Source organism: Notolabrus celidotus, chromosome 18 (genome assembly GCF_009762535.1).
Source record: "Notolabrus celidotus isolate fNotCel1 chromosome 18, fNotCel1.pri, whole genome shotgun sequence".
NCBI lineage: Eukaryota > Metazoa > Chordata > Actinopteri > Labriformes > Labridae > Notolabrus > Notolabrus celidotus.
Genome location: NC_048289.1, coordinates 14,497,222 through 14,559,383, shown reverse-complemented (window position 1 = coordinate 14,559,383; position 62,162 = coordinate 14,497,222). Strand labels below are relative to the sequence as shown.

At 39.8% G+C, this 62,162-nt stretch overlaps 6 protein-coding genes across 11 annotated transcripts in view; 1 reads left to right on the top strand and 5 right to left on the bottom strand.

The window, feature by feature from the left end:
- Positions 1–5,294: 5,294 nt before the first annotated feature.
- On the bottom strand, positions 5,295–26,829 carry LOC117829908 (ubiquitin carboxyl-terminal hydrolase 31-like). The gene is made up of 17 exons (XM_034707699.1): positions 26,692–26,829; positions 23,543–25,155; positions 19,353–19,490; positions 19,015–19,103; positions 16,925–17,017; positions 16,544–16,679; positions 16,050–16,200; positions 15,642–15,822; positions 13,975–14,086; positions 13,778–13,872; positions 13,083–13,160; positions 12,791–12,920; positions 11,564–11,683; positions 8,866–9,091; positions 8,611–8,769; positions 8,375–8,527; positions 5,295–8,292 (listed from the first exon to the last, which is right to left on the bottom strand). Exons 2-17 carry the CDS (start codon positions 24,122–24,124, stop codon positions 6,782–6,784), a joined length of 3,954 nt encoding a protein of 1,317 aa, XP_034563590.1. The 5' UTR covers positions 24,125–25,155; positions 26,692–26,829; the 3' UTR covers positions 5,295–6,781.
- A 150-nt stretch (positions 26,830–26,979) lies between these two features.
- cog7 (component of oligomeric golgi complex 7) lies at positions 26,980–36,361 on the bottom strand. Of its 2 annotated transcripts, none has more exons than XM_034707702.1 (19): positions 36,244–36,361; positions 35,963–36,036; positions 35,467–35,867; positions 34,420–34,568; positions 34,215–34,331; positions 33,924–34,092; positions 33,726–33,808; positions 33,457–33,579; positions 33,094–33,292; positions 32,875–33,002; positions 32,604–32,758; positions 32,369–32,485; positions 30,011–30,076; positions 29,684–29,870; positions 29,429–29,569; positions 29,173–29,256; positions 28,922–29,036; positions 27,893–28,036; positions 26,980–27,789 (listed from the first exon to the last, which is right to left on the bottom strand). In XM_034707702.1, the coding sequence occupies exons 3-19, from the start codon at positions 35,630–35,632 to the stop codon at positions 27,623–27,625; spliced, it is 2,310 nt and encodes a 769-aa protein (XP_034563593.1). In that variant the 5' UTR covers positions 35,633–35,867; positions 35,963–36,036; positions 36,244–36,361; the 3' UTR covers positions 26,980–27,622. The 2 variants fall into 2 exon arrangements, with proteins under 2 accessions (XP_034563593.1, XP_034563591.1); XM_034707700.1 differs by having other exon boundaries at positions 36,272–36,322.
- Positions 36,362–36,372: 11 nt separating this feature from the next.
- On the top strand, positions 36,373–38,415 carry LOC117829910 (myeloid-associated differentiation marker-like protein 2). The gene is made up of 2 exons (XM_034707703.1): positions 36,373–36,455; positions 37,266–38,415. Exons 1-2 carry the CDS (start codon positions 36,428–36,430, stop codon positions 38,162–38,164), a joined length of 927 nt encoding a protein of 308 aa, XP_034563594.1. The 5' UTR covers positions 36,373–36,427; the 3' UTR covers positions 38,165–38,415.
- A 2,709-nt stretch (positions 38,416–41,124) lies between these two features.
- mss51 (MSS51 mitochondrial translational activator) lies at positions 41,125–44,765 on the bottom strand. The gene is made up of 6 exons (XM_034708306.1): positions 44,634–44,765; positions 43,086–43,235; positions 42,852–42,976; positions 42,148–42,711; positions 41,956–42,049; positions 41,125–41,795 (listed from the first exon to the last, which is right to left on the bottom strand). Exons 1-6 carry the CDS (start codon positions 44,648–44,650, stop codon positions 41,597–41,599), a joined length of 1,149 nt encoding a protein of 382 aa, XP_034564197.1. The 5' UTR covers positions 44,651–44,765; the 3' UTR covers positions 41,125–41,596.
- A 2,427-nt stretch (positions 44,766–47,192) lies between these two features.
- Positions 47,193–59,603, bottom strand: LOC117830200 (putative protein MSS51 homolog, mitochondrial). Of its 5 annotated transcripts, none has more exons than XM_034708219.1 (7): positions 59,491–59,603; positions 56,818–56,995; positions 56,540–56,689; positions 53,559–53,683; positions 52,695–53,258; positions 48,249–48,342; positions 47,193–47,607 (listed from the first exon to the last, which is right to left on the bottom strand). In XM_034708219.1, exons 2-7 carry the CDS (start codon positions 56,973–56,975, stop codon positions 47,409–47,411), a joined length of 1,290 nt encoding a protein of 429 aa, XP_034564110.1. In that variant the 5' UTR covers positions 56,976–56,995; positions 59,491–59,603; the 3' UTR covers positions 47,193–47,408. The 5 variants fall into 5 exon arrangements, with proteins under 5 accessions (XP_034564110.1, XP_034564105.1, XP_034564109.1 ...); XM_034708214.1 differs by lacking the exon at positions 59,491–59,603 and adding an exon at positions 58,218–58,271; XM_034708218.1 differs by lacking the exon at positions 59,491–59,603 and adding an exon at positions 57,150–57,750.
- A 448-nt stretch (positions 59,604–60,051) lies between these two features.
- Positions 60,052–62,162, bottom strand: part of capn15 (calpain 15) — a 64,782-nt gene continuing 62,671 nt past the window's right edge. Inside the window, exon 13 of the mRNA XM_034708409.1 lies at positions 60,052–62,162. This exon is cut by the window's right edge and continues 2,713 nt beyond it. The gene's annotated coding sequence lies outside the window, so the exon portion shown is untranslated.

Genomic DNA, 62,162 nt, shown 5'->3' with positions numbered 1-62,162 from the left:
TTTCAAGGCACCAGTCTTCGCTGCTCTGGGGTTATGTAATTCAACCGTGGAAGTCCCACATGACACGTCATGTATATTGCATTGGCTAAAAAGCAGCTCGCTCTCCACGACTGCACTCAAGGCTCACAAGATTCTTCATCTCCAATTAAAAGGGAACTAAAGTACTGCATCACTAGACTCCAGAGAAGAGAAATAATTGACATGCTCGCTCCTGAAACAAGTGAATAATTGAATTTGTTTTTCATTTGGAGAGAAAAAAAGGCTCACACTGTGAATACATTTAGTTATGGGTAGGTTGTTGCTTGGCAAGATGCTAAAATTCTCTTTAGATGATGAACTGAATAGGAATGAGTTGAAAACACAACAAGGAACTTATAATGAGGGCTTTGAGTATCATCTCCATCTTTTACAGTGACTAAAAGGAAAGAAATGAAAAAAATATTTAAAAAATGATAAAAGAAAGCAAAAAGACTTTTATGACAGGACTTTTTTTATCTATTTAATTTTAGTATTGCATGCAAGGCGTTAGTTTATATGATATGTGAATGGACAGAGAAGCACACTCACCCAAAAAGTTTCTAGATAAAGCGTTTTATTGATCATGAACTTTTGAGGAACTCATAAAAGAACAACTCAATGAATTTAGCATTCTATTATGACCAGCTGCTCTCAGAAAAATAAGCTCAAACTGCCTTTAAATCAATAATTCAAGATTTGTTTCTCATCGTACACAGTTTTAATAGATACAATTATTAATAGTATCTTAGTGACCCAGATATAGCTGTCTTGAATTTCTTGTTGTGAAACAGTTTGAGCTTGCACTAATTTAAGCTAGCAGCTGTTTTGGCCCACAAGTAGCATTAGCTTTAAGGAATAGTGTCAAGTGTTGAAATGTAGCAACAGGAAAGCAAAGAAGACAATAAGAATAACAATTATAAGCTTTCCATGATTTATGAGTCTGTGATAATTTGACTTAATTTGACTAATATGTTAATATCTTATAGCCTACAGAAACAGTTATATACTTTATAGAGTTGACCAGTAAAGGCCTCATCATATTGTGTTACCTAAAGGAGTACTGGAAATAGGTCCACTGAGGAGACTGTTACCGTCAGCTGATAACGCAGGAACAAACTTGTGGTTATCAGCTCTGCTTCAAGGACAGCTGCAGGCAGAGAAGCAACATACACACACATTTCTAGGTTACAATGCTCAATAGTAAGACTGTCTGAAGACGTGTATCGATTGAGGTACGCGTGTTGGAGACTAGAACCAATATAGAGACGGCTGCGTACGACACCCAACTTTCAGGCCAATAGGAGTTGGCTGCGTACTTCCTGTACGCCTTTCAAGATGTATCTCTATAAAAGATTATCATATCATGGACTCGGGGCTCATTTTGCTGATTTCCTGCGGGAGCTCTGTCATTTTGAGACCAGCGCTGTACATATTTACATGTGATCACAATAAATGTTTTCTGAGAACTGAACGAACTCTCCCGTTTTCATTCTCGAGCTGCCAACAAAAGAACAGGGGCTAACAAGTCTTAGGCATGCTGTATATTAAGATGGACAGTATATGAGCACTTTTGCTTCAAAACCAAAATATGTTGAGCCCCCTCCACAGCATAGGTCATAAACCCTGCCTGTGTAATGTTAACAGAGGGAAAAGAGGACTGACTTTTAAAGTTTTTTTCTCGAACATGGTCAATATACTTAGTTCTTATTATGCTGATTTATGTTGAAATGATCATATTCTGACACGTTAAGTTTTAATAAGTTATCAAATTCTAAAAAAGAGCGGATGTAACATCATGATTGACAGCTCTGTTGACTAATGTGGGCTCCTGCAGCGCTCTGTACCAGATTAGCAGAGGAATAGTGGGAGAAAACTAAACAAACAGAAACACAAAATGTATTTAATTTTCCAAAGCCCTAAGTGTCTGCTTCGAATCATAATAATGCATGTTTTGGTTATTGTTGGGGGTGTGATGCTACCAGCCAGATCGCTTCTGTGCATCCTTTGGTTACACCAGCGCAATATGGAGGCAGTCTTTTGGTTTCAAAGATCACAATTGGCGGGAATAGGGTTGCCAGCTTTCTCACTACTAGATAAGGGACAGGTGCACGGGGCCATGGTGGTGTGAGCATGATGTGTGAATTCAGCGTCTATTCGTATTCTGATTCAACTGGAAATGCAGAAAATGTGTATATTCCCTTTAATCCTTACTGTATCATGATGTAACCTCATATGAATAAACCTCAAAGAAACCACAGTTTGGCTCTTTACATCAAAAAACAGGCAAAATAAAAATTTAATGCAAAAGAGGAGTATATGACTCAACAAATGTACTTTTTCCATGGATACTTTTTGCTGCTCTTGACTGACTCAAACAGTCTTTTGTCCTTTTGCACAGCCAGAGAGAAGTCCTTCCATGACATCATATGTCAGAGCCCCAGTTTGGCCACCCAAGTCAAAAAAGTCTGGACACACCCCTGGTCTGAGGGAGCTACTGTTTTTTTGTTATCGCTTTTACTTAGGTTTATAGATAAAAAATGAATCATGAGATTTTTCAATGAAAGCTGATTAATGACATCATCTGAGTGTATCGTTTCTTGTTTAAGAAAGACTGAGAATTGAAATGCTTGAAGGGCTTTTTTGCTGTTGCTAGCACTTCAGAACTGCTCTCTGATCTATAAATACTTACATATCTGAATTCAGGCCTTTCAACTAATACCAACAGCTTTTTAAAGTTTTCCACACGTCTAGTCTCAGACCTTTTATTATTTATTTACTGGCATGTCAGGTTTTTATTTTTAATGTCCTAGATTCCTTTGCGTTGTCTGTTATAGGTGTTCATGCATGGTACAGTACAACATTCACAGCATGAATATCAGAAGGTGGAGGGCATAAAAAAGCATTCAGATTTATACATTAAAAGCAGTGCTTCAACAGCATTGCAGCATTAGTACCAGCTTGTCGGGATTTTATAACAGAGGTATTAATTGAGCTATATGGCCTCTTTTTTTGGCTGCAGGCTGTAGAGAGTTAATTGGATTTGAGTATGCAAGATATACTGCAATATCAAGGGTGAACATGGTGTTATATGTCTTGTGATGTTATTTATTTTAACATTGACGATGTCACACAACGGATGTTTTACAAATGTTGTATTACGTTGGTATTCATGACATTTTCAGCCCTCTAGTAATCAAAGCATGAATCATTCTAAACAACAAGCAGAAAAAGTGAAAAGCTTATGATGAAGATTCTGCTCCTCATCTCCTTCCATCCAGGGACAGAGTGTCTCGAAATGGAGACTTAGCAGCAGCGCTAAGGATTGAATTTGGCCACAGGAGATACTAAGATTGGATTGATCAATACGATTAGATTGCCTTTCTTCAATGCACCAAGAAGCACATTAATGTGTTATAGCAAAAATGTAATCCAATTCAGCGTGCAAGACGGGTTATGTTCAGGATTTAAGAAGGGTAATGTCACGGTTTTGTGTGTTAAATCCAGATAAAAGTTGCTGAATTCTCCAGCGAGGTCTCACTAATGATGTTCTCTTGGAACTGATACAATTGGCAAATGATTATTGATTTGAGCACTAGAGGAGGCTGGCTGCTTTACAGCATGATCTTGTGCCGGGTTGCAGTCTGTGGGTTTTTTAATTACATTCATACATGCATAACAGTTTAATAACCTCAAGTTTTTCTAAAAAGTGCCAAACGCACAAAATGCTCTTTTCTGATAAACTCAGATGGGTTTTTTTTCTCTCCATAAAAGCATGCCACAGCTCCCTCACACCACAGGAGATTTGTAAAATTTCATCACTTCTCCGACCGCACAAGAGGTGAGAAGTGAGAGGGTGAAAAAGTAATTCCCCAAACTGATGACTGTTATACAAAATAACAAGAATGGAGAGACAAAGAGGGAGCATTAACTCTTAACACACCCTGCCTTGGGCCAAACTAATAACACCACAATTGAATCAGCTCTAAATAAATGATGGTGCTGTAGTTTAATAACATATCATCTCCCTCGCTGGCAGAATTGGATTTGACTGTACTATATATCTTAATAATCCCACAAGTTCAAATGGAAGGGCATTTCTTGGGGACAAAATCACACTTCAAGTGTTGCTTTATTGTCCTTACTCAGTGTTCATGTGAACAGGGATTTTGAGGCAACCACTGAGCTCCACCAAGTGGAGAAAATGAGAAATGTTAAGAGAAATATAAAAAGCAGCTGTAGAAAAAAATGCTGTAAATGTAAAACAAAATGTCCACAAAGCGTTAGTTAATGGCATAAATTTATTTTGTTATTGTTGTTGGACTCTAATTGTTAAAACAATGCCAACACATACTGCTACCCCCCAGGAAAAGATGATCACAGTACACTTTCAAAATGACAGAAAGTAATGGAAAAATCTAAATACTTTCATGCATTTGTGAAAATAAATCATCCCACACAGTTTCAAGAAGAGTACACATCCCTTTCATTCGATCACATAATGTTAAAGTGACATACATACGTCAGTTGAAATACTGCATGTTGGACATTATAGCACAGTATGGACACACTGTTGCCACCAGGCACTGATGATAAAGATTTTTATTCTGCACCAGGAAGTGACAGAAAGTAAAATGAAGAAGCTTGAGGTCCGGCTGTTTGAGTTTCTGATGAACACACCTCCTCAACTGCGACACTGACATTCATAGATCTACACTTCTGATGCATATTATTACAGCTGTCATGATAAATCTGAAACTGGGGGGGCTCATACAAATGAGATAATGATGCATTCAAGTGCAACTTTTCACAGTGACATCTGCCTTTGTGTAGATATCAGTACTGCTAAGGTGTTTGGGGACAGATTTGAACATACAAGAACTGATTTAAAAACATTATTGTTACTTTTCATCCTCAGAAAAATACAGAAATCAGTGTTGTTATACATGCTGAGTCATGCTTCTTGCTTTGAAAAGGCCTAACTTGTCATAATGTGAATATATTTGGAAGCAGACATCAAGCCTGTCTTAAGTTCTCTGAGAATACTTCTGTTTTTGGACGGTTTCATTTTAATTTCTTAGCTATCAAAGAAGATCAGGTAAAACTTTTCACGTTTCTATGAATTCAAACTGTTACAAATAAAAATGAAAAGTCATGCCACAAATTGTCGATAGCAGACATGTTTTGTTGGTAACCCATAAAAAAAATGCCTTTTAAAGTTGTTAAAGGTTGGAGAATGTGAGGAAAAGTGAGTCAAATGAATACAGAAAACATCAATGTCAAAGTGAGTTGATTTACTTTGTTGAGGGTGAATGAGCAATACTTATCATTCATACAAAATGTATATATTACTTTGAAGAAATGTGCAAACAAAGCTTTAATAAAGGATGCCTTTACATGCTCTCTGATGCTGGCATTTTGGAAAAATATACAGTTGTAGAAATATATACACATCCAAGAGTAGCACGTCTACATATCAGTGTGGGCATTAGCAAGAGTCTGCTTGCATAGTTCAGTGCATGCATAAGCAAATTTTTTTTTTCATGCAACATCTGTCGTATAGGTCGTGGACGGTGATCTCGGTCTGAGTCGGTGCGTTCAGTGTCGGTCTACTCTGCAATGCAAGCTGGCGATGTGCACAAGCTGTGATGACGGGCTGACTCAAACATACCATAGTGCTCTATGTACATGTATGGTTTGAAACGAAGGCATCCCAGCTGTCTTTGAATGTGTCATCTGTGTGCAGAGTGTTGTTTTTTTTGTTTGTTTTTCTTTACATTATATTAACCCTGTGTTCATCTGAGAGGAATGTTTGGAGATGTCTGGCAGTCTGAAGAAGAAGAAGAGGCTGATCTCCCCCCCTCGTGAGGAAGATCAGAGATGGTGACTGGGTGGGATTGTTTTTGTCTGAGGGGTAACAGGTTATTACAGGTAAATAATAACACAAACATTTAAAGGACCATTACAAACGAAGGTCTCCAGACGTTTAACACCAACGACACATGCGTCATTCCTGCACTTCTCCTCAGCCTCTCTTGATGACAATCTTTTTCTCTGCACAAAAATACTTAAAGGCTGTTGCACAATTACTACATCAAGGAGCATATGTAAACAGCAGTTCAGGTTAAATAAGCTTAATTGTGGTTTACTTGAAACAACATTTTCAGTGCTTAATAAATATTAAAATCCAGTTATAAATTTACCAACATCTGCAGTTATACAATTTAGATTAAATACTTCTTTGATTATCTGAGGCACTGATGTTTGTTGTCGACATATGGCTCTCTGTACTGAAGGAGAGCTGTACATAAAGACTCTTTTGGAAATAATTTCACTGCATCAGCATGTTAAAAATCACCGGTAAACTGCCTTTGGTGAGTGAGTAGTCCGTGTTTGATGTATCTTGCTTTCCATCTTTGTGCAAAGTCACTTTTACTTCCACCTCCTACTGAGATGTCCCTCTCTCCTCTATGCTACAGACAGAACAAGGCAATAATTTCAATACATGTGCAGTCCATGCGTATTTACAATACAGTATAATATTCCTCAAAATCAATGCAATCCATACAAAGTGCTTAGTTAAAACCCATTCCTAAATAACTATTTAACAATATGGACAGTGGGCGTCCAGTATGGCAGCTGGTTTTCAGTCAGCACTGAAAAGCTACAGGTGCTTTAAAGATGTCGGGTTTGATGGTCAAAACACCTCAGAGCTGCGCGAGAGAGAGAGAGAGAGAGAGAGAGATTGTTGTCAGGCTGTAAAATGTCACTTGGCCTTCTGGCTAGTTTGTGTGGAGTTGATGGGGATCTTCCTCGACTGCATTGTCTTTTTCACAGGCTCTTTCTTTGAAGGCTCTTTAGCGTTGGCAGGGGACTGCTGGGTGTTTGTTTCAGCTCCAGAAAGCTTGGACCTTGTGGAGGGCAGCAGCGAGTGCTTTGCTGTTGCAGACGCTTTCGAGGACTCCTTGTCTTTGGCTGTGTTCACGTTAGCCTCCGAGGCAACGTTCTGGGCTTTCTTACCTGCTCCTTCTCTTGCTGCATCTCCGCTACCATCCTCTGGACTTACCTTAGCTTCCCCCGCCCCTGTCTTCCCTACGTCCCCTGCTTTACGTGCGTCTTTGGGCCTCAGAGCAGTTTTGAAAAAGGATAAACCTTTCTCCTCTGTTTTACTGTTCCTTCGAGGCCCTCTCGATGGCGGGGCTGCACTCGCAGAGGGACCACCTACACTCGAAGATCTGAGACTAGCCATAGAAGAGCTGCTGCTCGAGCTCCGACCCACTGGTCTGTTCTCGGCACCGCGACCCGGCCTGCTCTCTGCTCTGCTCGCTGCACTTGACCTGGAGGGAGGACCTCCAGCGCTTGCCTTCTTCTCTGTGACCACATTGGCCCTTGTGGAGTCCCTACTAGTGCTCCTATCTGCTGCTTTAGTCCTTCCTGAGGCCGAGCCTTTCTCGCCTCCTGCCCTTGGTGATGTCCTTCGTGGAGGGTGTGAGCTTTGCGATCCTGGAGAGCCGCTCTTCCTCTGTTGGGCAGAATCAGGACGTAACACCTCTGGGGTTTGAGAGGAGTTTTTCTTAGAGGGGGTTGCCGTTCTCGAGGAACTTGCTTTGCTAGCTTTAGCTGCACCATCATTCTTGTCCTTGGGGCTGGACGTTGATGCCGTACTTTTGGTCTGTGTTCGGGATGGTAACTTGTCAACAGCTGGGGATGCAGGAGACAAGGAGCTGGAGGATGTAGAAGAGGTGGCAGGGCGCTTCTTGGGACTCCTTTCGCTCTCTAACCCCGTCTTTACTGAGGTCCTTTTAACACCAGCACTATCCGCAGCCCCATTTCTTTGTTTCTGCTCCTTCGCTGCCGCCCCATGTCGAGGACTGACCTGTTCAGCAGCTGCGACTACATTGTTGTTCTCCCTGGCCTGGACGGAGCTCCTCTGCTCTGCCTGGGCCACAGCCTTGGAGTGAACCTGCTCTATTAACCTCCTGCTGCCCAGATTACTATCCAGAGCTGCAAGGGCCGACCGTCCCCCTGACAGTTTGTCCGGTTTCGGTGACCCAGGGAAGTTATCCACCACCTCTCCTATCATCTCCAGGGTCGGGGAGGAGGAGTGGGACTCCAGGGAGAAGCGTGACGGGGAGTTGGAGCGGAGTTGGAGCTTAGCGGAGTGCGGCCAGGATGGTTTGGCACCATTTTCGCTTAGCACAAGTGGGCTGGCAATGGAAGATCTGGAGGAGAAAGTTTGTCTTTGCATGCCTCTCACTGCCTGTCGGCTCGACAAACCTGTGTGATAGAAACATACACATCAGTGGAAAATTCTCAAAGATTCTTAGTAACTTTGTGGTTTTTTTTTAGAGTCTCTCACCATCATCCTCACTCCTTTCACCAGCAAACTCCGCAGACTCTGACAGAGACGCCAGCGAGGTGCGTCTGGAGGAACCAGACGAGGCTTGGCTTGGCGGACGGCTTCCCATCAGCCGACTAATCCAGTGCTCACACAAAGAGGAGCTAGTGGATCCTAAAAGCCCACAGTGGTTAAATATTAATAGTTACTAAGGGAACACTCACACATGATTGTACGAGCTTGTCCTAATAAATTACCTCCTACAGAACTGTTGGCAGACCAAGACGGGACTGTAGCACGCCTTTGATAAAACAGGATGTAGCCAGTTGGCTTGCAGACCTCATCTTCGGCTATGGGCTGAACATCACTATCATCAAAGCAGTACCACTGCCCATCAATGGAGTTCTTACAGTGGGCTGGATGATAGAACAAAATAAAGAACTATAAATATCTTTAAAGCTTTACAAACTGGGATAGAGGGACGTAAGTGTGTGTGGTCGTGGATCTGTTACCTGTGTAATGCCCCCCCTGCATGGTCCCGTGATGGTTACACACTGCATACAAGTCATAAAGGTAGTCCTCGGTGTCACGGCCCATCCCATAAGGCCGTCTCCATGGTGACCAGTGGGAGGGGAGGCTCCAGCTGCTCTGGCTCCTCTTCACCATATGGGGTGCCATGTCCATGCCAGTGAGAGGGAACTTCACCATGTTCTGCAGCTTCATTCGCCGATCCCCATCCTGAATTTACAACACAGTGATGTCACTTTAATGTCAGTGAGTCCTTTACATACATGACACAAATGCTTTGTTGATTTCTGTTACTGTTTAAGTATGAAACCGTGGTTGAATAGTCATGCCTGTTAGTTATAGCCAGCCTGTTTGAATTTCTTAAATCATAAGGAAAGGAGCTTCAATGCTTCCTTTATTGTCTCCTTCATTATAAGATGCTTCCCTTTTGAATGTTCCTTGTGTGTCTCACACAAGCACCGGCCAGAGAGCTTTCTGTTTTTACGCCCCTAAGCTGTGGAACTCTCTGCCTCTGGACGTTAAAACGGTGAGCTCTCTGGGTGTTTTTAAAAGTAAACCTAAGACTTACCTTTTTAATCTAACTTTTAATGTGGAGTAATTTATTTTTAGCCCTGGACTGCATTATTCTTCTTATTATTTATATTATTATTTGAATCATTATTATTTGAATCATTACTATTTGAATCATTGCTTTAACATTTACTTATCTAATTCAATTCTTTTTTTATCTATTTATTTCTTGTATTCATCTGATTGATAATCACTTTGGGCTGCATGTTTTTATGTATGAAAGGTGCTATATAAATAAAGTTGAGTTGAGTTGAGTTGAGTTGAGAAACCTTGAACCATCCTTTATGAAAGGAGAGAATAAAAGAAAACCAACAATTCCTTACATCAACTACAACTAAAGTGACGCACCTCTTGTCTGTGAATAAAAAGCCACTAATAAGAACAAAGTAGATTTAAATGCCATCTTCACAGCTTTCATTTGATCACTCACGTAATAAATATGAGATAGAAGAGCTGAGTCAGATTCCCAATGGGACGATCACATTTTTAAAAATTAACCCTTTCTTTTTTTAAATTGCAACCTGTTTTCAATCAATCAATCAATCAATCAATCAATCAATCAATCAATCAAGCAAGCAAGCAAGCAAGCAAGCAAGCAAGCAAGCAATAAAGCAATAAATCAAATATCACTAGTCCCAGATAACAGATAAATGCAGGTTCAGCTGAACCACCGGCAATATGAAGTCTGATTTAATGATGTTGATGATGCTCTAAGCTGAAGAGTGATTGTTTGTCTTTCATAATTAAGATAAAAAATTTCTTTTTTTTTATTTGTAGTCCATCATGCTTATGTAGGGTTTTAAAATTTCATATGATTTAATTATTTGAATGTTTTGTATTTATTAAAATATTCTATTGTTTTATTTATTGTTAACTATTCATTTTGTATTATTTAACTACTCATGAGTATTGCTGTTTTTAGTGCTTTTATCTCATACTCTTATCTTTACCCTTTTTACCATCATAACGATTTATGTTTCATCTATTTATTTATTTCTAACTATTTTCCTTTGTGGTCTAAATTCATACATTTTATTTCAATTGATATGCATTCTTCTCTTCTTCTAAATCCATCTCTGGTCTGTTTAAATTATATATTTTATTTATATATTTTTTTAATCACTGTAAAGCACTTTGAGTTGCGTCTGATTGGTTTGAAAGGTGCTATATTAAATAAAGCTGGGTTGATTGAATCATAAATTACTAACAAGCTTGAAGTAAGAAAGAGTCAGTTTAAACTATTAACTGTCGTTCATTTGAATACTAATAAGATACAAGGTAAAAGAAGATATAACATAAGCTAGTATAACAGATTGTAGCTACAAAGGGAAAGCAGTAGATGATTTTACTACATAAAAACAGCAACATTGGGGACTAAATATTATTTAAAAATGCATTCTCCTTTTCAGTAAGTTCACATTTAGAGATATCAGAATCAGAATCAGCTTTATTGGTCAGGTATGCTTGAACACACAAGGAATTTGACTTTGGTAAACTGTGCTCTCTTTGTACAAGGCATAAGAATAAGACCTACAAATAAAATAAAATAAAAATAATAACAATAACATCAGCTATAAATACAAAAGAACAACAAATAGCCATGACTAATATGTACAGGCTAAAATAATATGATGAAGTGCAGTGGTGAGTAGCAGTAATATGATAAAGTGCAGTGGTGAGTAGCAGAGGTAGTATGAGACCTTATAGATGTTCTCATATCTTCAGACTGTAGCAGCAGGTAAAAGATTCCTCCTATTCCTCCTAGCTGTTATGGTTCATAATCTATGCAAACCTTATTGAGGTCATATTCATCAGTTTATGAGGCTGCTTGAAGCAACACAGTAAGAACGCACTGAGTGACAGGTGTGATCTTTGTAGTCCAACTTTGGTACATTGTAGGTTTTACTCAGCACACCTACATCTTTGACATCAGTCTAACATTGGATTCAGATTCTCTAAACCCTGTGCCTGTATTTCCCTATTCTCTTCCTTACACATGTCCTTGACCTCACCACATCCTTCATGTTTAAGGAGATTAAGGAAAAGTGGTTAGGAGAAGACATAGGGTGTAATATTTGGGAAACTTGTTTGGATGCACGTCTACATCAGTACCTGTCTGAAGCGCTTCAGGTGGAGTATGAGGATGTCAGGCAGGGTCCACAGACTGAGCTTGATGCTGCCCTGCTGAAGCTGCTTACAGTGGGGACATCTCCAGGCATCATCAGGAGCCAGCTGGAATGAAGACAGTGGAAATAAGACGATTGTAACAAAAGTTAACCGCTTTTCATTTTGTCATTTTATTTGATTTATCTGTAAGGGGTTTTTTTGTATGAAAGAGGCAGAAATGCATGTAATTCTTACTTCTATTTTAATTTTAAACTTTTTATTTTTTTTTCTCTTTTTAGATTTTAAGATTCTTACTACATTTATTGGGGATGCACGATATTGTATTATGCCGATATTTTACAACTCATTTAGCCGATTACCGATACGGATATTTTTTTCCGCACACCTAATTGCAGAGATCATGAATTCTCTTCTGTATTGGAATCAGCGTATAGTATTATGGTGCTACTCTTATCACATTTGTTATGTAACATTCATTTCTTGTGCAAAATAAGAAAAATACTTAATACTTAAAACTGCATTTTTATTTATGACGATTGCTTTCAAACAAAATTCATACAAAAACATACATCCGACTTAAAACTTGAATGATGCCCTCCCTGAGAAAATCATAAAAATACTCACAACCAGGGCAAATTTGGCCAATTTCACATTTGACATAGTAAGTAAACCTAACCTCTGTTCACAGAGAACATGTGAAAAGTGCAACTGTACAGCAATTAAGCCCAAATTAAAAAAAATGGTTAACTCTTTGACAGTAAATGTGTCTAAATTAGTCAGCTACATGTACCTTACAGACTGCTGCTTAAATTCAAATTTACCTTAAAACAACAGCCCATTATCTTATCCGTTAATTATATAGCTGAATATTGGCGTGTTGGCCGATATCCGATAGTTCATTTTAAAGCCAATATCAGCTGATACCGATAATGTGCCGATAATATCATGCATCCCTAACATTTATGTTTCCTTCAAAGTCTACTTAAGTGTTTTTATTGCATGGCTTTGTTACACAATTATTGCATTTCCCTGCCCGTCTTTGTGAGCATGTGACAAATACAGATCTTAAATCTTAAAAAATCTCTAAAATTCGTACTCGTCTGCCCAACCTAACCCAACCCAAGTCCAGCATGTCAGCAAAACCTTCAAGATCAACAGAAGAACAACAACTAATCTGATACTACTGACACTAGCTCCCCGGACGCAGCCTACCTGTTCCTCTTTGGTGTAGAGCTGAAAGCACTGGGCCAGGGAGCAGGTCTGAGGCTGCAGGTGCTGCTCCTTCACCTGCCGCACACTTTCAGCATCTGGGATGTATTCATCCTCGGTTCTTTTGAACAGACTGTGGGCAGAACATGATGCAAGTCACAGGAGGATCAGAGGGAACTTCAAAATACTTTTTCTATACTATATTTATGTTTCAACACAGTTCTGAAAGTCGACATCACACGTGAGCCTTGAGCCAGATAAAGAGGGCGTGCCCGGCTCTTCAGATGTTACTTACTAGTCCTTTGTCTCCTTGTCCCATTCGACAACTATTTTGACATGAGGGGGACCTCCAGGACCACAAGACTTAAACGCCCTGATGAGAAAAAGATATTAGAAGAGAGACAAATGTTATATTTTCAGTTTGAGTAGTTTAGATTACACTGATATGTGGATTTATAAAAGAAGGATTATAGCCAACACTGGAGCAAGATTAGATTATAGTTTGTCACCACAAACCAATAATATTACATCTGTTTGCAAAAAAAATATATATAGAAAGCATCTAAGACTAAGATGCTTATAGACTTTGATGAAGACCACGTGTTTTGAAATTGACATTTATTCCTGGGTCTCTGTACATCCTCTGAAACATGATAAGAAGAAACTTTTCCCCTGTATGGTTAAAGTTTTCATTTCTGTTGTTCCATGCTGCAGTAGTGAAGCAGATATCATTTTTTCCCATTCCCCTCATTTGAAAAAATCCATGCAACAAGCACAGAGGTCAACACCTTCTTAGAAGAAAATCCATACAACCAGACAAGCTATTATACATCTTGGGAGATATTTTAACATCAATACCACCAAAGAGTCGGCCTACATACTGTAGCTCTTCAATCATCATCAAGTGGATCGAGCACACTGCAGGGTTTATGTAATGAATGTTTGAGAGGACAGACAACACCGCCCCCTGGTGGTGATGAGTGGCATTACCTCTCCACAGAGGGATGGCAGAGAGGCTGCTCCTCCTGAGGTAAGAGATAAGTGATTCCAACCACTCCTACCACTCGCAGAGTGAAGGGCCCAACCTAAAGACAATGAGAGTTGTGAGATTAAAAAAAGTATTATTGAATATAACATGACGTAAAAGATGTTGATGATTAAAGGGTCTGAGTGGGTCTAATGAGCACCTGCACAAAAACTCCTGGGCGCAAAAGATGTCGCATTTTCTCCAGTATCTCTTTCTGAAGTACATCCCATGTCACTGTTCGCTCCAAATACAAGATGAATGGATTACCAAACCTGCAGGAACAGCAAAAGGAAGAATCAAAAGTGTGACCTACATCAGCTTAAAGATTTCAAACATGGCAAATAACTTCACAAGAATTCAAGGAGTGATGTTGTTGTTTGTTCATGAAATAGAGCAAAATTAGGTATCCTGGTTAAAAGATAATTAAATAATACAAAATATTACAGGACTTAAATATAACCGTAGACTGAGGAAAACACTGTAAACTCTGTGAAAAAGAACTGAAAATAAATAAAATTTACACTGAAAAAGTCTGATTCTGTAGTCAGATTATGATTGAGTTGTTGGATACCAGAGTTATACTCTGTTTGAGGAGCAGGGGCAAAATAAATAAAAAGGGCACCTGCTGCATGCCCTGGGACACCATAAAAGTTGTGATTAATGAATATCTAACAGCTCTTTAAGACATTTTTGTAAACTGATCAGTATTCTGCTTCTCCTTGACATTCTGCTATAATAATGAACAACAGAAATTTGAGTATCCAACACTTAATTCCCTATATTCTGGTAGACGTTAAAGCAACAAGGAAGGACTTTGAATAGGAAACACAAAATTATCATTATCATCATTATCATAACAATTATTATTATTATATAATTTATTAAATTATTTTATATTTGCTTTATTATTATTTATTTTTAATTTATGATGTATTCTTAATTGTATTATTATGTCATTTATAAAAAAAGAACAGTTCACGTGTAAGTAAGATTTGGTATGTTAATTTCCACCATAGTCACATTTAAAACTACATACTTTATAGAAACACACACCCTTGATTAAATTGTAGAAGTCTGTTAACACTCAAATAAAAAAAGACATTCTACAGTATGAAAAAATCAACTCACAAACATTACATGACAACAAAACCTATATATTAACCCTCCTGTTATGTTTGTTTCCCAGGAACAGCAATAATATTCCTGGGTCAACTTGACCCGGGGCATATTATCCAAAAGTGTCAGAGCCCAAAAAGTCCCAATACAATTTTTTTAATGAAATATGTCACACAGTTGCAAAGAAACAATTAGTATTTGACACTCCTGACTCCTTTTAGCCTCCACTTTGACTGCCGGGTCAAGTTGACCTACGAGCAGTATATATGTAATAAAAACATGCAGGGGGGTTGAAAATATGTTAAATGAACCATTTTATTTTGTATGTTGATTACGCTATTTAAGCCAAGCAGAAGAAGTTTCATACCAAAAAAAAAATACTTGTAACTTTTTTGAACTTTGAAATTGGTCAATCTGACCCAGAACATAACAAGAGGGTTATGGATTCATTACCAAAAGGGCTCTTCATCATATTTCATCCATTGGAGGGGCTTCTGAGAGGGAAATTTGTTCATAATTTTTTTCTTGAGGGGCATTTAGAAGACACTTATCCATCGTTTAGCCCTCAAAAGGGGACCAGAGAGGACATTTTTATAAAGTTTTAGGGTTGACCCTAACCTTAATGTTTTATTTACTACAGACTCATCAAAGAGGGAACTTAAGTGACGTTTTTTTCAGACATGAAGGCACCAAGGGGGGGCTGATTAATACCTTCTTCCCTGCTGTCCAGCACAGGCTCGGTTACACACCAACAGGACGATCTTCTCAGCCTGCCCACTGTTCTTGTTGGGACTCTGAGGTGGGGTTGTTGGCTCCTGTATTTGTGTAGATATCCTGTTGTTATCTGTGCCATACTTTAGGTTGTTCTGGTTCAGATTGGCATGTGGGCTCCCTGTATCAAAGACATAAAATATTCAGTTACAAATGTGAAAAGATTTGAAGAAGATTTCAGCTGCTTAAAAAACAATCAATGCAACAGTGTGGTCAGGGAATATAGCAGCTCCTTTATCAAAATACTTCTCCAATATGAGTCCCTTTCTAGTCTTATCTAAACTCCTCCTGGCATACGATGACAAAGAGCTGAACTCATTTCTTGGGGGAATAAACAGGATGTTGTACCGCCTCGCTTGGAGCGGATCTGTTCCGGTCTGAAGAGCTCAGGTGTCTCAAAGGCAAAGATTGAGTCGCTCTCCTGGATGATCTCGAGGTCATCATCATCGTCACAGAAGGAGCGGTGAAAACCGTCAAAGTACATTTCAGTGAGGACAATCTGTGCACAGAGAGAGAGGGAAAGATTTTGACATTTACTTTTAGATTTAAATTATTCATCTTTAACGATTAGCTAACTGTTTCAACTGTTTCTTTGTAACTTATATAGCATTTTAATTATGTGTCTGTATTTTCAAGTGTACTATACTAACCATTTATTCACGTCTTTAAGCTAACTATTGAAAATGTTTATTTCTAGATTAAAGACTACTTTTATAATTGTTTATCTGTAATCTTAACATTACTTTTTGACTGTTTATCTGACCTTAAGCTACCTTTTTCTACTGTTCACATGTAATTCTCAGCTAAATGTTTGAACTTTGAAGTTTGTAATACGACATCACCTGTTGAGCCGGGATTTTGGTCTCTTGTGCCACAGCTTGTCTCAGCCTGCACACGGTGCCAGAAAGAGGCACCGCCACCCCGACTCTCATACAGTGGGAGCACTTTCCTTGGTACACCACGGTCACATACAGCGGCCTGCAACATGGAGAGACTAAAATTAATTGTCTGTTTCATAACCAGAAGCTGGACAGACTTTCAAAGATAGACAGAAACTTCTAATTTTAGCTTCCTCCTGTCAGAAGTTTCATGGTGTTTGTCTCAGCCGGGTTTGACACTCTCTTTAATGCTCTGCTCAGACTGTATCTTGTCTAGTCACATTTTGGGATACAAGAACTTGTGTCTGATAAATATTTTCTTATTTGTTCATAAAGGCAGCTTACCGGGTGTGAGGTACCGGGATTGGCAGTGAGATGCAGAGAAAAGGATCAAAGGTGTTGCTCTGTTTCTGGCAGTGAGGGCAGGTCAGCGAGGACCTGCAGAGACATGAAGAAGAAGAATACAAAATAAGAAAACACTTTCATATCGTTCGTGTGTCATAATGTTTGTTAACTTTTAGAGAGTTGGATGAGAAGGCTGATACTTATCATATACCTGAATGCAACTCTTAATATGAACTCAAAGTTAGCTAGCCTGACTCTGATCAAAGGTTACTTCATCTTTCTGCAAGCAACTTAATTTAGGTAAGCTATCCAATAAGCCTTTCATTTATCATTTTCTACAGAAGTTATGTGCCAAACTTTTTACTGCCTGCCAAACTAAAAACAACCCCCAGGAAGTTTAGCATAAAACCCTCTAGTCTAAACCATGCCTACTGGTTTGACTATTGACCCTTTTTCGGGTACACTGTAAACAAACAGAATATGTGAATTAGTCGTTGGATGCTAGATGTTAGATCTTGTTACTTGTGTATAGGGTTGCAAAGGGGTGGGACATTTCCGGTAAATTTCCGGAAAGTTTCCGGTATATTTCCGGAAAGTTTCCGGTAAATTTCCATGGGAAGTTAAGATTAGGAATTTTGGAAATATTGCAAATTGGAAACTTTCCATGGGGATTTATGGGAATTTAATGGAAAGGTATCATATCTAAGCATAAATATTTGTTTTGTTATTAGCAGACATCCTTCCAAAATAATACATTAAAACAGATTTATTTGTAAGTAGAACTTTATCAAGTGTTAAATAGTTTGTTGTACAATCAATTCTTTCATTAAAAAACATGCACAGTGCATGTAGGGGGTGTGGTCTCAATAGCCCTGCAGTAAGCAGTGTGCTATGTGCATGTGATTGAGGAATAGCATAGATATTCAACTGTACTTGCATGAAATCTGGTTTGTTTTAGTCAGGATTATGCTAAAATAAAATTTCCCCAACTATATTTAGGTCCCCTATTAAGAGCCAACCATCAATTTAGTAAATTCCTGATTTATTCCTGTTAATTCCGATGGAAAGTTTCCAACTTTGAAAAATTCCTGGAATTTCGCAACTCTACTTATGTTCAAAGCTAGGTTTCTTATTTCATTGCTCCCTTTAGGCTTTAAGCTAAGCTAAACTAACTAGCAGCTTGCTGTAGCTTCACTTCACATCAGATTCTCAGAGAGACTGATAAAAAAACACATTTATGAAAATGTTGAACCACTGGTATTCCTTTAAAATGAGTGATACACAAAAAGTGAACCTCCAGCAGTCGGCTACTTACAATGTGTTGTGACTGTGAATTCAACTTTAAAGCTCCTGCGAGGAGTAATTAGTTTGTGATGAAACTGGCAAAAATTAGTACTTATGCCTCTATATGACCAACAAAAGCAAAAAGGACCATCAGTGTATAGATTGTCTTTTACCTCTTTGTTTCTGTTATGAGTCTGAAACCACTGCCTCGGGGTGGGTATCAGTTCAAGTACATGCTGAAGAAACAGCCTGTGTTTACAGGTTTACAGCTAAGATTCATGGTGATACCTTCAACTGACCACAGACAGTGTGGTGGTGATGGGTTTTTTTCTCATGAAAATAGAACTAGTTAAAAATGCACAGGGCAAAATCAACCGCGGGATAATAAGTGATGCTTTGTCCACAGGGGGGCGCCAAAATCAACACAAACCAAAAGATACTTACAGGAGCTTTAATTGTCTTTTAAGATGGAGTGTATCATTTTGAACTCTGGGTGATCTGAAGGAGTTCTGCTATCTGAAGGAAGCCTTGTGGTAAGGTGAAAAGCTTTGGGAAAAAGCTAGTAGGTGACTTTTCAATTTTTTTTACAGTGTTGTGTTGTTGCATTTGTTGTTGGAATGTTCTGGACATTTGCTTTTCATGTAGAAGGACGCAGGTTTTTTCGGATGTTTGTTTTATTATTTATGCATCTTTATCATTGATTATCAGCTGAGTTATATCATTATGAGCTGGTCGTGATGTAGTACTTGAATTACTTGTAAACAGTTTACATACCAGCAGTGATAACTTAGCAAGTGAAACATCACCTGTATTGTGCCTGAAACAACTCCTGTACAAAAGAGCCCGGTGCTGGTAGTGGAGAGCCTTCAGGTGGATTTTCTTCTTCTACTGGCGGCTGGGGAAACAAAGATGGACACAAACAAGTGTAGTAAAAGATATGTTAAGTTACACTGGTATAGTTTGTAACAATGTAAAACTCAGTATATTACAGTACTGTTCAGTTGAGCAACATATAAGGGGAAAGTTTAGTTCAAACGTATAACCATGTTCACATATTCACCTTATATGGGCTTTTAGCTGAATATAGAACACTATGCACTTCATTTGAATCTTCTAAATGTGTAATAAATACGTGGTTGTTTACCTTCCTGGGAGGTCTGATTTCAGGATGGACAATGTGGTTAAGGTCTTCATGAACTCGGTCCAGCAACCAGAGCAGGAATTCCTGGGCGTCGTGCTGGGAGTTTCCCTTGAACTGCAGGGCGCTCTTGGACACCACATTCTGCAGCAGGAAAAACACATTGTTGTTTAAGAGGACCTTTACTGTTTGTGACATTACTGCCTTATAAAATATTCAGCGCCTTTGACCGCCCCTGATGATCAGCACAATCCTAAAGGTCGGCAGAGTCAGAGTGAGGGTGAGACACAGGCGTGGAGAAGCTTTTTGAAAACAGGACACGGGCTGAAAATCGACAGCTTAACCTCACTGACTGTTTGCTATCAGAGATGGAAACAGTGTGTACTCTACAGAGCCGCCCGTGCTGGCAGCTATAAAGTCACCTTGATTGGCTATCAAATGTCACACAAGGTCAAAGATTCAAGAGGAACGTGCACTCTGAGCCTATCCATCCTGCCCCATGGGACTTCCTGCCTCATTTTGAAGGCATTACCAAGGCAACCTCAGCATTTTGTACCAATAAAAAGCTAGCATTGCTTCTGCAGCTTAGCCACAGAGGTTATGTTAGGGTTAAGGTCTGTTTCTGTGAGCAGATCTCAAGCTTACCCAACAATAATGACGCCTCTAATTTGACACAATTTTAAAACAAAGAAAATTTAGATATTCACACACTGATAAAATGTGAAGCTCATTTTGGTAGAGCTTTCTTCTAAAATAGCTGTAGACAACCAGATCACAAGTCATATCAAATCTATCTGTTGATAGGAGTCCGCCACAATTATGAAGTTTATGATTTCACCACTTCCTGTTGACAGTGTGGCAAAAACATTAGTGACCAATAGCACGGGTAAACAACTAGGAGGATATTTCTAATTGTACTCTTAAATTATTTAGATTTGTGGTTAATGGCTGACCAGTGCATCAAGGTCTTTTTCACCCTGTCAGGATTCGATTTCGCATAACCACACGCTCACTATACATTATCCTTTATGTCTCTGTGACCAGGTTTAATTTATGAATGGATATTTCAAAGGATAATGTATGGCAGAACACTAAAAAGTAATCAACTGATTGCTGTAAGTTTCTTAATTACTATCCCTTCAATACATAAACCTAAACATCACATTATATTGCTGTAGACTGCAACAACAATATGTTGGATTTGTTTCATTATTAATGATATTTCAAATTAAGTATCCCTTTTCAAAATGGTGGTTGTGTCTAGCAATGAAAAGAGAACATTTGAGTACTCTGTCCCATTTTTAAATGTGTGTGTAAAACCAACAGCTTCTGAGGGAAATCGACTCTGAGACAGAGTGGATCATCCTCCTTACGCCTTCCTAATGATCTTTAAGTGCTCTCAGTTTGGGCTCAGATGTGGTCTGAGGGGAGGGAAACAAAAGCATCATGTGTGTATGCTGAGCTCTAATGCACACTTAACCGCCAAAATAGTATGTTCTACCTAAGTTAGCCGCATGCAAGGTTTGAAGATTTGTGTTTGTGTGTTTTTCTAATCATCCAAAGACTGATGATGAAGGAACAATGAAAAAACAGTTTGGGACTTTATCAGCCAAAGAACGATGAGTCACTATTAGCTTTCAGATATACAGACACCCTCTCTAATTTGTAAGAAAAAAAGAGGCTGAATTTGATAAATATACCTTATCAAAGAGTCTGATGGTCTAAGTTTACACTTCATTTCAGTACTGAGTTATAGGCCTCCATGTTCAAGGCCTCTCCCTCTGAACAGAATAATCTATATCCAATCAGACAGTTTGTGCTCTGGCTGGCAACCAAGGTAGAAAGAAGGGACAGAAATAGTAACACTGTCAAGAATAAGCAAAGTGTTAAATGGCCCTGTTCAATTTAGTGCCTCTCTTTTGTGTATTTTGAGCTTTTCAAAGGAGGAAATGGGTTACTGGACAAAAAAAAGCAGATAAAATAAAGTACTTCTGTTGTGAGAGAGCAAACCTTTGTGACTGTGATTGTTAGAGGAAAACTTGTTATTGCTAGGATACAGGTTTGTGAGGTGAAGAGATGAAAAAGTAGACATGGCCTGACAAATGGCTGATAAGTGAGGGACAGACAGGATCAGTCCATAAGAACAGATGAGCTGACCACTTACAACAACTGTTTAAGGAGAAAGTAAGCTGATTTTGTTTGGTTCTAGAAATGTACTGTACCAATGTTCAAAATAACAATTCAGCTAATATCTGTTTTTCAAATGAGCCTACAGATTTAATATATTTAAACTGTTGCTAGTAGTCCCGCCTCTTGAAATGAAACGGAAACTGCTGCTGATTATGTCTTTTATGTTTGATCATGTAAACAAATCACCTTGTCTAACAGGTGACTCCATCTGTCCCAATGAAAAACATCCTCTCTGAATCAGCTGTTAGCTTAACTAGCTTGCAAGCATTACATTGATGTCAATATCAACTCAACCAATGTTTAATCAGTGCATTGGTGCATCCTTACTAGTTTCATCTGGCGATATCCTCCTATAAGAGGGTTGGTTATATGGTAAAAAAAAACCAAGAAGGTTGTTACATAACTTTTGTTCGTGGGGGTGAGTAGTGCTAGGTTTTGTATGGAACAGGGGCGTGTTCCAAGGGGGCATGGGCTCTTGTGAAATTCAATTTTCCACCTTATAGTCATAAACACCAACTGGCCTTTTACCTTGCCAGAAGCAGGGTTTGTGTTGCAATCAGCTATGTGGACTGTGTTGCAACAGGTTGCTAGTAGCTCTGGTACGCTAAATTGTAAAGGAATACTTCACGCATTAGTTTCATAAGACAGGTGCGTAGGTGAGGTTATCACAAAAATGGTGGCATACTGGGGTTTTTAAAGTGAAATGTTGCCACTCAATGTATAACTGGCAACAAGACAGTGTACAGGTGTTTGCTTATGTACTTTAAATTTAGACATTGGACACACTTCTTCTTTTTGTGTCCTCAAAAATGTAAGAGGTGTTATAAGTTGTCAATCTGATGTTTTACTTTTTAAAGTAAAAAAAAAACAAACACAGTGATATAACTTGTGTTGTGCTTTAATGTTAGTAGTTAAAGAGGATATGGTTAGTGGAAACAAATGGTAAATAAATGATCGTGTGGGCGTGTATGCGCTCCTATTCTTCATGCCATCCCTGCACATGTCATTGCCCCCATTGGGCTTACCCTTGATCAACACAACACAATGTAAAAACAATCAAATAACACAACAACTTCAAGAGATCACACATGTGTGATATGAGTGACCAAGGCTTTTAAAACAAGCAAACCAGCCTGAGAGGCCTATATCTGTCTCTATCTATCTCACTTTGTGTCTGTCTAATAGTATTGGTCCAGCCAGTCGTGGCTGATGCCGTTCCATCTCTTTGTCTGGTCCTGCTGAAGGTTTCTGCCTGTTAAAAATAAACTGTCCTCACCAATGTTGGCATGTCCTTGCTCATGTTGGATTGATGTTACGTCTCTATAAATAGAGTTAAAATAGAACCTGCTATGTAAAGTGAACTATGATACATTTTTTTATAATTTGGAGCTGTTGGCGTCTACAGCCATTCAGACAAATGAAAGAATTTCAGAATATATGTCAGACTTATATAAATATTTACAGACTGTTCTGTCAACTAAAGTATCTCATGTAAATGTTAAGTTAAAGCAATGTAGTTCATTTAAGAAGTAATAACCACATCACTTTTCATATACACAGAGGGCTTGAACAGGGGCTGATGTGCTACTGCTTTTCCACTAAGGCCAGCTGTAACACTCTTCATCTTCTTTTTACACTTAAAACTACACTTGAGAAGCCCACACAAGATTTAATGAAAATACACCCAATTTAAGCTGGTGCTCTTGGTGGCAAACAGCATAAATTAACAAAGATATCCACTTGAAAGTATCATATCCTCACCTGACATTTTTTGTTTGTAACAAGTCCCTGTGCGAGTTTTAAAATAGCCCAGGGGTACAGAAGGTATCAGGAAACTTTGTTCTAGGCAGGTAAATAGATCTAATTTGGGTCTCCTGAAAAACAAGCTCCTCTACATCAAAAATGTAGATTGTGTGTCTTGTTATTGTTGTTTTATTAGCCTACTTTTGAACTAAGTGCATCCATACATTTCCAACACACACATAGGCCCCCCTTCATGTGATTACCTTGAAGTCTCTGCTGTGCTGAGGTGTATACTCGAAGGTCCACAGAGCCCGGACTAGCCCGGACAGCTGCTCGGTCACCTCCCCGGAATCCTGCTGCTGCTGGCTCCCTTTCTTTTGCACCAGCACCCCGTTGGACTTGGCCTTGTCGCTGCTGCTGCTGGTAGTAGTGGTGGTGGTGGTGGTGGTGGTGGTGATGGTGGTGGTGATCTCTGCCCCCTTGAACTGCTCCAGAGCCAGGTACTCCGCGAACAGCTCCGTGTTGCTCAGGCACTGCAGGATAGCGTTCATAAAGCAGGTGTTACCGTGGTTTTTGAGCCCGGCTACACCTGGTACTCTGTCCCCGAACGGGAATCCCCCACAGTCGCTGTCGTCTGACGGTACCGACCCCCCGGTGGTGTTGGGAATCGAACCCGCGTCGTCCTTCTCATCCTCGGCGGCCTGCTCGTCGGTGCCGAAATGAGACAGAGTGGAGAGAGTCCGGAGAACTCTGTTCATAAAGCTCCCCACGGAGCGGACCGAGCTCCTCCGGAAGAGCTTTTTACTGAAGGATTTCTTCTCCTTGTTACTGACAACTTTCGACATGGTGGCTTTGATTCCCAGCTTTTTTATGCCTTAAATCCAGAAATCAGGGCCGCCTTATTCAGAGCATCCTCCTCGCACACTGATAGCTCTACCACTTCCACAAAGGCCTGAGCTTATTTCACAGAAACATTAAGGCCTGGCAGTTCTGGGGATCATATCATATGGAAGCTGTGGAAGAGTAGCATCAAATCAGCCCACTTGCAACACTGCGTCGGATTGCATAAACAGCCTCCATGGAGAGCCGCTCTCTGGGCGTTTTATTTTGACGCTCGGGGTAGTCCCGCACCAGCCCGCAGCCATCATCTTTGACGGTCCGTCCGGTGACACAACATCACCTGTGTCATTATTTAGACACAAAAACAAGGCGCTGAGGTTGAGTATCAGCGGGAACAATGTCTGCCGGACATAAATAACAACGTCCACAATTAGGCTGAGAGTGACGAGCTCATCATTTATTAAAGAAACCGCAGCTCCACCCTATTAAAGGTATTTCTTCCCCTTTATTACTAACATCCGTGGTGATGTTGGCGTGTCGGTGATATTTACCCAGAGGATGTCTTCCCTCTGCCAAACTGAGGAGGAACACCCCGACCGGAGCGGCACAGCTCGCCGCTCCCTCTCGCTCGGCTGCTGCTGCTGCTGCAGCTGCTGTGGAGCATCTCTTCCGGTACCAGATGTGAAAGGTGTTCCCTTCCGAAAGTGTTTCTTTTTATTCCGCCACTTAGCTCACTTTCGTGCGCCTTAATTCCTACTCTTCATCCTCCACCGGATGAGATTCACAGGGAGGCCGCTTCTTCTCCCGTCTCCATCATCATCTGTTGGCTGGGAGACTGCAGGCAGGCAGGCAGGCAGGCAGGCAGCAGGGCGGTGACGGCTGACGTCAGGTCCAAACACTAGTTCATGTTGGATGAGAGCAGGTACAGCGGCATGTGATGCTGGATGATGCTCCAGCCCCGTCTCTGGACAGCATGGACACTGATGGGCGCCGTTTGGTCAGCAGCAGCAACATATTCTAGAAATTCTAGAAATATCTTTTTCAAAACGGGAAGATACAAAACCACAGGAGAACAAAGGGCCATTTATCAAAGTATAATTAGTGCATTTAGACACTGAAACTGTGGGTTTTATGATCTTTTGAAAAACTGATGTGTTTAATTCATTCATCATTGTTTTAGATGTTACTTCCTCTTATTAATCTGTTTTTGTTTTGTATGTACACTGAAAAAAAAAGTGTTGAATCTACTAAATTGTATTATGTCAAGTTGTTGCATGAAATACATTTATCTAAATCCAGATATATTTATTAAGTTAAGTACAATTAACTTAATAAATATATCTGGATTTAGAGAAATGTATATCATGCAATAATTTGACATAACAAAATTAAGTAGATTCAACACAACATTTTTGTCATTGTAGATATTCTGTTCTACATTGATACTTTGTTTTTGTGTTGATTGTTTCCTTTGGAGGGCCACTCTACAAGCCTGTTCGGGGTTTTTCGGCTCCTCCTGCACATAACATGTTACTGGTTAGTTTTATTATTGAATTTACCTGTTATATCTTGGCTCGTGTTATTGACAGCAATGTTTTGTTTTGTTCTTTTATATGTGCAATAAATAAATAAACTGTAAAAAATAATAATTGGCCCTTGTAACTGTGACAAATTCACAATAAAGAGCAATTGATCTTAAAATTGTAATTGCCTAAAATAATAATTGGTAATTAATTAGTAATAATAATATAGTAATTGCCTTAATCAGTAAACGTGATCATTTTGGGCCGCAAATTGGAATTATTCGTTGTTAGTTTAGTTTTTCGGTTGGTTATATTTTTTTCTGTAATGAAAATAAAAGTATATGTAAAAACATGGATATTTATTATAGGTTTATGATTGTACATGATGTTTGACTAGGGAACATTATAAACATATTTTAAATATGTTCCTGTATCAAAGAAGGTATGATTACGAGTAATACAATTGTTAATGAATATTATATATCTTCGGTAAGTCTAAAAAATGAATGAATAAGAAGGATGACTGGATGATTATCAGTTAATGGCTCATCAAAAAGGGGTGGGATTTAAAACACCTTCTTCCCACTCTTTTGGATGTGCAAACTGTTTGACAATTTCTTTTGCATCAAACTTTTCATGTTCTTCATAGAACTCTTTGGCTTTCTGCTTGTTTGCCTTTTCATCTCTTTTTAAATGTTTACAACAAAGTTAAAAATCAATATTGATTGATCTATAATGTGGTCCAGTTTTAGACAGTAGGTAAAATGGCAATCACTATAGGTTTGACATACTAAAATTTTCGGATCAACAGTTTAAATGCAAAACATTATAATTATCACACATTGTATTATCAAAACAGATTTAGTCACTTTCTAGACCAAAAAAAGCAGCAAATCTATTAATTGAATCATCACTTCAGCACCAATGTCAACAATCACAGTCTAAAACAGTGAAAAATCAGTTTCCCATTTAATGTGAAAACTTGTAATTAAAAGACATGCAACAAACTATCGGACTAGAGTGCCACTCTCTTCAGTCAGGACTCCTACCTGTGTGTTCAGGAAAGTCTTCTATTCCTGCATGTATTCCCTCGACGGCTGGATGTGACAGACTTGTCAATTTTCAGGACTTGGGGGTGAAAATGCATTTAATACAAGCGGAGAACAAAGAAGGCTATTAACACTGCACTTCAAATACATGGGAAATCTTAACCAGTGTGAGAATGTGGAGAATGGCCTAAGCAAAAAAAAGGACAATTCTCTTAAGAATAATATAAGACTGCATTAGAAAACACTTCTTATGATAGTTATAAACCGTTTAATAAAATCAGAACGGACTCCATTTTTGGTGTTGTCAATTTTTATGTACAGATTCTCAAGATACTGCATTGAAAAATATGGAAATGGAGTCTATCCATATTTGTCTTCAACATCGGAGATGGATAGTGATAACCGTCACTTTTACATTTCAAGTCGACTGCTGAATCAGATATAACCTCATATACATTAATGTTATAGATGAGTTATGTTAGTATGACAAATGACAACAAATATATAGATGTTAAAATTTGAAATGCTCGCAATAGACCCCAGATGCACCTTCTGTTACTTCTTCAAATGCTCTAACAACTAAAACCTGGAGAAAGATTTATGGTTGAGAAACATTGACCTTTTGGCTTGACTTGAAGGCATTATCACAGGTAAGACATCATTTAAAGCAACACTTAGTTCAACAATAATCAGTATAAAAAAAAAGTCTATGCCAACCCTGATTTTTATCTCAATCCCTCAAAGGACTATAATCCCAAAATGCTGAAGCCCCAAACTAAACCTTAAGGAGCTATAACTTGTAAACCCTTCACTTGTTTTACCGCATTCCTCTTTGACGACCCAGGAAACGGGTCAGACCTGCCTGTGAGTCCAGGACGCTGCTCTGAGAGCCTCTATGCCTAGAGTCCATCTTTCTTCTTCTCTGTTGAAGTTAGTAGTCGATAAGTCGAAGGGCAGCGATGGTGGAGGCCAGACGGCGGGGCAGCAGTTTGGCTGTCTGTCTGTAGTCTTCTGGTTTAGCTCGGAGCAGGGTGACGATGTGCTGCAGGGTGCGGGATGGCTGCAGGCCCAGGGCATCCATTACGTTACTCAGGTAGTCTGTGGAGAAAGACAAGGAGAGAACTTAACTGGCTACCACAATTGCCTTAGTCGGTTTTATGTTACCATCAAAATGTATCCAAACATTATTTTTGCTATGTACCGATATCTGTGGCCAGCTGTTTGGTGGAATGAGGGCCAAGTTGGGGAATGAGCAGAATGGCGTCACAGTACGTCTGCATGGTTGCCCGAGCAATGGAGCCCAGCCAGTAGTCTGCTGTGTTGTCCAGTTCCGGAAGGTCATCACCTGAGAGAGAGGGAAGGTGAAGTTTAAAAGTGAGTCACTTTACAACAGCTCTTGGTATAAGCACAGTGATGACAGCTTATGGAACATTTAAATAATACTAAACAACAGATTTCATAGAGACCCAAAACTGCAAACTAAAACTCCAAACCGCTCTGAAATTGACCTTGCGTGCTCTGCCAGTGAAAAAAATGCTGTTCGTGGACACAGGTCCTCAAGTCCTAGAAACTTCTCCAAAGTTGCTTATTCACACATGTCTCTCACAGTGAGGAGTTTCCTCTTTGATAGGAGGGGGTCTTGGTGGGGAGGAGGCTGTAGCAACATTGTGTAATGTATATAAGATATCCAAGATGGCGGGAGAAGCAGAGTCTGCCACTATGTTGACAATTGTCTTTCTTATCTCAATACTACATGTACTGTATGTGGATGTATAAACAGAGCATGCTGGCCATCAGAAGAGTAAGAGCATGACGATCGCATTGTTGCAAACTGGTTGCATGATATACACATCAACACCCTGTCTCACTCGCTTGAAGTGAATTTTCTTTACTTTTACATGCTGCATTTTAACTTTGCCTCATCCAGATTTCTTGTGGAGATTTTACTATGAAGGTAAAATTCCAGTCAAGTTGGGGTAAAAATCTTGGCAATTTTTTCGTTCACCCACGCAGTACAATTTAGGATAATTCATAGGCATTTAGGAATTTAGTTCACGTGTGAATACAGTTGAGACACACAGTTGTATATTGGTTAAAATGAGAAAGGGAAAAGTTTCCAAATTGAATGAATACACAAGATGAATTAGTGGAGAGAAACCAGCCAAAACAGAAAAAAAAAGTTATATGGAGGGTTTGATCGAGAAAAAAATCAGGGTTAATGTGAAAGAACCTTGCTCAGGAGGAAAAGGCAGCTTTCCAGCATGCAGGGCCATCTCTAGAGCCGGGTCCTCCTGAGTCACAAATGGCTCCAAGTGGAGGGGCAGAGACATCAGGTACTGTCCTATCTGAAACACAGACATCCTGTTTCAAATATATCAATATAACAAATGTACCAAAACTGCAATATATTGTGTATTTTTTGTGTGCATGTTAATCATCCTAATCATGAATTAGAATGGATTTGTTCCAAATCTCACGAACGTTTGTGATGTATTCTTGCGGAGACAGGCTGAATGTAGGCAGGTCCTCTGTGTAGTTCTCTCCAAGACCAGGTTCCTCTTGTCTCTGAGCAGAAAAAGAACGCTTGAATCAAACAGTAAGAGCTGAGATTAAAATAGACACAGTGCTGTCTGACACTCAAATGCACATGGACGATCCAGAAGCTCTCTGCCGTGCACTCAAACAGCGTCAAAGAGGATTTCAAATCCAATCACTGGGAAACTTGACACTTAATCACCTCCATCTTGGAGACGAGGACGAGCTGGTGCTTGATCTGCAGGAAGACAGAGTCAAAGGCCAGCTGGTTGGCCTGCTGGTTGAGTCTGGTCAGAGCTGCTCTGGGCTCGGCTAACAGGTTTGAGTTACCTGTGCCCTTCTCCTGTTGTAGAAGGAGAGAGATGCATGAAAACAGCTGCATATTTATTTGAAAGAAAAACACCTCATAACAAGTTTAACAAGCTGTATTCTATTCACAGGATGCTCTGCCTCTTACCTTTAATGAGTAAAGGACCTCCATCAAGCTGTTGTACTCAGCCATGTTCCCCCTCTGAAGGTAGTTGTACTCCTGCCAGGGGTTCTTGGTGGCGCTCTTCCTCTCAGTGGAGCTGGCCTCCTGGATGCCTGTGAGGCTACGTGGGCTGTACGAGTCCGACAAGTACTTTCCTGCCGTGCCTAGAATCCTATGGGAAGGAATGATTACATTCAGTGTACGCAATGAAGTCTTTATAATCTGCTGGTATGTATTGTTCACTGTGTGTTTCAAAGAGATAAATAGTTCAGGACGAAAGGGGAGTTTACACAGCACAAACAATCATCTTACTTGTTTGAGAGCTGCTGCTCAAAAGCTCCACATTGCCTCAGCAATTCTCCACAAGTGGCAATAATCCTGCAGAACACAACAAAACACTGTTAAGTCGAGACTCAGAGTGGATTCTGATGAGTCAGATTTTCTGTTCAACAGGAAGTTCGGACAACTGGTTTGTCATTCTAAGTAGGGTTGACTCTTGTGATGTTTTTTTAACTGGACTTCCTAAAAAAAAAGATCATCAAACACTTGCGACTCATTCAGTATGTGTCTGCTAGAATTGTGACCAGGACTAAAAATACGGCACACATGACCCTGGTTTAAAATCTCTGAACTGACTTCCTGTTCACTAAAAAAAGATATTAAAGTGCTTTTACTCATTCACAAGCCACTCAACGGTACGGGCCCGGAATACAGTTCAGCTATGTTTGAACATTTTTCAACCAAACAGAAACCATAGATCTGTTGACTCAGGTCAGATAGTGCAGTCCAGATTAGTCACTAAACGAGGTAAAGCAGCTTTTAGTAACTATACAACTATGCAGTTTTAATTTGCTCTTATTGCACTGTACAAGTTCAGTAACATTGTATTAGTTAAAACTGTAGTGCAGCAGTTTGTATATGGACTTCGACCTCATCACTCCTTGTATATTTATCTTACATGCATTCATTTGAGGAGTGTGAGATAATATCTTAACTCCTTTTGTCAGAGCCTGCAGGTGGATACTGGGGTGGTGATGGGGCTGAGAGTTTAAGTGCAGCACTGGTGCAGGGCAGTGAGAGACAGAGGCCGGAAGTCTTGCAGTTCAAATAGATTGGGAGGATTCATTTAAGGTGATTGTGAAAATTTGTGACCAATGAGAAATCAGTGCAGCTCAAGTAGCCTGCCTGAATTGCTTGCAGGCATTGCGCCATTTTGTTGATACATCATTTGTTATCTCTTTTGATACCTTTGGCTTCTATGTTACTTTAAAAGTTGTTACATTCTTTTGGATTGGTATGATTTTATATTCTCAGTATTTCATCTGTATTTTAATAGTTACATCTTCTTTTGGATTCAGTACGCTGTTTTTACCTTCCCATGGTTTTATTTTATTTTGTAAAGCACATTGAGGTATGTTTGTGTATGAGCGATGAGCTACATCAATAAACTGGCCCCACCTTGCCTTGTTCCCTTTTCCCTTAACATATCCAGCCAACTACTTTCTCAGTGTTTCAAGGCACATCACTGTTATTTTTCAACTAAGTGTAAACACTTGAAAATTGTATTCAAAGTAAAGGCAGCTGGGTTTTAACTGATGAAGCACCTGCGGAAAGACCTCCGTGAAATGTTTTTAACACATTTTAACTTAAAACTACAGATTGGGGCATGGATTAAGCCTAATGGTTAAATTGTGGGCCCATATAGCAGGCGGTAGTGTTGTAGTACTTGAGACCGGTCTTAGTCTTGAGGCCGCTTATGTCAGGTCTCGGTCTTGTCTCGGAATCAAAAGCATTTTTACTCGGTCTTGTCTCGATCTCGGACTCCGTATTTTATATCAAGACCAGTCGAGACCACCACTGATGCACTCTGTGTCCCTGTCATTACTGTGATAAGAGAAAAAAATTAAACTTAAGGAGTCAAAATAAAGGCAAAAAGACCAAATCAAACCTTGTTTTTTTGCTGTCAATTGTATTCAAAGCAAACTTAAATAAAAAAAAATAAGTCTTTTATTTTGTTAACTCCCATAATGATTTTATCATTGACATATATGGTCTTGGTCTTGGTCTTGTCTCGTTCTTGCCCTGCCTTGGTCTTGGTCTTCACTCGGTCTCGATCCCTAAATGTCTTGGTCTTGTCTTGGTCTAGGTGTACTATGGTCTCGGACATGTCTTATTAATGTGGTCTTGACTACAACACTAGCAGGTGGCCCCGGGTTCAATTCCAGCCTGTTTCATGTCATTTCATTCCCACTCTCTCCCAGTTTCCTGCTCTATCCAATGTCCTCTCTTCTCTCAATTAAGGTGTAAAAGGCCCAAAATATAACTTTAAATAAAACTACTACTGCAGATTATTCAATTTATAAACAATTAGATTACCCACAAAAAAAGCAAAAGGTAGGTCATCTTGCAACCCACCCTGACATTCTGTATTAGCAAAAGCTTGTTAAAGAACACTTTTACCTTTTTCATTAAAGGGTCTGCTTGTTTAGGAGAGTTGCGACCCTTGTTAGAAAACACTAGAGGATGATTTTAGACGTGGTTTGGAGAGTTTGCAGCCTGCCTCTATGGGCAATCCCCCTATAGTTTAACTAAATTTTCAACTTTTAAGGGGAAGCCATAGTTTACCATTATCTGTGTTTAAAAGATGAAATGTAAAAGAGAGTTATTGACCTGACACAGTTCTGGAAGGCTGTCCAGTCCTCTTGGAAAACAGATGAACTTGGTGTTTCCTCTAGTTTACACTTTTTCCTGATCGACTGCAGTGTTGTGGAGAAGTCCGACACATATCTAGAAAGAGCTCAGTGTTAATTCTTGAAATATAAATCATCTCCAACAACATTCACACCAGCTTAATAGAGGGCAAGTTATTCTACTGATCGAAAAAGAGAAAATAAAGGATTTTTACTTCGTGAAGAGAGCTTTGAGGGCTTTGAGGAGACCACACACGGCCAGTCCGTCTGTCAGTTTAACACAGCGGTCCACAGCAGCGCCTGCCAGGCCAAACAACTTCCCAACAGAGTGACTCAACTCTTCCACACAGTCAATGACCTCCCCGTGTTCCTAAAGAGAGCAGAACCCCACAGAGAAGGGCAAAAATAGAGGGTCAAAAAGAACAGGCGTGGCAAGGTTTTAATTAATCTGCTATTACATGTGTGTAAGAGTGTGTGTGTTCTAACCAGAGGTACAGCACTGATCTGTATAAGCAGGTGAGCCTCCTCCAGGTCTCCATACTGTAGCTGATACGGCTTGTAGGGGTCATACAGCGCACAAACCAGCTCAGTCACCTTCAGCAGATTATTGTCACCTTGGGGAGGAAACACATCACACAACATTAGGACCAAACTCCTGGGCGGCTCTAAATGTAGTGTTAACACAGTTCTTGTTCATCGACTGACCTAGGTGTGGCAGCATGGCAGCCTCTAGACTGTGTCCAAACGTAGATGCGGTGTTATGAAGCTCGAGCAGGGTGTCCAGGCGCTGCTCCTGGGCTGCCCGCTCCACGGCCGCACTCAGGCACACAGGGATGGAGGGGACCATGGCGCCGAGAGTTTGGATCAGCAGAACTGTCACCACCTCGTGCGGATTCTTAAAGACCTGTTCAATGTCAGAAAACAAAGATTAAGGTTTAATAAAGGAACTACTTTTTTTGACCGACAACTTCTCAGACATAGTGTTAGAATAGCTTGAACTTGCCACTGAAGACCAGGTTTTCATGATATTTGTACAGTAGCATGTGTAGTGTGTTGGGAGGGTCTCACCTGGCTGCTCCATTGCAGTTGGGCATGCCATGATGAGAGCAGGGTATCGTAGAATTCAGATAGCTGCTGGTTTAAACTGAGCTCGCTCTGAGAGAGATCCTGCCACATGCTCACCAACTGACCCTGAAGATGCACAAAACAGACATTCAGTCATTAATTAACCCAAGAATCACTACACCTCACATGTAACGATATTGGGACAATATGATTCTTTAATGGTTCATCTATTAAATACTTATTACAGTCAGGTCAAGGCTTGTAGCACTTACCTTATGACATTTGTAGTAGTAGGCGAGGAGTTGTGGCATTCTATCTATCTCTGTGAAGACTTTAACAAACAGCTTGGCTTGGTCTGGAGAGAAAAAAAACATGTGACCAGAGGATAATATGTGAACCCTAGGAGTGAAACACAGTAAATAAAGAACTGATGTTTGAGAGGTGAAAGCTTGAGCTTCACAGCTTGATACCTATAGACATGGAATTAAAGGTGGCCACTATTTGTGGGCTGGCCAGAGCCTCCAGTCTGTTTTTCAGAGCCTCTAGGTGGACACACTTTTCAGAGTAGTCAGGTGTGTCCACCAGCATGGCCAGGCTGTTCTGCATGCTGGTCAGCTTGGAGGAAATGACAGCAAGGTCCTGGAGAAAAACAAGAACATATTCAGGGTTGATGTGAAAATACCCAGTTTACATCAGCTGCCTTGAGGAAGTGAGAGTGAAAGCTTGAGCCAATTCCTGTGGCAATATATTTTCCTCCCTACCTGTGTTTTGAAGGTCTCCTCAATGTCTGCACTCAGTGTTGTCCATTTGTCCGCCTCCTGCAGAGCATCAGCAGCCACCTGCATGCGGCCCTTCACCTTATCAATCTCCACCAGGACCTGAGGAAAGTCGTATAAAAGTCATACCAATCTCTTAGCATTACATTAAAGTATGCATATGCTATGTACGTAGTGATAACATATAAACCTGCATAGACTGCACTGTGTCTTGCTCAAACTTCTTGATGTCCTCTTTCGACAGAACCATCTGATCCTTGAGGAAGGACGCCTCCTGTTTTAGAGCCTCCACATCTCGCAGCACTCTGGGCATGTTTTGGAGGGCCTGATTACTTGTCTCTGTACACAAAAAAAAAGCATTTGTAAGTAAACCAACAACATGACATAAGAAGTATGAGGTTTGTAACATCATATTTCAGATAATTACCAGTAGTGATTATTACACAGTTGTATTTGGTATGGCTTTTGAAATATTTTGCTGACATCAACTTTGAAAAAATGATTCTGTTCCAGAATTTGTTCCAGAAATCTTCAAGCAATTTGCATACTATCAAATTCAGTTTTTATTGACATTAAGCACAGCTTCCCAACAATATTGGAACTGGGGTTGTAGTTGCTCTCAAATTGTTTCTATTATTCAAGGGTACCGTCACTGAGTGGACAGAGATTTACAGTTTTTCTCAGTCGCTTTGGAACAGAAATATGACTGACATATTCTGACAACATGTTCAAACATTCTGCATGTGAAGACTTATACGATGAACTAATGCCTAAATGTTGTGGAGGGTGAGACTATTCAACAGAGACCCATTATAATACATTTTGTTCAACATGACATAAGCAATTGATAATGTAGGAATCAGCAGAGAATTGTACATAATCATTCGCATGGATGTACCAAAGCATTTGCAACTTGACTGCAACTTTTTTGATGTGCACAAGTGACGCAATGATGTGAAGATTGAACAAGTAGTTTTGAGAATTTCAATTCTGATCTGAGAAATGTACCAAAGCGACTGAAAGAAACTGTAAATCACATATTGCTGTAAATAGCACACACTAAAGTCAAGAGGTATGGATTATAACAGAACTGTTTTATGGAGCTGTGTAAGATTTGGCTAGGTTGGCATCGTGAACTTGAATGACAGCAAGAGTAAACAGTCTTTGGCAGCAGAAAGTAGCACAACCACTCACTGTTCACTTGGTGCGAGTGCCCTAACTCAGTTTATCTACCCACCCTCAATGGCATTATTGACTTCCTGGATGAACAGCTGTAGCTTCATCACCAGAGTCGCTGCGTGTGTGTCCGCCTTCCCCGGCGCGTCCTTCTGCACCACCTTAAAGGCTCCATTCACCCAGTCCTTCACGTCAAAGTCATCGTCCAGGAACTTAGAGAAATCCATCTGGCCTCTCTGCTCCTGTACAGGAGCGAAACGCTTAGTCTCACTCAGTCAAACTCCTCTTCTGAAGAGCTATCTGTGTCATCGAGCCATTGCTAACGCTAGCTAGTTTTTCCCAAACAACGGCTTCGACACGAATATAAAATAAATGGCCCAAGAAAATGAAATTATCATTACGACCAAATATAGCTCCAACAAGGCGACAGCTTCCTCCAGAGTTAATATGAAATGTCTCCGACTGTAAAGGAGAAAAGTAAAGACATATTTGTAATGTGATGCTGGCAGTCACTACTGATACTTGACAACAACTTCCTCTTTGTGCTTTCTATTTACCTTCCCCGGAAACAAGCGCCAGCAGAACAAACTGCCCGCAGCCTGAATGGAATAGTTTCGACTGGAAGAATATTCTGCAATAAAAAGTGTATATTAAATTAATGTTTATCAAATTCGGACAAAAAGAAAGGGGAAACATAAAGCAGTGTCAAGAACACTATACGTGTGAACACGTAGGAGTTTGGGTCTCCTTGCCCCTCGGGCAGTCCTTCTTTAAAAAACTGTTGATCTACCTCAAACCTAATAACTACTAAACTTTTTATCAAGATAATTTGGGCTACCTGTGAGGAAACACTGTAGAGTTCATACCTATGGTTCATACCATAAGGCATGGTATGTGTAGGCCTCAACCATAGACTGTAAATAAAAGGTCTCAACCAGAATACTCTCTGCTGCCCTCTTGTGGCAAACAGAAACAATCCAAAACGCAGTAAAGCTGAACAGTTTGTCCCTGGTTTATCTATTATGACGGATCTCGTGTACTTGTGTGAAGGTACGTGTAAGTGTAGATGAAGGTGTAGGTGTACGTTGAGGTGAATCTATAGGTGTAGGTTTAGCTTGGTGTACGTGTGGTAGGTATGTTACATTTACAAGTAGTGCATGTGTGGGAACCCTGGATGTTGGTATAAAGGTGCATTTCGTCCAAGAGTTCCGGGGTCTTTTAGGCCCCAGAACTACTTTCCCTGGAACTAAAAGGTTCCTGTGCCCCCATTGTTGTCTGCGTTTCGACTGCGGGCTGACAATGATGTTAGGAGAAAAAAAATTTAATTAAATAATATTTTGAAATCTTAATAAAAAAACTAAACTAGTATGCATTCCAAGGAACTCCCTCTGTGATTCAACAACTGTGTAAACTCCACAAACACCGTAATGTTCAACCGAAAGTCCCAGGACCTTTGAAAAGTACTACCCCCCACTGATCTTCTTCATCTTTTTTGCTAATGCGACACCTCCAGATCTCAGGAGCAGCAGAGGAAATCATTTTAGTTATACAGTTCAAATAACAGAGACCTATTGATGTAACTTAGCTGTGAAAAAGAAAGCTAAAACCAAGAATGATAATGTCTTAACTCAGTGATGCATTGCAAGTACAGCATTTTGGTTGTTCCATATCTGCTGCTGCAGAGTTTTATCACCACACACGGCTGATGCTATGAATGATATGCAAAACAGAAAGACTGCATGAAAAGTGGAGTACAAGTGCATACGAGCAACTCAACCCACATCAAACACTCATCCAGCAGTTTCTAGCAGCCATCTGGAGGGAAATACTAACTTTTTCAACTGCTGACTTTATTTCAAGAGATGGGGGTTATTGATGATGTGAAGGACACCTTATCAAGGGCGGTGTTCACCCCTTCCACCCTGCTGTCCGGCCGAGGTGGGCTGCACATGTGTCAGATCCTCCTGTGTCTGGTCACCTTCATCCTGGGTCTCTTCCGAGGAGGGAGCAGCCACACCTACTGGAACTATGCCATGTTTGCCTGGGCCTTCTGCCCCATCATGACCCTCATCATCACTATCATCGAGATGTTCAAGCTGGATATCATCCTCAATATGTTTTGCATGGACTGGGCTGACTTCACCACAGGGATGGCAATGTCTTCTTCTCTCATGACTGTCTCTGTTGCCATTTTCTACGCCAACTTCTACGCCTGCCTCAAATGCCTGTACGGCCTGATAGTGAGCGTGTTTGCAATTGTGTGTGGCATTTTGTATGTCCTAGAAGTGGTGAAAGACAAATTCTTGGACAAGAAGAAGGGGAGCTACCTGGCTGCTCTGCCTGGGTTCTGTAAGGTTCTGGAGGCCTTTGTGAGCTGCATGATTTTCATTTCACTGTCAGGTTACAGAGACCAAACTGTTCTGATATTGTGTGTGATAGCATATGCCATTCCTTTCCCTATCCTGCCTTTAATCATCGCCACCAACATCCTCAAGAAGCTGAAGAACTGTTTGCCCTTTAACCTTGACAGATTTGTCTTCATATTTCTGGTGATTTCTGTCATACTATATATATTTGCAGCCATTATGTATCCCATTTTTATGTTCAAGAACAATCCTCGCCCCCATGACTGCCCACCCAGCTTCTGTATCTGGGCCATTCAGTTCATGGTCGCTTTTTTCACCTATGTCAATCTCATCCTTTTCACACTGGATCTCATTTTCACCCTGCTCGGCATCTGTGGATTTAAGCGCACATAAATGTAATTGCGTCTTTTTTGTAATGATTTTTTCATTGTACTGCACCTTTAGATAACTGCTTGTACTTTAGGTCAGATTACACCTTACAGATTATTATTATTATTTATTTACATTTCGTATTTCCTCACCTGGAACTGAGAAAAATATTTACCAGCAACTAGGATTCCTACTTACCAGCCTGAACACAGAACACAACAAGTGGTCAAATTGGAGCACTTTTTTCTGTAATAAAAGCAATAAAGATTTCAGCTTTACAAGGGTATTTATTATTAGTCAGTTCTGATATATTCCAATTTGCAAATCTGGTTTGAAATATATTGAGAATGGCTTTGGATTTAGCCTAATAGTTAGAGTAAGTTGCGCACCCATATTGCAAGTGGCTGGGGTTCAATGCCAGCCTGCGGCCTGCTGCCCTTATGTCACTCCCCCAACCTCTCCCTGTTTCTTGCTCTATCCTCTGTCCTCTCCTCTAAAATAAAGGTGTAAAAGCCCCAAAAACATAACTTATAAGACAGCAAATTATCCATAAATAATCCCTGGTATTTATCAGAAGATACAGACTCAATGGAGTCACCTTGAGACATAATAATAAATGGCAGGTTCAGTGGCTTTGTCTTGGAGTTACATCATGGGTTTTGTTTATCAGGATTTAAGTTAATTTTCAGCGCAAGAATTCTATAGTATTAAAAGCATCATGTAAGTAACAAAGAGCCTGAAACTGTGACGTGTATAAATGACACCTTAATTTGGAACGTTATAACCTGAAGCGGCTAAGATTGAAAGGTGCCATAGAGGCTAAGTGAGCTTGTGTTTGTGATGTCTCTTGCCATAAATCAAAATCAAGATCCAAGGAAAGTTTTTCTATTTATTAACAAAACACTCAAAGTAATTCAATACCAAAAAGATCTAAATAAAAGATAATAATGACCATGACGGTGGCGGTCAACAAAAAAATATTCAACCACACTCACCCTCTTTGATGGCCTCCCGCCAACCAACTGAACAGTTAGATAAAGGTAAACCACACCCATGAACCCAAAACCGGAAATGAAGTAAACCATAAAATGAAATAACCATTATCAACAAATAAGACATGAAAATCAACATTATGGCCCCTACATAACCAATAATGTGGAATTGTAAATAAAAGCGGCCCCAAGAAAGAACCTTGGGGCACACCATTTATCATTTCAAGCCTTTATTTCAGTGCAACATAAAATTGGAAGTTTCAGAGTATCAAAGATTGAGATGAAAATAACATGCTGGTGAGCAGAAAAGAGGAAGAAGCAGTTTTGTTACGTGTACAAAAGTTGCAAAGGTAGTGCACAAATCACATGATATAAACATCTCAAGTGCTTGCAGGAAAAAGTCATTGAAAAATTAGGGTGGAAAAAAAGGCTATTGCTGTTTGCATATGCAGCCCACACAGATCAAGTTTTGTGTTTGTATGAATAAGGCTAACCAGATGCAATGTGTGTTTGTTAGAGAGTGTGTGTGTCTATGTGTAAAAGAGGGGGGAAAAGGAGCAATACATGTCTCGTTCTACATTGGAGCAGATAAAAAATATTTGCCATTCAGTTTTGAGTTTGAAAATGAATTAACATGTAAAATTTAAAAAGTAACATTTGTCATTTGAAGCTCTTAAAACTCTAAGGTCAGGAAAGCCTCCCTCCATCTCAGATATTTACACTGCTCCGTCTGGGAGTCCATTCATGATACAGGTCATTTGAATAAGAGCTGTGTAAACATGCCCGGTCATAAAGGAGGAGGCTTTATTAATTTATGGTTAAAGGAATTAACAGTTACTCTATCAGAAGCACCAAGTGCAGTCCACCTGGCAGAGAACAGGTATGAATGCAGAGACTTTTATGTCCTAATATTTGTTTGAAAGTCCTGGGATTTCTATTTTGGACATCATGTGTGGCCCATTCAAAGGCTTCCAGGGCATTCTGCGCCTTCTGGAAATCATCTTCAGCGCTCTATCGTTCATCATCGTCCTCTTCAGAGGCAGGATGGTGAGTCCCTGGGGCGTCTGGTGTGAGTTTGTCTGGGTTTTCTGCCTCATCGTTCCCCTGGTCCTAACTGTGGTGGAATCCAGGATGTGGCACATCCTGCTGGCCGCCTTCCTCCCAAACTGGGCCGACCTGACCTGCGGGCTGACCTCCCTGTGTGCTGTGATGATCATCTCAGCCACGGTGATCTTTGCAGCTGTCTTCGTGTGCCTCTCCTGCATTGTCAGCATCCTGTGTTTCATCCTCTCCATGGTTGCAACTGTTGTCTTCCTGATTGATGCTGTGATGCAGAAAAAGAAGTTTCCAGCTGGGTATTTATCCAATCTGAGAGGAGGACTCCGAACAACAGAGGCATTTGTAGCTTGTATTATTCTCACTGCTGCCGCTGATCACTTTGTAACTGCTGAATGGTTTTATCGTCCTGTTGGGATGATCTGCAGCATGATTGTGTTTGCAGTTTGCCTCCTGGTCACTGTTGTCATCATAGTTCTTAACCTTCTCAAGCTGCTGCAGTGTCTCCTGTCATTTGGGCTCAACATACTGGAACTTGTTTTTAACATTGTTGCTGTGTTGTTATATCTGCTTGCTGTCATTCTTTGGGCCACCTTTGGGTACAGACGCTCGGGGTACAATCTTTACACCTGTATCAAGTGTTCATTTACAGATGTAAACACTGTTACCATTGGAGCCCTTGTCAATCTTGTTTTTTACATAGCGGACCTGGTTTTAGCCTTTAAATCTCGCTAGAGTTTTACTAAGATATAGAAATGAAAACATGGATTGGATTGTGTAATATCTTGCAGTTTCTGCAGATGTACCATTTTCGTGAGAAAAATATTTTGGTTTATTTAAGAGAAAAATTAAATAATACATATCAAAGTTGTCTCATGTGTCACATTACTTAACAAACTTAACTTTAAGGAGTTTTGAATACAAAGTTGTGTAAATGTAAAACCATTTTTGGTACATTTGTTGTCAAATCAAAACAGCTGAAATGTTAAATTATTTTGAAATACAAGTTTTTAAAATAAAAAGAGACAAAGATGTGTGTGAGCAAAGGGGGCAATTTATCTGTGTATTTGACTAACATTTTTATTGAAGACTTATAATTGGAAGACAGTTGAATATTTCTGTAAAGTTTTATAGCCTCTGTACTATCACTATAATAGTTCATAGAAAGTATATTCAAATGTCACACTCTGGCAGTTACACACCAAGAAGATGAGATAGTGAAGGCAAATGTCAAAGCAAACACTCGTAGCAGCTAGCAGAATAAAACAATAGTAACATTCAATGATAGCACAAATATGTAAACACGCACTATTTAAATTTTTTAAAGGATTTTACAGGTGAAAAATCAGGCACATAAAACAATACTTCATAGTCCAAAGTCCCAGATGTCTCTCAGCACTCAGCTCCCTCAGGCCTCCTCTGGCTCCTCAAACTCCACGGTCTCCAGCAGACCCTGAAAACAGAAGTAGTGGGAGTTGCTAAAGAGGAGAGGCTTGTTCAGACTCTCTACTTCTGGTTTCAGCGAGGCAAAAGGGTTGGCTCCACTTCCCTTTAAGTCCATCTCCAACTCCAGCAGGATCTGCAGGGAGTACGTCATCTCTGTCTCACTGTAAAGGATGATAACAGGCATCAGCACTTGTTACACTTATCATATCTTAGATATAAAGTACCAAAGCATCACCATACAAAGGAAGTGGATGTACTCAAGACACTTTCACACAGTCTTTCTGTTTTAAGTCTTCCACTATGTTTGTGATTACTCTTTACCTTAAAGCAGTAAACATGGAGGGGATCTCGTAATCCCTGAGCAGCAGAAGTGTTGGAAGCCACCCCTGGTCCAATCCCTGACTGGCATCAAATCCTTTGCACAAAAAATGTAAAGGAAAACAAAAGGAAATTAGTTCAATATGAAGCACACAGCACTGAAATTTAGATTTCAGACTAAGAATAAAATCCCACCAGGATGAAATCCAACCACCAGGTCCGGCTTGGCTGCCTCCTCTTTCTCCACCAGCTCCTCCCAGAACTCATGATAGAGGCCCTTGTAGGCGCTGATGTAGACTCTCTGCTTGGGGCCAAACGCCCTGAGAGGTGGCCTCATGATGGGACCGTCCACTACCTCTGGTCCCACCATGACGATCTCAATACCTTGATGTTCAGGGAACATTTTGTTGAGCTCATCATAGTCTGTGAGTCTGGCTGCTAAAGTTTCACTCTGACCTGCTCCCACCAGGTGGACGGTGAGAGGTTTGGAGAAAGGGTTCAGGCCGAAAATCCTCATCCCCCAGGCTATGGTGAGCGGTCTGGAGAAGAAATCACTGCAGACTCTCCATAGAGACGGCTTCAGGTCCTTGTTGTCCGGCTGAGGTCTGCCAGCATTAATCCACAATTCTTTCATGTTTGCTCCATTTAAAACAGGAGTGAGATGAGGGGTGAGATCTCCCTGCATTGCGAGCCAATCATCCCAACCTTTGACCTCTGACTGAGGCTTTGGCCACTTTTCTGTGGCAAATGGAAGGTCTCCTGTTAACAGAAGACAGAATAGACCAATAGGTAATTCAAAGTAGAGCTAGAGATAGGTCATAACTTTTGGTAATCATCCTTTATTATATTGTTGCTCCTTAATTTTTCATATTTCAAACACAACCTGTCTTTACATTTACCTTTGATCAAAAGCCATTCCACCACTCTGTCAATGGCAGCCAGATGCAGCTGTGAACAGAACTGCTTGTGTTTGGACCAGTCCCCTTTTTGACAGTCTCTACAGCAGTAATAAACATGTAGACATCTGTGCAAAGGTGGGGCAAAAATGAGAGATCACAGATCGCAAAATGATTTGACTTTGAAGGAATAAAGGAATACCTTCAAAAAACAGATATCACCAGAGATTTTGTTACCTGGCACAACGCTTCAAGCTCTGTGGGTTTGACAGCTGTTTTGGCCATTTTTGGCAACATGCGCAATACTTAAAAGAATCCTCCATCTTCTCAAACATCTCTTTTTGAGAGCGGAAGGCCATGGGTTTACCCTTGGTTTCTACAGCAGATCTGCAGAGACAAATTAAACAACTTTAGCATATTAGAATAGACATGCTGTCATTATTGACCAGTTACTCATTATGTAATTGAAAAAAACACAATTTAACATAATACAGTTACAGTGGTGGACAAAGTACACAGCTTCATTACTTAAGTCAAAGTATAGATCCTCCTGTTCATTATTACTGCAATAAAAGTGAAAGTTGTGCTGTCAAATTATTACTTGAGTTAAAGTACTGAAGTACCTGATTTTAAAAATACTTAAGTATTCAAAGTTTTTTAAAAATCTCAAAACGTTTTATTTTCACAAAGCATGAGTGCAGTCAAGAATACATAGGAGTACATTCTGTTACATTATGTTTATTTAGAAACCATTACTTGAAATCTCTAAAAACTATGATGGAATAAAAACAGCAACTATGTTACTCCAAGCACAGACAACTTAGTTTGAAATGTTCATCTGGAATTAAACAAATGTTCAACACGCTTTCTCAGGTTGGACTGTGAATTTTTGGGTGTACAAGCAGAGTGGGGAAACAGGGAGAACATTTCAAATGATACGTATCATTCTTCATTTCAAAAACCTCTAACAGGGGCTGAAGATATGACCATGGGTGCTCAGGTGGAGAATTATAGCCATCATTACCACCTCTAAATGAACTGCCTGATCTGAGTGAAATTTGCTCTGTGTTTGCTCCATGTTCAAACGTGGAGACACAAGATATACAGGTATGACTAAACCACTGAGACAAACAGAACTACACAAACACATTTTTCTGTCTTAGGGATCAGATTTCAGAAAAGAGAAGGAAATTCATGAGCTGACTTCAAAAGTAGTGAGTAACTAGACTAGAGCATTGATAGAAATGTAGTGGAGTAAAAGTAATAAGTTTCCTCAAAAAATAATACTCAAGTAAATTACAGATACTCAAAACATGTACTTAAGTACAGTACTCAAGTAAATTTACTTTGTTACTGTCCACCACTCTAACTAAGTCATGGTTTATTTTCAAGAAAGAGCTCGGCCAAAAGGAGGCAGAGACCTATTCTTAGACAGTGCCATCTGTTACAGTGTGAGGGGGTGTGGAAGGGTTGAACCAGGAGATTCTTAATGAGTGTAAAATGTTGTAGAAAACCTGTCTGAAGCTTAGTGACAACCCAGACAGAAGAGCCCAGGAAACAGCAGGGACCTGAAGTATGAAACACGCTGTGTCGGCATACTAGCATCTGAAAATGCCATTCAGATATCGAGCTGTCATTAATAACGAGCACGAGGCACCTCTGTCCCTGCGCGTGGCGACATGTGGAGTGATGTTGACGTTAGGTAACTTCAGACATGCGCTTCAAAATAAATCAAAATGAAAGTTTAAGGTAAAATTTATATTAATTTGGCCAAAACTGTCTTACCTGTCAGTGTCTGCCATTTTTAAATCTCACTCGCTGGTTCAGTGTGTCTGGCTGCTCGTGCGGTTTGTCATCTGAGCAGTCTGCGAGGGGGCTGCCGGTGCTGGATATAGCACCTGTGCCTTTCCTTCTAGAAAGGTCTGTCAACCCCCAAATCATTCCTGCCTTCAGAGGAGCGACAAATACTTGAACCATACGACTGTACAACACAGAAACTTTTCATGGCATGATCACAAACCACCAACCTTTAACTTAGAATAAGGTTAGATTCTAATATGGCCCACATTATTGCATTTTAATAATTACCAACGTTGATTAGCCCTTATAACCAGTGGTGGACAAAAGTACACAGCTTCATTACTTAAGTCAAAGTATAGATCCTCCAGGTCAAATATTACTCCAATACAAGTGAAAGTTGTTCCGTCAAATTATTACTTGAGTTAAAGGCACTATGAGGAGTTTTTCACCAGCTGAGAAACAGACTGAATGCAACACTGATGCCTCTGTATGACCTTCAAAAGCAAACAAAACCATAAACAACAACACTGATACCTTCTCTGTTGTCATTTTTAATGCCTTAAACAACTCAGAGGGGGTAGGTGTCAGACCACGATTGACATTTGGCTTTAGAAACATCCTTTTTCGGCTGTTTTCATGGCAAATAATCACATTGAGTGATAAATCTGGCTGTTTTTTTGTTGAAAACACTGCTTTTGCATGTACAATACAAGAGATAAGAGGTATCACTTTGTCCACAATGGGGCGCCAAAATTTATATAAATCAAAAGTTCCTCACAGCAGCTTTAAAGTCCTGGAGTACTTCCTTTTAAAAATACCTAAGTATTCAAAGTACTTTTTTAGAAATCTCAAAACTTTGTATTTTCACAAGTGCAGTCAAGAATACATAGGAGTACATTCTCTTACATGAAATCTCTAAAAACTTTACCATGGAATAAAGACAGAAACAAAGTTACTCTAAGCACAGACAACTTAGTTTAAAATGTTCATCTGCAATGAAACAAATGTTAAGTAGCTCAGCACACTTTGCTCTTATATATTCTTACTATATACAGGTATGGCTAAACCACTGAGACAAACAGAACTACACAAACACATTTAACTGTCTTAGTGATCAGATTTCAGAAAAGAGAAGGAAATTCATGAGCTGACTTCAAAGCAAAAGTAGTGAGTAACTAGAGTGTTGATAGAAATGTAGTGGAGTAAAAAATACAATAATTGTCTTCTGAATGTAGTGGAGTAAAAGTAATAAGTTCCCCCCAAAAATAATACTCAAGTAAAGTACAGATACTCACAAAATGTACTGAAGTACTGTACTCAAGTAAATTAACTTTGTTACTGTCCACCACTGCTTATAACCTATTAAAACAGATCTGACCCCTATTATTATAGCGTTGTACTCTCTGGATGCAATTACCACCTTTATCCACTAGAAGGTAGTGTCACACTGTAAAAACTGTTAATCTTTTCATGAAGCTAATGCTAGAAACACAATCAGGCAGTGTCATTTTGGATATTTTTTAATTATCTTCCCACATTTAACAACAAGCAAAAGCTGTTTTTTGGGGGGGGGGGGGGGGGGTTTGCACTAACAGCTGGCAGTTTATAATACAGGATTTCCTTACATAAGTAGGCTTTGTATTACCACACACCCAATTTAAGCTTGTCCGACTTCATTTGGAGACTATCTATGGACCCAACTGCATGAAAAAGGTTCCTATCTTCTTTAGAGCTGGTTTTAAACACAAAGTTGCATCATTGTAATAGGACTGAATCAAGTGATTGACTTGTTGGTCCCCATTACTTCTCATATGGATTATGATGAAGTCAATCTTTTCTTATTTTTGACTTGAAACTGGAGTTTTTGAAAACAAGGAGAGGAGGCACACAAATTATTGATACAATAAATTTTGTTGCGATAGAGGGATGTATAACATTGCTACAGGGCCACAACTCTTATATGTCAGTGTCTAGAAATGTAATATCCTTTATGATTAAAGTGAATAGAGGCAGTAAATATTGCGTTCTGGTCTTTTTATTGTTAGAGAAAGAGAAAAGGCACTATCTATGGTAAATTATCACAAAATACATAAGAGTTACTGTATATTACTGTAATTATATTTTAAATATAATTCAAGTGTAAGCTTATGGCTAAGTACAAACAACACACAAAATAATAAATATAAACTGAGCTATAGTCAAATTCAGATACTAGCATAGTGTCATGTGTTACATTAATATGCATTTGATCTGATCAAGCATTTAATGAGAGACTGGGGAATATTTCTAGCCACAGAACAATTAACAAGGCACTGTCAAATGATGACAGAACTAATTTTGGTCTCATTACGTATGTTCACCCAAGAATTCTTAAATCAAAAAACCACCTCAGGGCGCCAACAGAGTGTAAAGCTTTGTTCTCTGCTGCTGCCCTCGGGTGCCATCAAGCTAAATAATGAGTTTTGAGTGATTTCTGTATGAAGTCCCATTATTTGATAGCTCCAGAACTGAAAGGACAGAGTATAATATGGAGTGAAGTTGTGCTTTTTTTTTTTTTTTACTGTGAAAAGCCCTTTATGATCCAAATTGGAGTGTTAGCTTCAGTGCTCATATCGTTCAATCAGGTGTTCTTTTCTGAAAGACTAAAGAAAGTCCCTAAAGGGCCTCTGGAGGTCCCAAAATTTTAGCTTGAAAACCACTTCTTTATGGTAGAGGACTTATAGAACTCCAAACAGGTCTAATTGTCCTTAAGCTGTCCTCTTAAATGTCTGGCAAAGGCTCCTCTTGAGGCAGCATTCCCTGGAAGCGAATGTAGTGAGAGTTGCAGTAGACAGGGGCTGTGTTGGGGCTGGACTGGACCTGCTCTGGTTTCTGTGAGGCGAATGGATTGGGTCCACTGTCCTTGATGTGCACCTCCAACTCCAGCAGGATCTGGAGCGAGTGCTTGAGTTCCATCTCGCTGTTTGGAGACAAAGAAAGAGCCCAAGAATCAGTTAATATGGTCTGTAAAGTTTTATTGTCCTCAGACTGAGGGGAGATGAAACAACTGTTCAAAGACTTATTTTTAACATCCACCCACAAGAAAACAGTTTAAAGTTTGCTACATCATCAAGTTACAGCCCACAGGGGGAGTTTGAGTGCCTGCAGCAGAAGAAATAATTATGTTCTTCAACTTGGCCTTTGTTCAAACAGGAAAGTGATATTTGCCACCAGAGGGATGGAGTGTGAAGTGTTAGAAGCAGTGTGATCTGGGTTGTGGGCAGTGATAACTGCATTGAGACTGAGGACTGTGATGATGAGGTCAGGTAGGTGAGGAGTTAAGAGACCAAGTACAATTTGAGGATGCACAACAATTATGCCATCGAGGAGGCTGGGATTTAATTTAGAACATTTCAGAGGAAGGAGGAGGAGCAGTACAAATTCTTTGTGTGAGGCATTTCCTTTTTTAAAGAGTTCTGGATGACAGATGGCAGAGTTAAGATAATGTGTCCCACTGGCAGAAAGAACTTAAAACATTTACTGTTTCTGAAATGGAAACTGATGTTATTCACTTTTTCATGTGAAAGAAGTATATTTCTGATATACAATTAAGTGACTAACCTGTACATAGTGAAGAAGGAAGGGATGTTATAATCTCTGAGGAGCAGAAGAGTGGGCAACCAACCCTCTATCAGACCCTGGTTAGCATGGAACCCTGTAAAAAACATTAAAAAAAAACATGTTAATCTAATTAAACCAGTTTTATTGTTTAAACCAACCAAGTTTGCTTCAAAACTTTAATATCTCTTCATAAAGTTGTAATAAATTGACTTGTCTCATCGGACAAATGACTCCAGAAAAGTGTCTATTGATGCTAGCAGCCAGAATCATGCTGAATGCTAAAGCTTAATGATTAACATGCCAACAGGATGTTCTTATGCTGACATCAGTGCTTAGAGCTAAATGCTAATATTAGCAAGATAACATGCTCACAATACGCCGTATTGGAGCTGGTACATTTGTCATGTTAACCATGACTTTATCACATGTTAGCATTCTTACACTTCTCCTTACAGTACAACTCAGATTAATAGTTTTAGGATTTCAGCTAGGAGATTAACTGGACTTTTGACCTGTTAAAACTATCAATTGTAGCGCTAGAATTACAGTTAATCAAAGGAGTTGATTGAATGTTTGCTCTAATTGATATAGTAAACCCTAGCCATCAATAATAGGGAAACATTTACTGAAAATATCAGATTTTTCAGAGCCTGTTACTACAATTAATGCTATCTGTTCCTCATCATACAAGTGTTTGCTGTGAGTGACTGAGGAAAATGTCAAGTCTTCCTCCCTAGTGATAGGAGGATCAAGCAGATTACACTTGATCACTCTCCAACTGCTGTCTTTCTCTTTAATAGCTAGCTCTCCTGTGGGCTTAACATTGACATTGAACCAAACCATCAGTCAATATGACAAACTGTATAGCAACAAAATAACAAACATCATTAAATACTTTTAAGCTGGACTGCAAAAAGCTTGTTCTAATTTAACTTGCACCACAGCAGCTGAACATTTCAGCCATCCTCACACACAGAGACCATCCAGTGCAGTAGTTTGACTGGATCGGTGCTGGGCTGGTTCGTAATCCTGCAGCATATTAACTGACAGATGTCACTTTTCCCTGACTTTGGTTTATATCAGTAGTTTTTTTGTTTTTTTTGACTGAGCAGCACGACCTTCATCCACATGACCGAGGTTCAAGCCACCATAGCAACAAATGCTATAAATCCGTCCGGCTTAAGTGTCCTTGAGTGACACAAAACCAGGAGAGCAGCAAACAGAGCATTTCCCTGTACTGATCAACAATGCCTCACGTTATTAGTTCCCCTGGGAAATCAGTGTTAACAGAGATTAAATTCTAATCAGCATCTATGAAAAGTTATGCATGTGTGAAATATGATATAGGGAGCTCCAAAACGGAAGTTTCAGCTGTTCTGGGGGGGAGGGGGGGGGGGGGGGGGGGTTGTATGCTAGATGCAGTTTGGTTTCGGGGGACTGCAAGTATACCATAGAGGCAGAGGATTGTAAGGGCCTGTGATACCAACCCAGATGGCATCATGTTATTCACCGCCTGCTACATTTTTCTAGTGAACTCCCGCTGCATAAAGAGGGGATTTTATTCTGAATAATGCATGCCATGATACCACTGTCCCGAGGTTACACTTCTCATCATGATAAAACATTTAGCAGCATTTGGGCAAGTAGACCTTCAGGAGATAAGGTGACAGAGACACATCGTAGCCCGGCTCATAATGACTGCAAATATTGCCTGGCTCCAGTACAAATTTTTGGCCATATGGTGGATAAAGATGATGTTAATGGTGATGGACTCTCTTTGTTTCCTGGTGTGAATTAATATGATTTAAAGTGATGAAAAAAAAGTGTGCCATGGATAACTAAAAGCTATCAGGTGGTGTTTGTGTGTATGGGTACATGTTTTAGTGGTCTATCTCTGTATGGTTTGAATTGATTTGACCGTATCTACTTCCTCTGTGACAGCTGATGGTTGACTATGCCCTCCCTCTCTTAATCTCTGAGGTCATTCCATCACTTTCACACGGGCTCCATTGTCCTCTGACATCCCACTCAGGGTGGGAAGCTTGGATGCTGATATAATCCCAGAGTACTTCAAGTTGTAAGTCAAATAAATGCAGAAAATATGAGAAATTTTAATCATTACACTGATTTCCAATTCATAAAAGTTATACATGTTCAACAAAGCCATGACTTCCTGGGCAACGGTTATATTAGCTAGCTAACCTCAAATACAAGCATGTAGATGCTGCCTTAGCTGCTGCTGCTCGTAAGAGCAATACATCAACGGGCCACCATATTCGACAGGGGTATCATTGCCTCCAAATGAATTAAAATGTATGACGGCAGGAGGTTTATCCACAATTGAAATATTTGTAACTGGCTTAATTAGTAACCAAATTGCTAAAGGCATATCTTATCTGGAGAATCGCTGTGACATTCCTATTACAAAGTCTGTTTAAAATACACTTACCCTATTACTACACTTGCCCATATATTATATGCATGAGTAATATATTTAATATATATTTGATTTGAGATGTATTCATTCATTTATAGATTACATGTAGGCCTATGTACTTAAATGTAATATACTACACGTAAAGCATTCTTAGCAGTAAGATATTGTAAAACATCTATCCTGGGAAATGTTAATCACTGATGCTTAGCTTTGTTGAGTATTTTGCTGACACTTTATATGCTAATGTTAGCTGTTGTCTGAATTTGGTAATGGGATATAAAGTATCTTGTTTTAACTTGAACCAGGGCCAAGTGTTCCTTCAGAATTTTATTATCTGTCTTTTTAGATAGAACAACATTATTTGTCAAATTTCCAACTTTTACACCACTAAAAATGTGGAACACTGTTTTTGACTTCACAACAGCATTTGAGCTACCTACCCTGTTCGACTTCAGAGGAAAATGAACACCACGTGAATATGGTAAATGTCTATTTTTATAGCTTTCTATCAGCCTTCCCCCAATCATTCTTTTTTTCCCTGTGTGACTTTCATACACCTTCCTTTTATTATTCCTTTCGTCATGCTTCCTGCCCCCCAATCACTTAAACAGTGCCATAATGCAGTTCTCTGCCAGCTTTGCAGCATGAAACCCAGCCAGGCACTCAGGCAGTTTACTCTCAGGATGACTGATTCCTGTATATTTAGCTCCATTGGAGCCTGCAGTGATAACTGAGCTGGGGGTTATTGGTACAAGTGGGCTGGGGACTTTATTACTGCTTTGCAGGTTAAAGGGTCAAAGAAATGATTCAGTGTGAGATATTTGGAGGGTGTACTGTTATAGTGCAGCTTTAATGGGGTGGTCGTTAGTGAGAATAGACGAAGAAAAAAGACAGATGTCAACATGCTATACGTCATGAAGTGGAGAAATACTTTCAGTTGCCTTTTGAACTTACTTTTGCCATAATATCCATATTTCAGAGGGAACGTTTTTTTAAGAGCAGTGATGGGTGAAATTGTTTAAAAGAGTGATTTTGCATACAAATGGGGTCTTTTTTGTCTATGTGAAACTGGGGAAACTTGACCCCTCTTTCAAGAGGGAAGCTTACAGGCATTATGCTGAGTCTAGAAATCAGAGGCCAAACTCTCTCCCAGCTTCCCTCATTAATTACCCAGACCCCCAATAAAGGCCTGGCATTAATGAATAGGCCAGTTCTTAGAGTTATATATCTCCAACTTGCTGGGTTCTGTCAAAGAGCCAAAGAGTGTCAGAGTCAAATGGGCATAAAAGGGAGACAAGCTACTGCTTCTCCAAGACAGCTGACCACTTAAGCTGAGCAGTTTCTATTTATAGTTGCAGCAATCATTCTGTTCTTTACTGGGTGTTTTAAATGTGTTTCTAGGGGAAAGTCCACTTTCTATGGTGGCTAAGAATGGTCATGCTTGATGTTCTATTTTTAATGAGGTTATCTTGAGCTATTTGAGATAACCAAAATACTCTACTCCTCAATTAATGAGCTAATTCATTTTGTTTTCTTTAGTAAGACAAGATTACCAACTTTTATTTTGCTGAGTTCAGTGGATTATTTAGGTGAACCGTCAAAAAACTTTCATGGTTTATTTCATAACAGCTCATAGCAGTTTGCAAAATCACTGTTATGACTGATGGGGAGGTTTTCTAATTTAACAGTAACTTAAGCACCCCCAGATAGTTACCTGCATTTATATGTAGATACTCATTTGTAGATATAAAAGGCTAAATAGTCATCACACCATGGCCAATGGGTCCCAAGACTGCATTATAGCTGGGGTGGTTTGCATCTTTTGGTACCACACTGTTTTCTCATGAATAACCAAACCCAACTAAAACATTAGGCTACTTGAACGAAGGAAAACAAGAAAACCAGACTCCTGTCATTGGATGTTTGAAATCTTTCAACCAAAACCAATACATATAAAATCACATTTCTTACTTTCTGCTCATTTTTGGTGGGAAGTTGTGCATACATACCAGGATGAAATCCAAACACCAAATCTGGCTTGGCTGCGTTCCCTGTCTCCAGTACGTCCTCCCAGAACTGGTGGTAGAGGCCCTTGTAGGCGCTGATGTAGACCCTCTGCCTGGGACCAAATGCCATGAGGGGAGGCCTCATTAAGGGACCATCCACCACTTCTGGTCCCACCATGACAATCTCAATACCCTGATGTCCAGGGAACATTTTGTTCAGTTCATCGTAGTCGGTCAGTCTGCCTCCCATGGTCTCAGTGTGAGACGCCCCTGCTAGGTGAATTGTCAGCGGTTTAGCACATGGGTCAAGGCGGAATTGTTGCACAGCCATCCCAACTGAGAGAACGCGAGAGAGGAACTCGCTCTGAATCCGCCATAGGGACACCTTGAGGTCAGCATCATCTGGCCGGGGTCTGCAGACATTCTTCCAAAGGGTCGTCATGTTGGTACTAGACAAGATGGTATCCAGACGTGGTGTGAGATCCCCCTGCATGGGAAGCCAGTCGTCCAAGTTCCTCACCTCAGCAGTGGACTTGGACCAATTCTCAGTGGGGAACGGGAGGTCTCCTGCATGGGTGATAGAATACTTTTGATTGATTTATGAGAACTGAGGAAACAATTTAGTGTGGATAATGCCTGCATGTATACATGGTGTTTGAAGAGCAATCAGAGATTTAAAGACAAAGGAGGATTTAAAAACGCATTAGTTTTACACTGTGTCTTGCAGTCTGCCTTTTTTTCTCAAGTCTTTAACTTTTAGAGGAATACTGTCAAATATACCATCTCATTATTGTAATCCCTTAGTCTGGTATAACCAAACAGCTAACAGGCATTTTGAGTTTCAGAAACTCCCTTTTCATTTCTCACCAGTGAACAGCAGCCACTCCAACAGTCTGTCAATGGCCACCAGACGCAGCATTTTGCAGACCTTTTTGTGCTGAGGCCAGTCCTTTTTCTGGCAGTCCTTGGTGCAGTAGTAAACATTCAAGCATCTGCGAGAGGAGGAGAGCAACACAGAATTTCTGTTTTCGTCCAACGGAAATTTTGACCAAAAAGGAACATTCATCGACAAAATGCTTCACTTTCCACTCCTATACCTTTGCTGTTTTTCACCAGAACAAGTCTCAAGGTAGTAGTTTGACTCTTTCATCAGCCACCCATATGGTCCAAACTGAGAACAACTACTGTTTTTGTTGAATGAATTCTGACTCCTGACTATTTACAGTATCTAGAGCTATTATCAGATCAAATTCTCTGTTTGCTTACTGCTTGAACTCACAAGCAGTATATAGAAATATGCTGCTATTACATTCAGCCTAAGCTGAAAACAGACTACTGTTTATGAATATTGGTGACATTAAAGGCTGTTTTGACTGGGTGTAACGACTCACTTCAATAAGTGACTTAAAGGTAATGTTACACACTTGGACACAATAAGTGGCTTTCCAGGCGTGCATGGGGTGTGTTTAATAGTTTACTCAGCTTCCATGATTTATACAACAGTACAAGCAGCAAACAGCGCAGCATGGCTGCATACAGCATAAAACATCTCGACAGCTCTCTAAACTGCGCATGTGCAACTGCGCATCCCAAAAGACCCCCAAAGCTGCTCCGAAGCTGCCCCAAACTGCCTGCTGGGGTTTTTTTCTCCTCCTAATTACAAATACACATAAGGATAACACAAATGCCTGTGTACCTGACTATTCAAAATTATGAATTAGAAAGATTATGTATAAAATAACAAAAACATTTGTGTGTGTGTGTGTGTGTGTGTGTGTGTGTGTGTGTGTGTGTGTGTGTGTGTGTGTGTGTGTGTGTGTGTGTGTGTGTGTGTGTGTGTGTGTGTGTGTGTGTGTGTGTGTATGTGTGTGTGTTATTACAGTAATGACAATAACTATAAAAATGATGGGTCTTGTGACTGATGGTGTTATTTGTTTTGTAGGTTGCATAGAAAAGCTATATTCATTTCAGTCTGTTTCATAACTGGCTGAGAACATCTAACAGGAGCTTTAACTAGCTAGTATTGAGAGAGAATGCGTGATAGCACAATAGCATTGGCAGAAGCAGTCGTTTTCATCAGCACATTTTTAAGAACTGCCCCATAGAAATGGTGGTAACAGTTTTTTATCAAAGTAAAAAATGAGAGGGAGAGGGTATTTCTTTATTTTTAAGGAGCCCCTGAAGTCCAATAAGGTGAGAATATTTGTCTTGTGTGATTATCATGCTGTGCAAACAATTTATTATCTTGTAATCATAAGAGAATAATTTGTTCTCACGAGATGCATCATTTTCTATTGCCCGTAAGTTCATAAGATTACTATTTAGTGCCTAAACGATAAGAACTTGTTCCCACTAGATATTCAACTTGTTTGCACAGGCTCATAAGTTGCTCTCACAAGATAATGATCTTGTGCTCACAAGATAACAACTAACATCTTATGGGACTTAAGGGGCTCCGTAGAATCTGGAGGAGCTGTTTGATGTTAGAACCTGAACAAAGGTGAAGTCATACTGAAGTTGAAATGTAAGCATCATTCATGGATTGCATGTGATAAATCCTTAACTTCTCAGATACTTGAATTTAGTGCCAACTAGAGTTCATCACCATCATATTTATTTAGTGCATTAGGTAGCATGTCTGATAAGATATTTACATTATCTGACATTCACGATGACCCAGTCTTTAGATTTGACCCTGTCGATTGCAAACTCATGGCACTGGGAATGAATTCTGTCCTGTTTTGGACGACAGCTGGCTACAAAACTGGAATTTAAGACAATTCATCTGACCTCTTTTTATGAATGTGGGCTTCAGTCCTGACAAACTGTTAAGCGGTGAGGTTATGTGTTGGATTACAGGTCTGAAAACCAGATGGTGCCATGGAACACTATTACTGAACGGTAGCAACATTTTAAGAAAAATAATTTATCAGCCAACGTGATCCATCAGAGCTCACTTAGGCATTTTAATCCTCCAGAAGAGGCTCCTAAATTGGACAATGTGACACCTCACACTGACTGTGAGAAAAAAACAACTGAGAGGTAAAGTATAAAACACTTTAGCAGAGATGGCTTTTAAAGTAAGAAAAATATCTGCTGAATCGGAATGAGAATGAAGTGAAGAAAGTCATGACACCACTCTGTTGTGGTCACTCTTGGATGTCAAAGTTCAAAACGTTTTTAATAGTCAGCAATTCTGTTTTATTGCTACTTGGAACTTTTCTGGGAGAGGCATTGGCAACTGGGAATTTTCAAGGGAATGCACATTCAAGACAGTGTGTGTGGAAGAGTGTGACTCAGAGAGAGAGAAGGGAAGAAAGGGAAAGGGAAAGCAGACAGCCAGGAGGAAAATGAGACACAAAGCTATGAAGCACTCATGAATACACAGCAGACTATACTGCACTCCTTATTCTCACACTCTTTGAAAAGCTCTGTGTTGTTGACATTATTAAATTGTGTTAAGCCACTCTTGATAAGCTGCAGAGTTGCAGTGGGATGAATCATAGTCAGGACTCTTTGCTATATTTGCCACTGGCTAAAGTCCACCTCACTAGAGCTGTCCTCACCTTGGTGGTCCAGAATCTGCCACCGATATAATAGCAACTGGTAATGCTCTACACATGACAGCTACTGGCCAACAATGTCCAAGCAGCATCCTGACTGGGTGATAATAGAGCTAACCAGAGAGTGGTGTAGGTTTCAGTGGCCTAAAATATTCTGGTAGGCAACAATGATTGATGTTAATCCAAGTTAATCCAGAATATTGTCAATCACTCATTCTCAAGCGCCCATTTCACTGAGCTCATTGGTTGTTTCTGCAGTCAGTCAGTTCATGGCTCTGCACTCACTTCACACAGCGCTTCAGCGTCTGTCCCTCTGTGAGATGCTCGGGAAGTTTGTTGCAGCTGGTGCAGAACTTGAAAGTCTCCTCCATCTTCTGAAACAACTCCTTGTAGTTGCGGAACTTGATTCCTTTAGCTGGTCCCTCAAGAGCAGCCCTGTTAGAATCAGACACTTTATTTGCCAAGCACAAGACATGCTCAAGAGATGAAATGTACATCATCATTAGAACATTTGTTCATGCAAGTACATTTCATGCAAGTAAATGTGTATAGGTAGTAATTACCTGTATTCCTCATAATCCTTCATGTTGAGCTTGTTGAGAATCACCTTAGAGAGCCCAGGAACATTGGATTCCATAGAGTAAAAGCCTGACTTGTCAGAGAAGATGCTGTCAGTCCCTGGAGCATATGACTGAGGTGGTGCTGGGATTTGGGATGCCATGTTGTGACCTTTAACTTTCCCTGGTAAAGGTAAAATTCAATAAATAAACAATGTAATGTTAGTCTCTTTAGAATATTATTACTATTTTCTTTTACATTTCAAAGGTTTAAGGGACAAAAACAACATCCAACAAAATGTTTTATTTTCAAGGACTTAAGGGGTTTTACTTCTGACCTTGTTACTGTGAAGTGCAGGTGTACTCCATGACCTCAACCATTTTCTCCTATCTAATACCAACTCAATGCCCAGACTTACTTGTTTACTAAGTAAAAACATAAATAGTATTGTCATTTTAACAGCTTTAGGCTGTGTAACTAATCCTGCATGTAGCTGTACACAGACAAACAAACTAGCATTAGCAGCAGCAGCACAGCTTGCTGCTTATTATGTCTTTTGTTTAAGCAGGTCAGGAAAACCCAAATGTTTCAACAAAAAAAAAACAAGAATTTTGCTTCCCCCAAGTTCCAACAGTATTTTCTTTAAATTTCAGAATATTTTGCCGTGTCTGTAAATGTGTTTTTGAAATAGCCTATTCCAGAACAATGATGGCAACAAGAAGATTTGACAATACACTTACGATGTTGGGTGATGTTAGCTAGCTGAGACCCTATCTATCAGCTAGCTACTGTTTCTCATCTAGCTAAAATCACTCAGCTAACCAACATCGCTCAGCTAGCTAACATCCCTCAGCTAGCTAACATCATTCAGCTAGCTAATATAATTTAGCTAGCTAACATCATTCAGCTAGCTAACTGTATCTGTAGCTAGTTTTTTGTAATAGTTTAACAAGTATCAGTTCTTCTTTTTGCTCTAAAACAATGCTAGTAGAAGTCATGATTTGCTGTGTATGCTACTGTTTTGGCTAGTACCCAATAACTTATTCAAGGCAGTAGCCTATGTGAGGCATTTCCAAAATTGAAATCACTACCAGAAATACTTAGTTACTTTTTAACACATAACGCCACATTTTTATGGTTTACCTCACAATCAACATATAAAATGATTGCTATTGTGATGGTTTTGATATTTATAAAATAATGTTGCAATGTATTTTTAGTTTCTATTAAATTTTTGCTGTCCAATAGGCCTTTAAAATCAGGTTTTGTGGACCTGGAAGGTTTTTCATTGTCTTACTTGTAGCAACACTCCCCATCAATGTTTAATGTTATACAATATCAGATTCATTGCTTCACAAGTCTGTGTGTGCTGTGACCTACAGATAAAACACACACACACACACACCGGTCAGGTCAAACTTGACAAATGCAAAGCAGCAGGGCTGGAAATGGGGTGGAAGGTCACACAGTCCTAAGTCACACTGAGCAATGTGTACAATGCACCCCAAGTACCAAGAGAAGCACAGCTGCTCTGACACAACAAAGATTTAAACTGCTTTGAGAAGTCTCCATATAGGTTTGAAATGCAACTCGTGATAATGCATCAGGACTACCAGGAGCAACAAAGGCTATTTCAGAACCAATGATAACACTTTAAAGGTATACACAAATACTCAAAGTGAACTTCTGCATATTTTTAATTTTGAAAATCCAAAGGATGTGATTTTCAGTTAGCTACAGCAAAGCATACAAAGCATAGATTCTTTCCCATCCTATGCTGTGTTTATCTCAAGGTAGGTACCTTTCCCTAAATATAGGCTGAAACCCTTGATACCATTTGTACTGTAACTTGCACACACTCTTTCTCACACATATACACACAATATGTCCCTGATGACAGAATCTCTCATGACACGAGGATCACCTAAATATCATACAAGCTTTAAGAGTTGCATCATCATTCCTCTGCTCTCTCTCCCAAACCCCCCCCCCCCCTCACCCTGTTTTACCCCTCGTTGGTGACACTTGCATGTCACATGATTTATTGATGTGAGGTCAGGGAAATATGATCATCAGATGCACACATGCTCATGTCTGTAAGTCACATGGCTCCTATTTTACTGGATGCTATCTTCTTATTATAGGTATTTTAAAATTTGATATTTAACTTAACTACTACAGCCAGCTATTTGTATTTAAAATATCCACCTGTCTCTGAAGGGCAGCAGTTTATCCTGAACCTTGAAAACTCCATACAGCCTTAAAAAACTTCAAAAATAAAAGCTTTACTTCATCATGCTGACACACTCCTTTTTCGCTGCTCATTCCAGTTTCATGTGAAAAAAACAACTTTCTCTCCACTTTAGAGCCCTGTATCTTTTCAATTTCATACCAAGTGTTGCTAGGAAATGATTCAGCCTTATTATGTCTGCAGACTAAAATTGAAAGGACTATATCTAATTAGTTCCCTGGTATCTGCAGAAGAGCAGGGAGCTACAGGGTTGGAAAATGAACAGATTTCCCAGGAGAGGGCAGGTTTTTGACTCTGTGAAGTTTCTAGCATGCTAAGTCCTTCGACTGGCATTATCACATTTTCACCCTGCCGCATGATGCATTAACAAGAAGACTCTGAGTATGTTGCAACAGCAAGGCGCGGGAGGATCTTTTAGCAGCCATACCTTTGGTTCCAGATGAGTGGAGTTCCTTCTAGAAAATTCTCAAGTTTGCTTGCTTCTCAGGGCAAGGATAAGAGGGAGGTGATCGACAGCTCCGGATGCAGGGAGTCTTCTGCGGTGTCTCTGCTGGGGTCAGAGACAGAATGGTGGGGAGACTTTTTGGCCTGCGGCAGAGGGAGTGAGTGTGAGGTTAATATGGAGGGGGGGCTGCTGAGTGGGAGATGGACTGGTGACGGGAGGGGGTTTGCCTGGGAGAAAGAAGATAGGATGGAGGTATAATTTTAGAAAAGGGAGAGTGGGGTAGAGGGGTTCAGAGAAGCTGGAGAAACTGGAGAAACAGGAGCTAGGAAAATGAACAAATAAACTAACATGACATAAAAGAACTATATTCTGTAAAAACATGCTTGTTCTGCCAGGGAGAGGGCACTGTAAAGAGGCACTTCACAGGCCGGGAATGAGAGGAGGGAATGATAAAAACATAAGATAGTGGATGTCTTGAATCAATAAAAGTGCAGTGAACAAGTCAATCAACAGTTTGTTCATAATAATGACAATTGTTGCTTATTAATTTAAAAAAATTTATTTGGTCCATTGGAACCTGAGATTGAAAATTAAACATACATATTTTTGTACACATATATTCATATCCCCCCCAAGAAAAGATCAATAAAATATATATCACATTCATCAGAGTTCCATTTTTTCAGCATTAGGTTTCCTTTTTTTGTTTCTGCTATCATACTTTCATTTCTTTTTACAATTTTTAAAAGGGTCAGATCATTTTTTTCTATTTTTTAAAGTCTTTAGTGGCTTAAGTTTGCCGTCTGTACAATTTACAAGGAAGAAAGGAAACCCGACAAAGGAGGAAAGGAGAGAGAAAAGGCGCTCTGTGTGTGTGTGTGTGTGTGTGTGTGTGTGTGTGTGTGTGTGTGTGTGTGTGTGTGTGTGTGTGTGTGTGTGTGTGTGTGTGTGTGTGTGTGTGTGTGTGTATGCAGGCTGGTCAGTTCATGACCAGCTTTTTATCATCTGGCTGCAGCCTCTTCAAACAGCAGGGGGCGCCCAAGACGCACAGAAGAGTCACCACTACAACTTCACAGAAGAGGGTTTCTAGGACACCAGTAGGAGCCAAAATGACAATTATGACAAAAAAATAAAGGTATAAGAAAAAAAAAAAATCTCATGTAAATGTAAAGTGATCCAGCAATGACAAGTGCTTTTGAGGTGCCTTATCATTGCAGGTGTTTCAGTGCAGGTTTTGTTTCTTGTCAGACTAAATCCACAAAATATCACATTCCTTTTCCTGTCAATTCAGTATTCGACAATATTCATCAGACAAAATAGGCCTGCAATCACTTATACAAATAAATTAGACGAGTTCTCATAACAGCTACATGGCTGATCACACACGCACTCACGCAGGACATCTGGAAGTGGTCGTAACACATTTGTGTTTCTTTGGAAAATATATTTACAGTTTTTTTCAGTGATGTGTTTCATCCTCGAAACATTACACTGCTGTAGTAGTTTCAACAAGTAAGACTGCAAACTTAGGGACACAGTGCTGCTGTTTAACAACAAGGACATTATGTGTGAGATGCATCTTTCAGCACTTGTTGAATATGTTAGACTGTATATGGAGATGGATGACGTGACAGCTTCAAAAGTGAAGCCAAAACACTTGAAGCTCCTCCTATTGACTGGCTGCAGTACAGGTCACATACCACACTTGCGCCATGATTGCAGATGGGACATTTGTTAATTTTAAAATCACATTATCATCTTGATTTAAGTACAAGTGTTTCATTTTCTGAGAAGTTGAGTTGTAATTTGTTATTTGATACGGCTAAGGAGTGCAACGCCATGAATGACAGCTTGTTGACAAATACTGCTCCTCGGTAACAAACACCTAAATAAAAGTCACTGACCTTCATTTAACCTTCAGTGTCTGCTTTGGGCCGACTTAGTAAACCATTACGCCATAGACTGTGCTGACCTGAGGGATCCTACTGTTTAATCAGTAAATTAAAGCTCCAGTAAGGATTTTTTCGCTGGTTATGAAACACACTGAAATGAATCACTGATGCCTCTGGATGACTTCTAACAGCTAAGGCCATCAGAAATCAGATGGATTATTTCTTTAAGATTATTTTCATTAGTGCTTGTTATCGTTGCCAATGAGTAGGTCTCAGGAACTTCAGGAGCTGCAAGCCTTCGGATACATTTTCAAAGGCAAATGATTACTCTAAGCGATGAATTAGACTTTGAAAAATCTGCAGAATGATATTTTTTCAGTAGACACTGCTTACACGTGTACAGGACAAAATAATCATAGAGAAAAGGTCTACCATTTTGTCCATAGAGAGCACAACAATCAACAAATTGAAAGTTGCCAACAGGAGCTTTAAATGTTTGTGTTCTTTTGGGGGGAAAGGCAGAAGGGGTGGGACTTTAATATTGTGGCTACATCAGCTGATTCCTACTGCATTAATCCTGGCTCCAACGTCATAATTAGCACAATATGTCAGTACCCATCGCAACAAGCATTTTGGCTTCATTTTTGAACAGCAGGAAGAGTTCGAGACATGTCATCCATCGTTATATACAGCCTGTAGACCTGAACTGATTCATCTCATAGTGTTTGAACTCTGAATGATCTTGACATAAAAAAATTTAAC

Coding starts and splice junctions, on each gene's coding strand:
- LOC117829908 (XM_034707699.1), bottom strand. CDS start 24,124: ATGTCGAAAGTTGTCAGTAACAAGGAGAAGAAATCCTTCAGTAAAAAG. Junction 16,201..16,543: donor CCAAAATCCCGGCTCAACAG/GTGATGTCGTAT, acceptor CTCTGTGCACAG/ATTGTCCTCACTGAAATGTA. Junction 13,873..13,974: donor GCCCAGGAGTTTTTGTGCAG/GTGCTCATTAGA, acceptor CATTGTCTTTAG/GTTGGGCCCTTCACTCTGCG.
- LOC117830200 (XM_034708219.1), bottom strand. CDS start 56,975: ATGGCATCCCAAATCCCAGCACCACCTCAGTCATATGCTCCAGGGACT. Junction 53,259..53,558: donor GGAGTGGCTGCTGTTCACTG/GTGAGAAATGAA, acceptor TCACCCATGCAG/GAGACCTCCCGTTCCCCACT. Junction 48,343..52,694: donor GGTGTTTGGATTTCATCCTG/GTATGTATGCAC, acceptor TGTTTTTTACAG/GGTTCCATGCTAACCAGGGT.
- mss51 (XM_034708306.1), bottom strand. Junction 42,977..43,085: donor AGCTTGAAGCGTTGTGCCAG/GTAACAAAATCT, acceptor ACCTTTGCACAG/ATGTCTACATGTTTATTACT. Junction 42,712..42,851: donor GGAATGGCTTTTGATCAAAG/GTAAATGTAAAG, acceptor TTCTGTTAACAG/GAGACCTTCCATTTGCCACA.
- LOC117829910 (XM_034707703.1), top strand. CDS start 36,428: ATGACGGATCTCGTGTACTTGTGTGAAG. Junction 36,456..37,265: donor TCTCGTGTACTTGTGTGAAG/GTACGTGTAAGT, acceptor CTTTATTTCAAG/AGATGGGGGTTATTGATGAT.
- cog7 (XM_034707702.1), bottom strand. CDS start 35,632: ATGGATTTCTCTAAGTTCCTGGACGATGACTTTGACGTGAAGGACTGG. Junction 33,809..33,923: donor CTTTAATTCCATGTCTATAG/GTATCAAGCTGT, acceptor TTTTCTCTCCAG/ACCAAGCCAAGCTGTTTGTT. Junction 33,003..33,093: donor TGCCATGCTGCCACACCTAG/GTCAGTCGATGA, acceptor TTCCTCCCCAAG/GTGACAATAATCTGCTGAAG.